Raw genomic sequence first — 70,999 nt, 5'->3', positions numbered from 1 at the left:
TTGGTGAATGGGGGATATCATCTCTTTGTATATTTATGTATATATTTGCAGTGTACCCACCCACTCTGCTCTCCCCCCCCCCCCCCCCAACCAGGAGGAGACAAGGGTTGGCCATGGCATTACTGTTTCCCAATAGGCTTTCATAGAACCCCTATAGTTGCAGAAGGAGGCCATTCACCCCATCGGTCTGCACTGACCCTCCAAAAGAGCACCGTACCTAAGCCCACCTAACCTGCACATCATTGGGCATTTTTGGGCAGCACGGTAGCACAGTGGTTAGCACAATTGCTTCACAGCTCCAGGGTGCCAGGTTCGATCCCGGCTTGGGTCACTGTCTGTGCGGAGTCTGCACGTTCTCCCCGTGTCTGCGTGGGTTTCCTCCGGGTGCTCCGGTTTCCTCCCACAGTCCAAAGATGTGCAGGTTAGGTGGATTGGCCATGATAAATTGCCCTTAATATCCAAAATTGCCCTTAGTGTTGGGTGGGGTTACTGGGTTATGGGGATAGGGTGGAGGTGTGGTCTTGGGTAGGGTGTTCTTTCCAAGAGCCAGTGCAGACTCAATGGGCCGAATGGCCTCCTTCTGCACAGTAAATTCTATGATTCTATGATGATTCTAAGGGGCAATTTATCACGGCCAATTCACCTGACCTGCACATCTTTGGACTGTGGAAGGAAACCAGAGCACCCAGAGAAAGCTCATGCAGACACAGGGCGGCATTGTGACACAGTGGTTAGCACTACTGCCTCACAGCTCCAGGCCCATGGGTTCAATTCCGGCCTCGGGTGACTGTACGTGTGGATTCTGCACATTCTCCCCGTGTCTGCGTGGGTTTCCTCCGGGTGCTCTGGTTTCCTCCCACAGTCCAAAGATGTACAGGTTAGGCGGATTGGCCATAATAAATTGCCCCTTCATATCCAAAAGGTTATTTGGGGTCACTGGGATATAGAACATAGAATTTACAGTGCAGAAGGAGGCCATTCAGCCCATCGAGTTTGCACCAACCCACTTAAGCCCTCACTTCCACCCTATCCCCCTGAACCGACGCAGACACGGGGAGAACGTGCAGACTCCGCACAGACAGTGACCCAGCGGGGAATCGAACCTGGGACCCTGGCGCTGTGAATCCACAATGCCAACCACTGTGCTACCATGCTGCCCACGGATATGGCGGAGGCGCGAGCTTAAGTAGGGTGCTCTGTCCAAGGGCCGGTGCAGACATGACGGGCCGAATGGCCTCCTTCTGCACTGAAAATTCTATAAAATTACAAACTCCACACCGTCACCTGAGACCGGAATTGAACCGGGTCCTTGGCGCTGTGAGGCAGCAGTGCTAACCACTGTGCCACCCTCAACCTGACAGCATTCTTTGATATTATCTTCCGGAAAGCTGATTGTGGAGCACCTTCCAAACCCACCACCTCTACCATCTAGAAGGACAAGGGGGCAGCAGACACATGGGGAACTCCACCACCTGCAAGTTCCCCCCCCCTCCGAGCCCCACACTCACCATCCTGACTGGGAAATATATCGGCCGTTCCTTCACTGTCGCTGGGTCACAATCCTGGCCCTCCCTCCCTGACAGCACTGTGGGTGTTACCCACACCACACAGGGACTGCAGCCGGTTCAAGATGGCGGCTCACCCACCACCTTCTCAAGGGGCAATTAGGGATGGGCAGTGCAGGCAGGAGGCCAAGCCAGCGAAGGCCCACATCCCGGGAACGAATAAATAAATGAAAATAAATAAATAAATAAGGACATTGACCTAACGGAGCCAGATAGTTGGAGAGTTAATCCTGAGATAACCTTGCTCTTCCACCCATGTGGAACAGTCTTTGCAGGTGGGGCTTATTGAGCTACATCAAGGCCAGTTGCTGGGGTTTTTGAAGAGAGAGAGGCGGACCTTCTCACAGCTGGAATAGCCATCTGGAACTTATATTCTTTTTAACAATTCAGGGAACATGTTCTCGGGAGTCCAGCAGCCCGATCAACATAAAAGACAAAACCTTGCAGGGACCTCTCTCCGAGAGGGGCGTATCTGAGACGGGACCACCCAGAAAGAATGGAAAGGAAGAAATTTGTCTATGAGCGGGAAGTTGCTCCCGGGATGAGCGTCTTTTTCAGCAAGGTTTGTCATTGATGAAAATCAGCCGGGTTTAACTTGAAACAGACCCCATATCGTTTTATCGGTATCGTAAAGGCCATTTATTTTATTTTTTTTAATAAAGAATTTTATTGAGGTATTTTTGGCAAACAGGACAGCAACATTATACCGTAGAGCACAAAAAGCAATTAAGACATAATACAAGCATCGGCTACCCCTCTCGCAAGAACTTGCCCCAGCAACCCCTACTCTACGCTTCCCCCCCCCCCCCCCCCGCTGACGATTAATTTACCGCGAAGCAGTCAACAAATGGCTGCCACCTCCGGGCGAACCCTGACAGCGATCCTCTCAAGGTGAACTTAATTTTCTCCAGCCCGAGAAAGCTCGCCATGTCCGAAATCCATAGTTCGGTCTTCGGGGGCTTTGAGTCCCTCCATGCCAACAGTATTCGTCGCCGGGCTACCAGGGAAGCGAAAGCCAGAACGTCGGCCTCTTTCTCCTCCTGGACTCCCGGGTCTTCCGAAACCCCAAAAATCACCACCTCAGGACTCTTTACATAGAATTTACAGTGCAGAAGGAGGCCATTCGGCCCATCGAGTCTGCACCGGCTCCCGGAAAGAGCACCCTACCCAAGGTTAACACCTCCACCCTATCCCCATAACCCAGCAACCCCACCCAACACTAAGGGCAATTTTGGACACTAAGGGCAATTTATCATGGTCAATCCCCCTAACCTGCACATCTTTGGACTGTGGGAGGAAACCGGAGCACCCGGAGGAAACCCACGCACACACGGGGAGGATGTGCAGACTCCACACAGACAGTGACCCAAGCCGGGAATCGAACCTGGGACCCTGGAGCTGTGAAGCAATGCTACCGTGCTGCCACTCATTGCTACCCTAGTTTTCAATACCCGGGACATGACGTCCGCGAATACGTGCCAGTACCCCCTGAGTTCAGGACATGCCCAGAACATGTGTACATGATTTGCTGGTCCTCCCGCACATCTAGCACACTTGTCCTCCAGCCCAAAGAATTTGCTCATCCGGGCCACCGTCATGTGGGCCCGGTGTACGACCTTGAACTGGATCAGACTGAGCCTGGCGCATGTTGCGGCCGTGTTTCATAAAGGCCATTTATTACAAGAGCCATTGAGTCATACAGCCCATCGTGTCTCTGCATGCCAAAAACAACCACCTAACCATTCTAGTGTCATTTTCCAGCACTTGAAGGATTCAAGTATAGCAGTAAAGATATGTTAATGCAATTATATAGAGACCTCAGAGAACCTTAGAATCCCCACAGCGCAGAAGGAGGCCTGTCGGCCCATCGAGTCTGCACCGGCCCGCTGAAAGAGGGTTCTTGGGGCGGCACGGTAACACAGTGGTTAGCACTGTTTCTTCACAGCTCCAGGATCCCAGGTTCGATTCCCGGCTTGGGTCACTGCCTGTGCGGAGTCTGCACGTTCTCCCCGTGTGTGCGTGGGTTTCCTCCGGGTGCTCCGGTTTCCTCCCACAGTCCAAAGACGTGCAGGTTAGGTGGACTGGCCATGATAAATTTCCCTCTGCGTACCCAAACAGGTTAAGTGGAATTACTGGATAGGGTGGAGGTGTGAGCTTAAGTAGACTGCTCTTGTCAAGGGCCGGTGCAGACTCGATGGGCCGAATGATCTCCTTCTGCACAGTAAATTCTATGATGTATGATTCGAAGTGCACCCTACCCAGGCCCATTTCCATGTCCTATTCCATAACCCCACCTAATCTGCACATCTTTGGACTGTGGTAGGAAACCGGAGCACCCGGAGGAAACCCACGCAGACACGGGGAGGACGTGCAGACTCCGCACAGACAGTGACCCAGTGGGGTAATCAAACCTGGGTCCCTGATGCTGTGGGGCAGCAGTGCTAACCACTGTGCCACTCTGCCGCCCCTGCAGTACTGCACATGCAGTATTGTGTGAAGTTTACAGTACACGAGCAAGGGGCAGCACGGTGGCGCAGTGGGTTAGCCCTGCTGCCTCACGGCGCCGAGGTCCCAGGTTCGATCCTGGCCCTGGGTCACTGTCTGTGTGGAGTTTGCACATTCTCCCCGTATCTGTGTGGGTCTCACCCCCACAACCCAAAGATGTCCAGGGTAGGTGGATTGGCCACGCTAAATTGCCCCTTAATTGGGAAAAAATGAATTGGGTACTCTAAATTTTAAAAAAAGTACTAGAGCAAGGAGGTTATACTGAACTGATACCAGACACCAGTCTGACCTCAGCTGGAATATTGTGCACAGTTCTGGGGGCCGCACTATAGGAAGGATGTGAACACATTGGAGAGAGAGAGAGAGCGCAGAAGAGGTTTACAAGGATGGTTCCAGGGATGAGAAACTTCAGTTATGGGGATAGATTGGAGAGGTTGGGACTGTTCTCCTTGGAGAGAAGAAGGCCGAGAGGGGGTTTGATAGAGATGTTCCAAATCATGAGTGGGGGGGGGGGGGGGGGGGTCTGGACAGAGTGGACGGGGAGAAACTGTTCCGGCTTCGTGATAGGATCGGGAACGAGAGGGCGCAGATTGGAAGTGATTTGTAAAAGAAGCCAATGTGATTTGAGAAAAACCCTTTTTCACACAGCGAGTGGTTGGGGTCTGGAATGCACTGTCTGGGAGTGCGGTGGAGGCAGGTTCAATCGGGGCGTCCGAGAGGGCGATGGGCGGTTATCTGAATAGAGACAATGTGCAGGGGGGTGTGACAGGGAAGAGGCAGGGGGTGGGCACTAAGTCACGATGCTCATATTGAGAGGCGGAGCAGACACGATGGGCCGAATGGCCTCCTTCCGCACCGTGACCGTTCTGTCCTTCCGTGTGCCTTTGAGGCATCTTTATGATGCATGTCGATGATTCCTTACGGGGAGGCAATGTGGAATTTGAGAACCGTGTCCTCAATAAAGATGGAGTGGAATTTAAAATTGGGAGTCCGGTTTGAGGGTTTCCTAAAAGGTACCTTCTCCTCCCCACCTTCATTCATTCCTGGGATGTGGGCATGGCATGGCCGGCCCGGCATTTGTTGGCCTACCCTAAGTGCCCCCTGGAACCAAGTGGCTTGGCGGCCATTTCGTAGCGTTACAACATCCTGGATTCGTGCACGGTCATTTCCAGCCCCACGTGCCCCGGAGTCACAACACAAGTCAACTAACCAACAATCCTTACAAAATTCCTGAAGACATTGGCCCTTGATTACCCAATATTTACAGTCACCAGGTTTGTAAATATAAACACAATTACAGTTTATTAATAACAAGAGCTATAATGAAATATGCAGCAAATACAGTGGATTGTCTATTAATAAATACTCCTAATTTAACTTGTCTCCCTAACCCCCCCCCCCCCCCCCCCGCCATACACATACACACACCAGACAGACAAACACAGAGGGGTGGAAAAGGGAGGAAAAAAACATAAGTGAAAGAGAAAAGAGTCTTCGTTTCGGATGACGGTTCTTTGCATGTTTTCTTCACAGTAAGCGTGTAGATGACAGTCTCTGTTTTGCAGCCCGCGCTGGTTTTCCCTCTAGTTTTAACGATACAGTACTTACACCTTTCCTGGAACTGAAACCTTTGCTTTCAGTTTGTGGTCTATCTTCAGACCTCTGTAGTTTCAGGAAATCCAACACCCACAGGCTACTGGAGAGAGTTAGCAGATCCTGCACAGCCTGTAACAGTTCTCCTGTAAATAGTTACAGCCGGGCTCTCTATGAGTTCGGAAACACGGCCTTTCCGGAGGGAGTTAGCTCCAGCTTTCTGGACAGGTTCTGGTTGGATCCTTTTCCACCAGTTTGCCAAAATTGAAACTGAAAGCTCATTATAGAAGCAAATTACTGCGGATGCTGGAATCTGAAACCAAAGAGAAAATGATGGAAAATGCTTTGACAAAGGGTCACCTGGACTCGGAACGTTAGCTCTTTTCTCTCCCTACAGATGCTACCAGACCTGAAAGCTCTTTAGGTTTCTGAGCTATTTCAATGGGATAGGATCCAGTCACCGCCGGTTACCAGGCAGAGCACAACCTTTCAGGCCAATTCATTGGCCACCAGCCAAATCAATCAAACCGAGACGCAACCCATCTCTGTAATCAATGCTGGCCAGTCTACAACTGCAGTTTTTTTTATTCATAAATTTAGAGTACCCAATTCATTTTTTCCAATTAAGGGGCAATTTAGCGTGGTCAATCCACCTACCCTGCACATCTTTGGGTTGTGGGGGCGAAACCCACGCAAACACTGGGAGAATGTGCAAACTCCACACGGACAGTGACCCAGAGCCGGGATCGAACCTGGGACCATGAGGCAGCAGATGCTAATCACTGCGCCACCGTACTGCACTTACAACTGCAGTTTAAAGTGGCACAGACTAGCACATTCAGTCGCTGAATTCTTTTGCTTGAATTAAGGGTAGAGGCTGCTTTAAGGCCTCAGTTCCATTAGTCATCCACAAATCAAAAATGCAACGGCAAAAAATAAAAGAAAGGGGAAATAAGGGAATGGACAGGAAGTAAACAGGACGCACTCTCACAAGAAAGGCATTGAGGAGTCAACCACATTGACGTGGATCTGAGGTCACAGGAGGGGTAAGGGCTGCAGATTTCCCCTTCCCTAAAGGGCATGAGCAAACCAGATGGGATTTTGTTTACTGACAATCGACAATAGTTTCACAAACTTTATTTTTAACGTAGGATTAAATTCCATTAACATCACAGAGCGGCAGAGTGGCACAGTTAACAATTAAACAATTCTTAAAATAAAAGGAAAGGCCTTCACCTCTAACTGACACCTTCTCTATCTCCAATCAGGCAAAATCCTTTCCAGGTCAAAAGCCACTTGTAAATACAGGTAGCCAACACAAGGATACCTGCTGTACACTTTGATGTGTTGGGCCGGCTGGGTCTATATGTGGCTGTCGAATTTCAGCAGGACTGTTTTAAATTTCGTCTTGTCTTCGCCTTCAGCGAATGTAAGGGGGTTGTAGATATGGATGGCGTGGTCCCTGGCTGTGGAGAGGAAGAGTGCAATCTTCCAGGCATCCGATGCGGCCTCAAGGTCGCTGGCTTCGAGATAGAGCTGGAACTTTTGTTTGAAGATCTTCCAATTTGCACCAAGGTTGCCGGCGATGCGGAGCTGCGGAGGAGGACGGATGTTTTCTATGTCACCGGATGGCTGTTTGCTGGTCAACGCTGATTCACTCAAGGTAGGTCCGTCAATTTTCAGCATCCAAACCTGGTACCATGATGTGTTGGGCAGGCTGGGTCTATGTGGACTGCGTTTGATGCAGTGTAGCGAGAGACAGACTTCCAACACTTGATGAGATGCAACACGATTTTATTTAACATCTAAACTACTATACATGTTCAACTGTGGGTTGACACTATGCTGAGTTGACTGGAGACCTGAGGCTAGCCTGACCAGACTAACTGACTACCACATGGTGTTTGTACTAGCTGCTGCTCACGGGCTCTGACTGTCTCAGAGGCTGGATCCCGAGAGAGCGGGAAACCTAGTGCCCTCTGGCTTTATAGTGGTCGTGTCCTGTCTGGTGATTGGCTGCTGTATTCTGTGTGCTTACTGGTCATCCTGTGTGTCAATCACTGCCTGTCTGTGCACCATCATATACCTGGATGTATATTATGACAGAATGCACTGCCTGGGAGTGCTGAAGAAGGTAATTCAGCCCATCAAGTCTGCACCAATCCCCCAAAAGAGCACCCTACCTAGGCCTAATCCCTACCCTATCCCCGTAACCCAACCTAGGGGCAATTTATCATGGCCAATCCACCTAACCTGCACGTCTTTGGACTGTGGGAAGAAACCGGAGCACCAGGAGAAAACCCAGACAGACACGGGGAGAACGTGCAGACAGTGACCCAAGCCGGGAATCGAACTTGGGACCCTGGCGCTGTGAAGCCACAGTGATAACCACTGTGCTACCGTGCTGCCCATCTTAGGTTTAGGCAGATGACGTAGATAATGGGAGGATCCAGGGGTTGAAGCAGTCAGGTGTGGGGTTTTTCGGTTTCGAAGCTTACTTTTAGTTTGGGATGTGAACAGACAAGAAGCTGTGCTTGCAATACAGTTCCCTTAAAGATTTGTCCGTGAGCGGACCACCAGTTTCCGTAGCAACAGACCGTAGAGGTTTGGCTGTGGATAGGCCAGAAGTAGCTGATCTCAAGACAGCGAGTGAAAGGTCTGCCTGTGAACAGGGTATGAGCAATTTCAAAGGTTGTGGGAGCATAGACGATGAGCTGAAGACTTATTGAATGCGCAGCTGGTTCCTGAACCGTTGCTCTTTCTCAAAGTGGTTTATCCATCTGCTCACAGCAAGTAGTACCACTGAGTCTGCCAACTGTATTTATCAGAGGATTGTGACCTGAGGTGGGTTCTGTTTGAGTGGAGATAAAGATAGCAGTTAAGTGTTATTGTGCCATTGTACTGGAAAGCATTGTTTAACTGGTCATTGTAAGCTATTTGTATTTCTGAGGTTAAAGTTAGTTAATAAGAAAGTTTGTTTTAATATTCCACATCCCTATTTTTGTGTGAAAACACTCCTGGAGTGAGGTAGCCTTTCCTCACAGTCGAACAAATTCAATGAAATATTGGGGATTCTGTCCCGTATCCTAGCAACTGTTGGGTGTCTGTCTGGGACTGTAATACTTGGCAAATTAATTAAATGGAGAAAGATTACAGATCTCTGAGGTACCGAGGGATCGGGTGCCCTATGTTGACTTCTTTATTTCTATGCCACAAGCTGTTTCTTATATTGACCGAATGACCACACAGCCAGTATATTAGTTCAAAAGACAGTATATTAGTTCAAAAGACGGTTTATTAACAAACACGTTTGTTTTATATGCAATGATCTACGCGGCTACGCACTAAACTAGACCTAATAACTAAGGTGACCTTTACTTAACTTCGGGGTGACTGGCTCTGTGCGGGAGATAAGGCCTTTATCTGTGTCCATGTGGGTCAGTTTTAAAGTCGTCAGGTTCGTCTTGGCTGGGCCTCGTCCTTCAGGTAGCGATCGCGGGTCCTTGAACTTGGCTGGTTGATATGCTGCAATTGGTCCCAGCTATCATTGTCATAGGCTCGTAGGCCTTTCCAAATAAGGGGAAGTAGCGCTGGTTAGTCTGCTACTGCTGTAGCTCCTTGATTCGAATTCTATTGTCCTGGGGTAAATGGTGATTGACTTTTAATGGGTGCAGGTCTGGCCGAGGTCACACCGAGGTTGTGCCCAAGTTGACCACAATTCCCATGGTCCTTTGCAGGTGGCCATTTTAGATGGCTACACCTGGTACAGTAATTGGGGAAAGTTAGGATGCAGGCCCAGCAAGTGATTAGAAATACCAATGGAATGTTGTTGTTTAGTGCGAGGGAGATGGAATATAAAAGCAGGGATGGTTTGCTGTAGTTGCACGGGGCGTAGTTGAGACCATGGCCAGGATTCTCCGATCATACGCTGGCCATAGGGATTCTCAGAGAAGGTTCACTCAACTAGGATCTGGAATGGAGGGGGTTATATTCTGAGGAAAGGTTAGACGGGCTGGGCCTGTGCTCTTCGGAGCTTCGAACAATGAGAGGTGATCTTATTGAATCTCTTACAAATCCATTTACAGAATCGCAGGCTAGACCCAGTATTTATTGTCCATCCCTAATTTCCCCTTGGGAAGGTGGTGGGTGAGCCGCCATCTTGAACCGGCTGCAGTCCCTGTGTGGTGTGGGTAACACCCACAGTGCTGTCAGGGAGGGAGGGCCAGGATTGTGACCCAGCGACAGTGAAGGAACGGCCGATATATTTCCCAGTCAGGATGGTGAGTGTGGGGCTCGGAGGGAGGGAACTTGCAGGTGGTGGAGTTCCCCATGTGTCTGCTGTCCCCTTGTCCTTCTAGATGGTAGAGGTGGTGGGTTTGGAAGGTGCTGTCGAAGGAGCCTTGGTGAGTGGCTGCGGTGCATCTTGTAGATGGTACACACACTGCTGCCGCTGTGCGTCGGTGGTGGAGGGAGTGAATGTTTGTGGATGGGGTGCCGATCAAAGCGGGGCTGCTTTGTCCTGGATGGTGTCGAGCTTCTCGAGCGTTGTTGGAGCCGCACTCATCCAGGCAAGTGGAGACTATCCCATCTCACTCCTGACTTGGGCCTTGTAGATGGTGGACAGGCTTTGGGGGGAGTCAGGAGGTGAGTTACTCACCACAGGATTCCCAGCCTCTGACCTGCTCTTGTAGCCACAGTATTTATATAATCATAATAATCTTTCATTGTCACATGTATGAAGTTACTGTGAAAAGCCCCTCGTCGCCACATTCCGGCGCCTGTTCGGGTAGGCCGGTGTGGGAATTGAACCGCCCGCTGCTGGCCTTGTTCTTCATCACAAACCAGCTAACTAGCCCACGGAGCTAATACGGCTACTCCAGTTCAGTTTCTGGTCAACTGTAACCACCCCCCTCTCTCTGTGTTGACATATATGATCCTGAGAGGGCTTGACAGGGTGGATGTTGGAAGGATGAATCCTCATCGTGGGGGGTGGGGGGAGGCTGGTACGAGGATGGCAAAGTTTAAAATTAAGGGGCTTGGGGGGGGGGGGGGAGAAGCGGCGGCGGCACTGAATCGTTTTGATGCAGAGCTGGCTAAATTCCCGTACCAGCCTCCCCGAACAGGCGCCGGAATGTGGCGACTAGGGGGCTTTTCACAGTAACTTCATTTCAAGCCTACTCGTGACAATAAGCGATTTTCATTTTCATTTCATTTCATTCCTGACTGACAGAGGGGGGGGGGGGGGGTTGGGGAATGAAATATCACCGGGGTAGGGGTGAGCAGGAATGTAGAGGTGAGGTTCCAATCAGATCCGCTGTGACCTCACCGAATGGCTCGAGGGGGCCGAGTGGTTCGATTACCCCGCCCCCCCCCCCCCCCCCCCCCCAAATTCACATCCTGAGCTTCCGCAAGATGCTGTGCGCCATTGCTCCAGGAACATTATAAATCAGCCAGTTCATCTCGCTCCTGTCAGACAGGGAGACAGGCTAATCCCATTAAACTGGAATGTACGGCTCCTGCTGAATGTCCCTCTCATTCCGTTGAGTGGCTGCATTTCCCCACGGGATTGGTTGCAAATCACTTAACCCCCTTGTCCGGAAACGATGCCTTGACGTGTTTCTCCAATGTTGGCTCGACTCACAGCGTTAGGGGGTGGGGGGGGGGGCTGCGATTTGGCAGGCAGAGAGAGAGAGAGAGAGAGACCCCAGTCACGGGGGAAGGCTGACAGAGTAAGGAGTTGCCTCTTCGGAGAGACGGGGACGGTTACGTTGGAGATTGGACAAGAGGTCGCTTCGAGTTGGGAGGGGGGGGTGGGTTCGATGGCTGAAACTTTTTTTGCTTGGCGACGGGGTTTGATAACTGGAAGCCACCATCGGACCTCGTAGCTCCTCCCCCCAACCCCATATTAGGGAAAGGGGTGCGATTCATTCAGGAGTCACACACTCCCACCCCCATGACATGCCCCAAACGGCCACTGGTACATTGCTCCACCCCCACCTCACCCCTTCGACCTTCTAACCCCAAACTGCCTCCATCCCTACCTCTCCTTCTATGTCTGATTAAGGGCCAGGGGTTTCCGATGCGGGGCCTCCCTGCTACCACTGCGAGCGAGGAAGGGGTATTGGTCACACTTTGTTATCAAAGAATTCCCATTGAAGCACCCCCTACTCCCCTGGGAAACCCGGGCAAGGAGTGTGCTGCCGGCAGGAACAGAGAATCTCAGAGAATTCCGGCCTATATCTCTATCTCTCTCTGTCTCCCTTATTCATTCAGTCTTTCTAGTTTCTGTCTGGCTCCCCCTCTCTCTCTCTGCCGAACTATATCTCTATCTCTCTTTGTCTGTTCTCTCTCTCTCTCTGTTTCTGTCTATCTCTCTGTGGTAGTCACCACTAACTGTATTAGATGTAGTACGGTAAGACTCATTTACTAGAGGTACATGGGTAAATCCCAGCCTGCTGGCTCCGCCCAGTAGGCGGTGTATAAATGTATGTGCTCACCGAGCTGCAGCCATTCTGGTTCCAGCTACAGGAGGCACAACATCTTTGCTCAATAAAGCCTCGATTATTCCACTACTCTTGTCTTTGTGGTCATTGATAGTGCATCACTCTCTTCTTCTCTGCCTACCAGCTCTGCCTCGCTCCCTATTTCACTTTCTCTCTCCTTCTATCTTTATGTCTGTTGCTCTGTTTCACTCTGTCTCTATCTTGCTTTCACTGTCTCTCTCTTTTTATGTCTCACCCTATCTGTTTCACTCTCTCTGTCTCTCTCTCTCTCTATCCATCTCTCAATTCTGCTCTCTTTCCCTCTCTCTCCATGACTCGCACTCTCTTTCACTCTGTCTCTCTCTACCCATCTCTCTATTTTACTCTCTCTCTGGCCGCGATTCTCCGTTCCCCACGCCGGGGGGGGAGAATCGCGGGTGGGCCGGGCGAATCACGCCACGCCGCCCTGGCACCCCCCGCCATTCTCCCACCCCCCCCCCCCCACAAATGGCGTGTCGCGTTTTGCGACAGGCCGCTCGGAGAATCGCCGCTTGCCGTTTTTCCCACCGACCGGCGATTCTCCGGCCCGAATGGGCCGAGCGGCCTGACGACCCTGACCAGTTCATGCCGGCGGCAACCACACCTGGTCGCTGCCGGCGTGAACATCGCGCGACAGGTAAGTGTGGGGCCTGTGGGGGGTGGAGGGAGGATCGAGCACCACGGGCGTGCTCATCAGATGTCAGGCCCGCGATCGGTGCCCGCCGATCGTCAGGCCAACGTCTCTAAGAGACGCACTCTTTACCCTCCGCCACCCCACAAGAACAAGCTGCCATGTCTTACAGGGCAGCAGAGGGGAAGACGGCAACCGTGCATGCGCGGCTGACGTCACATAGGCGCCGCCGAATGCGTCATTCTCGGCGCGCCGCTTTGACACAAGCATCAAGGCCCGGCACCCGAGATTCGCGCAATGCCGCTCCTAGCCCCCTGGGGGTGGGAGAATAGGGGGTGAGGAGCGGCCTCCGACGCCGGAGTGAAACACTCCGGGTTTCACTCCGGCGTCGGCTGTTTCTCTCCGTTTCGGAGAATCGCGCCCTCTATGTCTTACAGTCTGTTTCACTCTGTCTCTCTATCCATCTCACTATTTAATTCTGTTTCTCTCTCTCTATGGGCGGAATTCTCCGACCTCCCGCAGGGTCGGAGAATCAACCGGAGCCGGCATAAATCCCGCCCTCGCCGTGGCCGTAATTGTCCGCCACCGGGAATTGGCGAGGGCGGGAATCACGCCGCACCGGTCAGCGGGCCCCCCCACGGCGATGCTCCGGCCCGCGATGGGCCGAAGTCCCACCGCTGTCAGGCCTCTCCCGCCAACGTGGTTTAAACCACCTCTGGTGCCGGCGGGAGCAGGCGGTGCGAGCGGAACCGGGGTTCTGGGGGGGGAGATCTTACCCCGGGGGGGGTGCCCCCATGGTGGCCTGGCCCGCGATCGGGGCCCACCGATTGCCGGTTGGGCCTGTGCCGTGGGGGCTCTCTTTTCCTTCCGCCGCCGCCACGGCCTCCACCATGGCGGAGGCGGAAGAGACCCCCTCCACCGCGCATGCGCCGGGGTAACGTCAGCGGCCACTGACGCTCCGGCGCATGCGCGGACTCACGCCGGCCAGCGATGGCCAGCCATGGCGCCGGTCGGCGGAGCGTCAAAGGCCGTTGGCGCCAGTCGGCGGAGCGGGAGCCACTCCGGCGTGGGCCTAGCCCCTAAATGTGCGGAGAATTCCGCACCTTTGGGGAGGCCCAATGCCGGAGTGGTTCTCATCACTCCGGTACGCCAGGACCCCCCCCGCCCCGACGGGTAGGGGAGAATCCTGGCCTATGTCTTCCACTCTCATCCACTCTCATCCATTCTCTTTCACTCTCTTTCACTCTCTCTCGATGTCTCACACTCTCTGTTTCACTCTCTTTGTCTCTCTATCCATCTCACAATTTTACTCTGTTTCTCTCTCTCTCTATGTCTCGTACTCTCTTTTGCTCTCTCTGTCTTTCTCTTTCCATGATGTGGAGATGCCGGCGTTGGACTGGGCTGGGCTCAGTAAGAAGTCTTACAACACCAGGTTAAAGTCCAACAGGTTTGTTTCAAATCACTAGCTTTCGGCGCACTGCACCGATTCACCTGAGGCAGGAGCCGCGCTCCGAAAGCTCGTGTTTGAAACAAATCTGTTGGACTTTAACCTGGTGTTGTAAGACTTCTTTCTCTCTCTCTATATATATATATATGCTGCTCTTTGTTTCACTCTGTTATTCTCTGTCCCTCTGTCTTTCTCTATTTATCCATCTCTCTCCTTAGGCCTATCTGTCTTGCTCTTTATTTCACACTCTCTCTCTCCCTTTATCCATCCCTCTCCCTCCCTCTCTCTGTGTCTTTCTCACTAGGGGCTGGTTTAGCACACTGGGCTAAATCGCTGGCTTTGAAAGCAGACCAAAGCAGGCCAGCAGCGCGGGTTCGATTCCCGTACCAGCCTCCCCGAACAGGCGCGGGAATGTGGCGACTAGGGGCTTTTCACAGTAACCTCATTTGAAGCCTACTCGTGCCAAGAAGCGATTTCCATTTTTTTCATTTCACTCTCTGCCTCCTCCATCGCTGTCTTTCTGTCTCTCGCTCGCTCTCTTTCTCCCCCCCCCTGCCTCTCTGTCTCCACCTTTCTCTCACGTTCTCTCTTTCACTCCCTCTCTGTGTCTGTCACCCTCTGTATTTCTCTGTCCCTATCTCGTCCTCTCGCCATCTTTGTCTTTCTCTCTCTCTCTCTCCCTCCATCTCTTGGGAATGCTATGGAAAAGGCGAGAACCTTCCAGAAGGGCAGTCGACCAGGAAAGTAGGCCAGACAGATGGTCTCATTGTTAGACTGAGGGGGTGGGGGGGGGGGGGGGGGGGCTCAGACTCAATACAGGGTGGGGAGGATGGGCTGCAGGGGGGAGAGAGAGAGTCTCCTGTTCAATAACATTTCTAGGGAATATTCCCCCTGCAGTGGTTTGATAATGTAACCCAGCCAGGCTGGGACAGCTCCTGCCTCTGTAATAGGCTGTGACACCACAAGAGACCTCCCTCCTTGCAGCCAGCTGCACCCAGCCCACTATGAGCTCAGTGCTTGACAGTGTCAGCCTCGTCCTCTCATCCATCAACAAGGAATCGCTTTAAGTCGATGCCAACGACCCGGTGCCAGCACTGATTCCAGGGGAGACACTTCACTGAGAGGATTGCGATTTGTCACGGTTGTACGGTAAGGAGCAGAGGAATTGTGTGTGGTGTGGAGCTGGAGTCTGACTCCCTCCAGCTTTCATTCATTCTCATGACTCCTTTTCAAACACTTGCATCCCTGTCCCCGTGTCTCATTCCGCCTCTCTCCCTGTCCTCTGCCTCTCCCTCTGTCCCTCACTCTCTCTGTGCCTCTGTCCCTCTTTCTCTGTGCTTCTGTCTCTTTCTCTTCTTGCCCCATTATGCCTCTCTGTCCCTCTCATTCTGTGCCTCTGCGTCTGCCGCTGGTTCTCTGCCTGTGTCATTTGGCCTGCATCTCTCTCTGGCTCTCAAATGATTAACCGACCGCCCTGCATCTCTCTTTCATCTCTGCACCTCCCGCTCTCTCTATCTTACTGTCAGCCTCTGCCTAATGCAGTCACTCAGTGCCTTCAACTCACATAGCGAGTCTGACTGTGTCTGTGTGATCCATCCATATCATAGAAGTGTGTTATGCACCTTTGTGTTCTGCATGATTGTGTGCTATGCATGTGTGTCTTCAGAATATGTGTTATAAATGTGTATTATGCATGTGTTATGCACGTGTGCTGTGCAAGTGTGTTATACATGTGGGTAATATGCAGGTTTCTGTGTTGTGGATATGTGTTATGCACGTTTGTGTCTTGTGCATGTGTGCTACGCATGTGTGTTATTTGGGGCAGTGTGGAGTTTGCACATTCTCCCCGTTTCTGTGTGGAACTCTAACTTTTTTAAAATGCATATGCGTTCTGCACGTTTGGGTTATGCACACATGTGTGTTACGCACATGTGGATTATGCACATATGTGTTATGCGCATCTGTGTGTTACGCATGTGAGTTGTGCACATTTGTGTCTTCTGCATGTGTGTTATGAATGTGTGTAATGCATGTGTAAGTGTTATGCATGCGTATGCATTATGCATCAGTGTTATGCATGGGCATATTCTGCACGTGTGTGTTATGCATGTGTGTATTATGCACGTGAGTGTATTATGCACATGTGTGTTATGCATGTGTGTTATGCACATGTGTTATGTGCATTTGTGTATGTAATGCATGTATGTATGTTATGTAAGTGCATATATTATGCATGTATGTGTTATGCACGTATGTGTATGATGCACACTTCAGTGTGACTTATGCACCATTCTGTGTTATACACGTTTCTGTTATGAATGTGTTATTCATGTGTTACGCATGTGTGTGTTTATACATCTGGGTGTGTGATGCGCGTGTGTGTGATGCATGTGTGTATGATGCACATATGTGTTATGTGCGTTATGCTTTTGTGTATTATGCACATGTGTGTGTTATGCACATGGGTGTACTATGCACGTGTGTGTTATGCATGTGTGTACATTATGCACGTGTACTAACATATTTGTGTGTGATACACATGTGTTATGAACATATGTTCTTCATTCCTGTTATGCATGTGCGTTATGCATGTGTGTGTTATGCATATGTATGTTATGTATGCATGTGTATGTTACACATGTGTGTGATATACATGTGGTGTGCTTCCGCACATGTTATACACACATGTGTGTTTATGCATGTGTACATTATGCACATGTGTGTTATGCATGTGTGTGTGTGATGCACGTTTCATGGAGTTATAGAGTGATACAGTACAAAATAAGGCGATTCAGCCCATCGAGTCTGTGCCGGCCCTTGGAAAGAGCACACTACTTTGTGTGTTATGAATATGTCACTCGTGTGTTATGCACATGTGTGTGTTATGCACATGTATGTGTTATGCACATGTGTGTGTGTTATGCACATGTGTGTTTATGCAAATGCATGTGTGATTCACATTTGTATGTGATGCAGGTTTGTGTTTGATGCAGGTTTGAGTGTGTTGTGCAAGTGTGTTGTTTTGCGAGTGTGTTAGGCGCGCGTGTGTGTTGTGCGCATGTGTGTTGTGCATGTGTGTGTTGTGCACGTGTGTGTTGTGCGCGTGTGTGTGTTGTGCGCGTATGTGTTGTGCACGTGTGTGTGTTGTGTGCATTTGTGTGGTGTGAGCATGGGTGTGTTGTGCATATGTGTGTGTTGTGTGCATGTGTGAATTTTGCGCATGTGTGTGTTGTGTGCATGTGTGTGTTGTGTGCATATGTGTGTTTTATGCACGTGTGTTATGCACATATGTTATGTACATACGTGTATTATGCATTTGCGTGTGTTATGCACGTATATGTTATGAATGTGTGTTATGCACGTATGTGTTTGATGCACATTTGTGTGTGTTGTGTGTTATGCATGTGTGTGGAATTCATGTTTGTGTATTATTCACATGTGTGTGTTATGAATGCACATCATGCATGTGTGTTATGTGTGTGTGATGCACATTTGTGTATGTTAGGTGTGTTATGCATGTGTGCTATGCATATTTGGGTGTGTTGTGTTATGCATGTGCATGTGTTATGCATGTGTATGTGTTACATAGGTTATGCACATGTGTGTGCACATGTGTGGTGTGCATGCACAAGTTATGAATGTGTGTTATTCACATGTGTGATGCATGTTTGTGTGTGTTATGTACATTTGCATCATGTTATGCATGTCTGTATTATGCACATGTGTGTTATGCAGAAGTTTGTTATACACGTGTATTATGTGTGGAATGCATATTAGTGTGTTTTACCTGTGTGTTATGCATGTGCATGTTATGAATGTGTACTTTGAATGTGTGTGTTATGCATACATGTGTGTTATGCATACGTGTGTGTTATACATACGTGTATGTTATGCACACTTGTATGTTATGCATATGTGTGCGTTATGCACACATGTGTTATGCATTTGTGCGTGTTATGCATGTGTGTGTGTTATGCATGCATGTGTGTTATGCATGCGTGTGTGTTATGCACGTGTGTTATTCATATGCGTGTTATGCCATGTGTTATGCATGTGTGTTGTGCATGTGCGTGTTGTGCATGTGTGTGTTATGCATGTATGTGTGTTATGCGTATGTGTGTTACACACGCGTGTCTCTTGCACATTGGTGTTATGCACGTGTATGTGTTATGCATGTGTATGTGTTATACATGTGTATGTTATGAATATGTATTATGCATGCAAGTGTGTTATCCATGCGTGGGCATTATCAATTTGTGTGTTATGCATGTGTGCATTATGCATGCATGTGTCTCATGCATGGTTATCTGTTGTGCATTTGTGTGTTATGCATGTGGGTTATACATCTGTGTTGAGCATGTTTGTGTGTTTTACACATGTTATGAACATATGTGTGTCATGCACATATGTTATGAACATATGTGTGTTATGAACACATGCATAACACACATACGTGTATAACACATTTCTAACATACATATAGATAATACACACATGCATATGTGTGTACCATGTGCTTGTGTGTGTGTTGCATGCATACATGAATGTGTGTGTGTGCTATTACGGATGCGACGCAGTGGACTCGAGTTTAACATCCCACTAATCGACAGCACTTTGCTGTTTCTTGAACCTCAGGCAGCTGCTCCCCGCTGTGGCTGAAGCTCGCTAACAGGAAAGGCTCCTTGCAGATCGGGGCGCCAATTTTTCTGGCTGCCCCAATCTTGCCGCCCCGCCCTCCCCCTTTAGAGCCTCCCCCCCATCCCCCCCCCCCCCCCCCTTCCCACCCCACCCCACCCCCTTTTTTGTGACTCTCACTCACCCCTCCAACCTTGGGGAGGTCCGTACATTCTCCCCGCGTCTGCGTGGGTCTCACCCCCCCACCCCCCCCAACAACCCCAAAGATGTGCAGGGGAGGTGGATTGTCCACACACTAAATTGCCTCGAAATTTAAAAAATGTTTTTGCAAAAACCATTGGGAGGTCCCTGGGATACTCCTTCATCCCCTCCCCCCCCCCATCCATAACCTGGCAGTGCCAAGATTGGCAGGGGTAGAGCCAAGATGTCACCTGGGAGTCTCCAATGGCCTGGGAGAGCCCTCCAGGTGCCATTACGGTGGGTCCACGTCAGTACTAAATGGGGCCCTGGTGGGATCCCCCAGGCATGGCCGTTGAGTCCTGGGCGCCAGGTGAATCCAGCGGACGTCCATTTACATTAGCCGTACGGCTCATTTAAATATGCTGATGTGGCTCACGCCCAGTGAGGGCGAGGTCCTGATCGTGGCGTCTCGCGAGATGGTTCGAGCCGGCGAAGCTGACAAGAGGCCTCTGACGGGGTTCGAAGGCCCCGTCCCGTCACTGAGTCAGGCGCGACGGGGCCGCTGAATCGAGCCCCACGTTTGTGTATGTTATGGATGTGTGTGTACGTGTGTCCGTGTGTGCTTCGCTCTCGGTCTCGCAATGATTTATCTCCCTGCCTCTCTCCTTGTGACTGCCTCTGTGTGCATTTGTGTGTGTGCACGTATGTGTGTGTGCGCATGTGTGTGTGTGTGCGGGTGCACGTATGAGTGTGTGCGCATGTGTGTGTGTGTGTGAGATTATCTCCTCCTGCTCTGTTCCTTCGTTTGCTATCGTGCCCCTCCATCCTTTTCTTCTCTCTTGCACCTACCTGCTCAATCCTGACACCTTTTCTTTCCCTGTCTCTACCTCTCATACTCAGGCACCTGCCCTCCCTCTCCTGCCCCCACTCTCCTCTCACCCTTCTTCCAACTTGCCATCGGCTTGCCCTCTGTGTCAGCCTGTCTGTCCCAGTCCCCCTCCTTCCTATTCGCTCCCTTGTTAAGTTCTCTTTAAAATGCACTGATGTCCATTGATAATTCTCGGAACCCTTGATGCAAGTATTGAGGCTGGGCTTCAGGAGACCCCTATTAAAACCACCAGGAACAGTACGCTAACTGGTGTCTCTCAGTCCCCTCTCTCTCAGGGAGATATCTGTACACTGACTGGTGTCTCTCAGTCCCCTCTCTCTCAGGGAGATATCTGTACACTGACTGGTGTCTCTCAGTCCCCTCTCTCTCAGGGAGATATCTGTACACTGACTGGTGTCTCTCAGTCCCCCCTCTCTCAGGGAGATATCTGTACACTGACTGGTGTCTCTCAGTTCCCTCTCTCTCTGGGAGATATATGTACACTGACTGCTGTCTCTCAGTCCCCTCTCTCTCAGGGAGATATCTGTACACTGACTGGTGTCTCTCAGTCCCCTCTCTCTCAGGGAGATATCTGTACACTGACTGGTGTCTCTCAGTCCTCTCTCTCTCAGGGAGATATCTGTACACTGACTGGTGTTTCTCAGTCCCCTCTCTCTCAGGGAGATATCTGTGCACCAGCTGGTGTCTCTCAGTCCCCTCTCTCTCTCAGGGAGATATCTGGACACTGACTGGTGTCTCTCAGTCCCCTCGCTCTCAGGGAGATATCTGTACACAGACTGATGTCTCTCAGTTCCCTCTCTCTGTCAGGGAGATATCTGTACACTGACTGGTGTCTCTCAGTCCCCCCTCTCTCTCAGGGGGATATCTGTACACTGACTGGTGTCTCTCAGTCCCCTCTCTCTCTCAGGGATATATCTGTACACTGACTGGTGTCTCTCAGTCCCCTCTCTCTCTCAGGGATATATCTGTACACTGACTGGTGTCTCTCAGTCCCCTCTCTCTCAGGGAGATATCTGTACACTGACTGGTGTCTCTCAATCCCCTCTCTCTCAGGGAGATATCTGTACACTGACTGGTGTCTCTCAGTCCCCTCTCTCTCAGGGAGATATCTGTACACTGACCGGTGTCTCTCAGTCCCCTCTCTCTCAGGGAGATATCTGTACACTGACTGGTGTCTCTCAGTCCCCTCTCTCTCTCCCAGGGAGATATCTGTACGCTGACTGGTGTCTCTCAGTCCCCTCTCTCTCTCAGGGAGATATCTGTACACTGACTGGTGTCTCTCAGTCCCCTCTCTCTCAGGGAGATATCTGTACACTGACTGGTGTCTCTCAGTCCCCTCTCTCCGTCAGGGAGATATCTGTACACTGACTAGTGTCTCTCAGTCCCTCTCTCTCAGGCATATATCTGTACACTGACTGGTGTCTCTTAGTCCCCTCTCTCTCAGGGAGATATCTGTACACTGACTGGTGTCTCTCAGTCCCCTCTCTCTCAGGGAGATATCTGTACACTGACTGGTGTCTCTCAGTCCCCTCTCTCTCAGGGAGATATCTGTACACTGACTGGTGTCTCTCAGTCCCCTCTCTCTCAGGGAGATATCTGTACACTGACTGGTGTCTCTCAGTCCCCTCTCTCTCAGGGAGATATCTGTACACTGACTGGTGTCTCTCAGTCCCCCCTCTCTCTCAGGGTGATATCTGTACACTGACTGGTGTCTCTCAGTCCCCTCTCTCTCAGGGAGATATCTGTACACTGACTGGTGTCTCTCAGTCCCCTCTCTCTCAGGGAGATATCTGTACACTGACTGGTGTCTCTCAATCCCCTCTCTCTCAGGGAGATATCTATACACTGACTGGTGTCTCTCAGTCCCCTCTCTCTCAGGGAGATATCTGTACAATGACCGGTGTCTCTCAGTCCCCTCTCTCTCAGGGAGATATCTGTACACTGATTGGTGTCTCTCAGTCCCCTCTCTCTCTCTCAGGGAGATATCTGTACACTGACTGGTGTCTCTCAGTCCCCTCTCTCTCAGGGAGATATCTGTACACTGACTGGTGTCTCTCAGTCCCCTCTCTCTCTCAGGGTGATATCTGTACACTGACTGGTGTCTCTCAGTCCCCTCTCTCTCAGGGAGATATCCGTACACTGACTGGTGTCTCTCAGTCCCCTCTCTCTCAGGGAGATATCTGTACACTGACTGGTGTCTCTCAGTCCCCTCTCTCTCAGGGAGATATCTGTACACTGACTGGTGTCTCTCAGTCCCCTCTCTCTCAGGGAGATATCTGTACACTGACTGGTGTCTCTCAGTCCCCTCTCTCTCAGGGAGATATCTGTACACTGACTGGTGTCTCTCAGTCCCCCCTCTCTCAGGGAGATATCTGTACACTGACTGGTGTCTCTCAGTCCCCTCTCTCTCAGGGAGATATCTGTACACTGACTGGTGTCTCTCAGTCCCCTCTCTCTCAGGGAGATATCTGTACACTGACTGGTGTCTCTCAGTCCCCTCTCTCTCAGGGAGATATCTGTACACTGACTGGTGTCTCTCAGTCCCCTCTCTCACAGGGAGATATCTGTACACTGACTGGCGTCCCTGATTATTTTATGCTGACTTTGGTATATAGATACACAGAAGATAGGAGCAGGAGGAGGCCTTTTGGCCCTTCGAGCCTGCTCCGCCATTCATCACGATCATGGCTGATCATCCAACTCAATAGCCCAATCCTGCTTTCTCCCCGTAGCCTTTGATCCCATTCTCCCCGCTATATCCAGCCGCCTCTTGAATGTATTCAACGTTTTAGCATCAACTACTTCCTGTGGTAATGAATTCCACAGGCTCGCCACTCTTTGTGTGAAGAAATGTCTCCTTATCTCTGTCCGAAATGGTTTACCCTGAATCCTCAGGCTGTGACCCCTGGTTCTGGACACGCCCATCATTGGTAACATCTTCCCTGCATCTACCCTGTCTCGTCCTGTTAGGATTTTATAGTCTCCATGAGATCCCTCCTCATTCTTCTGAACTCCAGCGAGAACAATCCCAACCTAGTCAATCTCCCCTCATATGACAGTCCCGCCATCCCAGGAATCAGTCTGGTAAACCTTCGCTATACTCCCTCGAGAGCAAGAACATCCTTCCTCAGAAAAGGAGACCAAAACTGCTCACAATATTCTAGGTGTGGCCTCACCGAGGCCCTGGATAATTGCAGCAACACATCCCTGCTTCTGTACTCGAAACCTCTCAATGAAGCCAACATACCATTACCCTTCTTTACCGCCTGCTGCACCTGCATGCTTACCTTCAGTGACTGGTGCACAAGGACACCCAGGTCCCGCTGCACACTCCCCTCTCCCAATTTACAGCCACTCAGGTAGTAATCTGCTTTCCTGTTTTTGCTTCCAAAGGGAATAACCTCACACTTATCCAAATTATACTGCATCTGCCATTGATTTGCCCACTCACTCAACCAGATCATGCTGTAGGATCCCTGCATCCTCGTCACAATTCACCCTCCCAACCAACTTGGTATCATCTGCAAACTTTGAGATGTTACATTTTATTCCCTCATGTCAAATCATTAAGATATGTTGTGAATAGCTGGGGTCCCAGCACCGATCCCTGTGGTACCCCACTAGTTACTGCCTGCCAATTTGAAAAGGACCCATTAATTCCTACTCTTTGTTTCCTCGCTGCCAACCAGTTTTCTATCCATCCCAAAACATTTCCCTCAATCCCATGCACTTTAATTTTGCACAATAAACTCTAATGCGGGACTTTGTCAAATGCCTTCTGAAAGTCCAAATATACCACATCAACTGGCTCCCCCTTGTCAACTGTACTGGTTACATCTTCAAAGAATTTCAACAGATTTGTAAAGCATGATTCCCCCTTCATATATCCATGCTGACTCTGGCTGATCCTGCTTCTGCTTTCTAAATGTTCCGCTATAAAGTCCTTGATAATGGATTCAAGGATTTTCCCCACTACCGATGTTAGGCTTACTGGTCTATAATTCCCTGCTTTTTCTCTACCTCCCTTTTTGAATATGGGAGTGACATGAGCTACCCTCCAATCTGCGGGGATAGTTCCAGAGTCTGGAGAATCCCGGATGATGACCACTAATGCATCCACTATTTCCAGAGATACCTCCTTAAGCACTCTGGGATGTAGATTATCAGGCTCTGGGGATTTATCTGCCTTCAATCCCATCAATTTTACCAGCACCATTTCTTTATTAATATTGACTTCCCTCAGTGTTTGATGGGGACAGTGTAGAGGGAGCTTTACTCTGTATCTAACCCTGTGCTGTACCTGTCCTGGGAGTGTTTGATGGGGACAGTGTAGAGGGAGCTTTACTCTGTATCTAACCCTGTGCTGTCCCTGTCCTGGGAGTGTTTGATGGGGACAGTGTAGAGGGAGCTTTACTCTGTATCTAACCCCGTGCTGTACCTGTCCTGGGAGTATTTGATGAGGACAGTGTAGAGGGAGCTTTACTCTGTATCTAACCCCGTGCTGTCCCTGTCCTGGGAGTGTTTGATGGGGACAGTGTAGAGGGAGCTTTACTCTGTATCTAACCCCGTGCTGTACCTGTCCTGGGAGTATTTGATGAGGACAGTGTAGAGGGAGCTTTACTCTGTATCTAACCCAGTGCTGTACCTGTCCTAGGAGTATTTGATGAGGACAGTGTAGAGGGAGCTTTACTCTGTATCTAACCCCGTGCTGTACCTGTCCTGGGAGTGTTTGATGGGGACAGTGTAGAGAGAGCTTTACTCTGTATCTAACCCCGTGCTGTCCTTGTCCTGGGAGTATTTGATGAGGACAGTGTAGAGGGAGCTTTACTCTGTATCTAACCCCGTGCTGTACCTGTCCTGGGAGTGTTTGATGGGGACAGTGTAGAGGGAGTTTTACTCTGTATCTAACCCCGTGCTGTACCTGTCCTGGGAGTGTTTGATGGGGACAGTGTAGAGGGAGTTTTACTCTGTATCTAACCCCGTGCTGTACCTGTCCTGGGAGTGTTTGATGGGGACAGTGTAGAGGGAGCTTTACTCTGTATCTAACCCCGTGCTGTCCCTGTCCTGGGAGTGTTTGATGGGGACAGTGTAGAGGGAGCTTTACTCTGTATCTAACCCCGTGCTGTACCTGTCCTGGGAGTGTTTGATGGGGACAGTATAGAGGGAGTTTTACTCTGTATCTAACCCGTGCTGTACCTGTCCTGGGAGTGTTTGATGGGGACAGTGTAGAGGGAGCTTTACTCTGTATCTAACCCCGTGCTGTCCCTGTCCTGGGAGTGTTTGATGGGGACAGTGTAGAGGGAGCTTTACTCTGTATCTAACCCCGTGCTGTACCTGTCCTGGGAATGTTTGATGGGGACAGTGTAGAGGGAGCTTTACTCTGTATCTAACCCCGTGCTGTCCCTGTCCTGGGAGTGTTTGATGGGGACAGTGTAGAGGGAGCTTTACTCTGTATCTAACCCCGTGCTGTACCTGTCCTGGGAATGTTTGATGGGGACAGTGTAGAGGGAGCTTTACTCTGTATCTAACCCCATGCTGTACCTGTCCTGGGAGTGTTTGATGGGGACAGTGTAGAGGGAGCTTTACTCTGTATCTAACCCCGTGCTGTACCTGTCCTGGGAGTGTTTGATGGGGACAGTGTAGAGGGAGCTTTACTCTGTATCTAACCCCGTGCTGTCCCTGTCCTGGGAGTGTTTGATGGGGACAGTGTAGAGGGAGCTTTACTCTGTATCTAACTGTCAGTCTCTATTTTGCTTCCCAAAGCACCTTACCTCGCATTCAGTGCCACACCCTCTCCTGCTGGGCATCTCTCATTACCTGACATACATTTTCTCCTTTCTCTCTCTCTCGCTCTGTCTTGTCCTTTCTCACTCTCTCTCTCTCTGTCTTGTCCTTTCTCTCTCTCTCTCTGTCTTGTCCTTTCTCTCTCTCTCCATCTTGTCCTTTCTCTCTCTCTTCTCCTTTCTCTCTCTCTCTCTCTCTCTCTCTCTCTTTGTCTTGTCCTTTCTCTCTCTCTGTCTTGTCCTTTTTCTCTCTTGCTCTGTCTTGTCCTTTCTCTCTCTCTCTCTGTCTTGTCCTTTCTCTCTCTCTGTCTTGTCCTTTCTCACTCTCTCTGTCTTGCCCTTTCTCTCTCTCCCTCTGTCTTGTCCTTTCTCTCTCTCTCTGTCTTGTCCTTTCTCTCTCTCTCTCTGTCTTGTCCTTTCTCTCTCTTGTCCTTTCTCTCTCTCTGTCTTGTCCTTTCTCTCATTCTCTCTGTCTTGTCCTTTCTCTCTCTCTCTCTGTCTTGTCCTTTCTCTCTCTCTCTCTGTCTTGTCCTTTCTCTCTCTCTCTCTGTCTTGTCCTTTCTCTCTCTCTCTCTGTCTTGTCCTTTCTCTCTCTCTCTCTGTCTTGTCCTTTCTCTCTCTCTCTCTGTCTTGTCCTTTCTCTCTCTCGGTCTTGTCCTTTCTCACTCTCTCTGTCTTGTCCTTTCTCTCTCTCTCTCTGTCTTGTCCTTTCTCTCTCTCTGTCTTGTCCTTTCTCTCTCTCTGTCTTGTCCTTTCTCTCTCTCTCTCTGTTTTTTCCTTTCTCTCTCTCTGTTTTGTCCTTTCTGTCTCTCTATGTCTTGACCTTCCTCTCTCTCTCTCTGTCCTAACCTTTCTCTCTCTCCGTCTTGACCTTTCTCTCTCTGTTGTTTTTTTTCTTCCTCTCGCCCTTTCTCAGTCTCCTGCTCCTCCTGCCATTCTCGATGACCCCAGTGAATGAGATAAGGGTGAAATTTTAGTCTAACCCTGCCCTACCCTACCCAGCCTCGGGCGAGGTGCTTCCAGTGAACTGCTGACAGGCGGGTTTTGCTGTCGCCGTTGCCCCGGCAACAATTCAAACACACAGCACAACACCAGGGTGCCAGTTCCCCCTGAACCACAAGAGGAAAAACAAGAACTGAGAAAGAAATAGCGAACATTGAGAGGAGGCAGGAGTTCCCTGGCGAAGGGGGCTGGGCAATCAGCGACCGACCCAGCAATTGGGAGCGCACATGGAGGCCTGTTCTCTTCCAGACAATTGAAAGTCGCGTCACAAAGGCTGAGGCCTCGTCACTCCAGTCTGGAAGATTAGGATTAGGAGCAGGCCATTCGGCCCATCGAGCCTGTTCTCGCCTTCAATGGGATCGCGGCTGATCTGCACGTGGGCCTCAAGTCCCCTTTTCTGCTAGTTGCCCCCCCCCCCCCCCCCCCTCTCTAACTCGGGCCTTGAATATATTCGGTGACCCGCAGCCTCCGCTGCTTCTCTGGGGGAGAGGATTCCACAGACCGACCTCCCTCTGAGAGAAGAAATTCCACCTCATCCCCGTCTTCAAATGGGAGACCCCCCTCCTTTTTAAACCCAGCACCTCCTCCTGTACTAAATCCTCCCCCACCGCCCACACGAGGGGGGAAACATCCTCTCAGCATCCACTCTGTCAAACCCCCCCCCCCTCAGAATCTGATCTGTTTCAATAAGATCTCCTCTGGTTCTTTCTAAACTCCAATGGGTACAGGCCCCGACCGGCCCAACCTTTCCTCATCGGACAAACCCCCTTCATCCCGGGAATCGGCCACGCGAACCTTCTCTGAACGGCCTCCGATGTCGGTACGTCCCTCCTCAGGTAAGGAGACCAGAACTGTATCCAGTACCCCGGGTGCAGCCTAACCAAGGCCCCATACGGTTGTAGCCAGACCTCCCTAACTTTAAAACTTCATTCTCCCCACCCTTTGCAATAAAGGCTGTGGTAGTCATCACTGTTTGTATAATACGTATATGAGGTGTATTACGGTAAAGCCCCTGTACTACAGGTACGGGGGTAGATCCCTGCCTGCTGGCTCCGCCCAGTAGACGGAGTATAAATGTGCGGGCTCTCCGAGCTGTAGCCATTCCGGTAGCAGCTGTGGGAGGCTCCACATCTCTGCTTAATAAAGCCTCGATTACTCTCTACTCTCGTCTCGTCGGAATTGATAGTGCATCAAAGGCCAACGCTCCATTTGCCTTCCTAATGGCTTGCTGTACCTGCGTGCTGACCTATTTGTGATTCATGTACAAGGGCACCCAGATCCCTCTGTGCCGCAGCGTTCTGCAGTCCCCCTCCATTTCAGCAATAAGCTGCTTTTCTATTCTTGCTGGGCCAAAGTGAATCGTCTCCTCACATTTTCCCCCTATTCTGCTCCATCTGCCAAATTGCAGCCCGTTCACTGTCTATTTCACTTCGCCGTCTCTTCCTACTTTCCTCGCAACTTGCTTCCCCGCCTATCTTTGCTGCGTCGGGAAATTCCAACTCCAGGACGCTCGGCCCCATTGTCCAGGTCATGGGCCAGAATATTGAAGTCACGTGAAACGGGTCGGGAAGTGGGGTGGGGGGATTGGGAGCAGGCGGGGGGGGGGGGGGGGGGGGGGGGGGGTGGAGGAATAATTGACCAAAGGCCTTTTACGTTTTCGCACCAATCCGGATCTGCTGTGGGATGAACTGTCGTCCGGGGTGGACAGGCCATTAATACATGTTGTGCTGATCCTGGCCTCTGGGCAAGGCCGAGGCCTGAGACTGGCACCCAATGATGTGACCATCAATTCACGCAAGTCAGAGAGTTGAAGTGAACAGTGGCTTTAATCGACTAGAACAGTGCCTGCCTGCGACTGCTCTGGAAGTGAGAGCCGCCTACAGGGCAGCTGCTCTTTATACCTCCCCTCAAGGGGGCGGAGCCCACAAAGGCACCAATCTGATACATTCTGTATAATACAGTACAATGGTCCATAGGTGGATCCCAAATGGGCAACAGCGTAATACAGTGTAATACATGGTGAATGGTTAGTACAATACGTTCACCACATTCACCCCCTGTTAAAAAAATTGAAGTCCAGCGGGGGTGAAGTGCTCACAGGTTCAGTCTGTCCGGCGCCCTGATCGTGCGCTGCGATCGCCGGAGCTCTTGGACGTATTGTACTAACCATTCACCACCCCCGACCTCAAGCGTCACGTTTGCCTCACGCTCCCCTCGACCAGACGGTCACAGGCTCGCGTTCCCCCCTCCCCACAAAGCCGTCCAGAGACCGAAGCCCCCTTCCCTGATCCTGGGCAGGGAGTGCCGCACAGTCGGATGTGCCGTGCTGCCTTGCGGATGAGAAGTTAAAATCAGGAGAGTCCCCCCCCCCCCCCCCTACTTGTCTGCCCGCTTGCACGGGTGCGAGAGATCTCATAGCCTCCCCCCCAAAACCCTTTTGATTGGGACCCACAGGCCCCGCACATTCCAGGTGGCCACCCCTGTTGAGGGTCTCTCACCTTACCCCCCCCAACCTCGAATCAGCCATTACCACCACGATAGGCCAGGGCTTCACCGATGATTCCCAGGTCACAGGCCCACCTAAGATGGCGACCTGCCCCACCCAAATGGTCACTGTTAACTCCCCTCCCCTCAGTGTTGGCAGACAGCCTGCCGCCTCCACTAATTCCCCCCCCCCCCCCCCACTGCCCCCAACCTTCTAGACTTATTGAGCCTAACCTAACTGGCCCAACAAGTCGCAGCCCCACCTGCCCCAATTGACTTCCGTTACGTGACTCTGGGCTTTGCTGGGTAGACCACCCCAAATCGCCCCACTCCTTGATTGTACAGGACCATTTTCACCTGAGTACCGGCCGCCCGCCGTCTCGCCCGCTCATTGCCAATGTCCTGGTAAAGTCTCACCATGTTACCGTCCCAATCAATGCCCTCCCATTTCTTGGTCCACTACAAGACCTGTTCCTTCCCTTGGGAATTATGGAACCGAATGATCACCGCACATGGTGACTCATTCGGTCTTGGCTTCTGCCTCAAGGCCCGGTTCTCCCTGTCCAGTTCCGGGCCGGATTCTCCGTTGCCTGACGGCGTAGTCGGCGATTGGGCGGAGAATCGACTCCGACGCCCAAATCGGTGCCAGCGCCCGGTTTGACACCGGCCAGCCACGCTCCGCCCCCACCCCCCCCCCCCCCCCCCCCCCCCCCGTAAATTGAGTCATCGCGTCGCGCACCGTCATCATCGACAGGCCCTCCCGCGATGCTCCGCCCCCCCCCCCCCCCCCCCCGACGGCGGGGGACCCAGCGTGGTGGCTGCGGACTGTGTCCAGCGCCCCCACGCTCGGCCGTGATCCGTGCCGCTGGCCGGGGAGTTTCACCCCGCGCCACTGCGAGCCCATCACCAGTCCTAGACTCGGTGAGGGGACGGCGCCCATTTTACAGCTTACACCACTCGCGAATTCTCCGTTCGAGCCGGCACTTAGTCGCTGAAGCAGAGAACCCACCCCCTCATCTCCGCCCACCAGCTAAAAAAAATAACTTTGCAGAGAAGTCTTGAGCAATCGACTCCCTCTGGCACACCCAGATTCCAAACCCAGCACTCTCAGGTTCATACGCCTCCACCTGTTCTCCGTGTCATCTCGTTTTGCCTTGAGGCCCCCGGGTTTCTGCCGCTGACAAACGCCACTTCAGCTTCCAGAGGCGTGAGCCGGGGCTCGGGCTGAGACGGGGCCTCCTCCACGCCTGCCAACCTCTCAGCCTGCTCGCCCACCGCCTCAGCCGTCTTGCCGAGCTGCTCCCCGAACAGGCCCAAGCCTCCTCCGGCTTGGCTTTAAATTCCTTGGCCTTGCCTCTTGAATCGCTCGTCCATCTCCCACCCAACGTCCCCAGTTCCTTCGCCATCACCCCCCCCCCCCCCCCACCCCCCGCCATCATATCCACGTTGATGGGCGCGGCCACTTCCCCCATCACCTTTGCCCACGCCTCAGTCGGGCTCAGTGCTGGCGATTTCCCTGCTCTGCCTCTCTGCCACGTCGGCCTCGTCGACCCCCAACAGAACTCCACTTAGGCTGTCGGACCATCGGATTAGAGCTGCTCAGGAAATAGGGACAAATACGGCTGTTATATGCCTCACCGGAGGTCCCCACAACTGCACATCTAAATATTTCTTTTCTTTTTTTAAAATAATTTTTATTCAAGTTTTTTTATAAATATTTCTTAAATGTTGTGAGGGTTGCCGCCTCCACCTCCCTTTCAGGCAGCGAGTTCCTGACTCCCACCACCCTCTGGGTAAAATGGTTTTTCCTGACATCCCCTCTAAACCTTCTACCCCTTTGTCTCTGTCCATCTGTCTTTCTATCTATCTGGCTCTCTCTCTCTCTTTCCCTCACTCTCTTTCTCTCTATGCTTCTCTCTATCTGACTCTCTTTCTGTGCTTATCTCTCTGTCTCTCTGCATCCCTCTCTCTATCTTTCTCTTTATCTGGTTCTCTCCCTCTCTCCTAGCCTGTCTCTCTGTGGTGGTATGATTAGCATAGCTGCCTGCCATTGGTGCAGAACACCGGCTTACCATTGGCCCTGGTCGGTCATGTGCCTCTCGACTGGTTGGTTGAGACCAGTCATGTGACGGCTCTCCGATTGGTCGAGAGGCTGAGTTAACCCCGCCTCCAGGGCAGGGTATAAATACCCAGTACTCCCGGCGGTCGTCCTTATACTGTAATCGACCGCAGGGCTAACATCTAGCTGATTAAAGCCATACTTTTGTCCAGCAACTCGTCTCGCGTTCAATTGATGGTACATCACTCTCCATCTCTCTCTCTCTCTCTGTTTTGTCTCTCTCTCTCTCTTTCTCCTCTCTCTCATTCTCTCTGTGCCTGTCTCTCTCTTTCTCTCTCTCTCTTTCTTTGTCTATCTCTCTCTCTCTCTCTCTGTGCCTCTCTTACTATGTCTTTCTGTCTCCCTCTGTCTTTATCTCTCTCTCTGTCGCTCTGTCTCTCTCTCTCTCGGTGTCTCTCTCTATCTCTCTCCCTCCATGCCTGTCTCTCCCTCACTCTCTTTGTCTCTCTCTCTGTCTCTCTTCTCTGTTTTTCTCTCTCTGTCTCTCGCTCTCTCTCTGGGCGCGATTGAATGGTCACGCTGCACACCCGAAGCGTGGCCAACGTACGCCAGGAAACCCCGCTCCCGGGATTCACCCGGCTCGCAACCCCTCGCCAGATCATACGTGATCTCCTGAGACGTGGGCGGGATCATCTTTACCAAATCTCTATACTCATAGAATTTACAGTGCAGAAGGAGGCCATTCGGCCCATCGAGTCTGCACCGGCTCTTGGAAAGAGCACCCTACCCAAGCCCACACCTCCACCCTATCCCCATAACCCAGTAACCCCACCCAACACTAAGGGCAATTTTGTGCACTAAGGGCAATTTATCATGGCCAACCCACCTACCCTGCACATCTTTGGACAGTGGGAGGAAACCGGAGCACCCGGAGGAAACCCACGCACACACGGGGAGGACGTGCAGACTCCGCACAGACAGTGACCCAAGCCGGGAATCGAACCTGGAGCTGTGAAGCAATTGTGCTATCCACAATGCTGCCCAGAATTAGAGCGGGACAGCTAGTCTCACTTTAATGAGCAGATTCCCGAGGTATTCCCGAGGCTTTGGGATATATTCTCTTTGCCTCGGAGACCTTGGGCGAGCTTTGTTCAGCGTCAATCCCGCCCCGCCGGAGAATCCCGGCCCTGGTCTCCACAAACGGGGACCAGACGGAGCAGCACTTGTGGGGGCCTCCCAAGGGGATCGGAGACCCCGAGGTGCATGCACTTTGGGCAGGGTAGCCCTGCTGTTGCAGAGGTGGCACTGGCAGCAGCACTGCCAGGTTGGAACGGGCAAGGTGCAAAGCTCCCATTTGTGATGTCAGTGTAATTCCCATAATGCTGCACTGCGAGCGGAGTGCACAAAATGGCCGCCTCAGCCACACGTTCCCCGTCAAGGCCCCTGATCAAATGCGAGTCGCGTTTTATAGCCTTGTGTTTCTCTGCGCAGCGAGGGCCGGGAAACACACGGCAAAATGCATTTGTTTGGTTCCCTTTTAGTAAAATTGCGCCGTCTGTCTATCTTTCTCTCTCCCCCCCCCCCTTCCCACCCCCCTCTCTGCACACATGGGGCTGGAGCTAATGCCCCCCCCACCCCCCCCCACCTCCCACCTCATCGAAGAGTATTTGAAGGTGGGCGGGGATTATTGTTAAACGCAGTGCCTGGCCTTCCCACCCTATCCTGTCCGCCCGTGCCTCGTCTCCCATTTTAGCAGTTGAGGTGCCAGGAAGTCAGTTCGGCTGCCTGCCCCGAGGCCTCATCCTGCCCCGAGGCCTCATCCTGCCCCGGGGCCTCATCCCGCCCCCGTCACCCGGTGTCTGGCAGCTTTAACCACACGGGCTGATATCAGGCAAGATTGAGGGGAGGCCGGGGGTGGGGGGAGCGGGGGGGGGGGGGGGGGAGCGGGGGGGGGGGCCTTTGACTGTGCCCTCCGCCCTTTGGTCATACTCCCAGTTTAACCTTCCCTCCGCGCCCCCACCCCCACCCCGGCCATCACCCGGCTTCTCAAACCCAGCCACCCATTCACCCCCCCCCCCGCCCCCCCCCCCCCCCCCCCCCCCCCCCCCAGGTCAGTCCGGCCTACACAACTTCCTCTTCACCTGAGACCAGCCGTGCAGTCCCGGCGGTGGCCACCGATCGATCGTGGCGCTGGTGGGACGACAGAGCCGTGGGCCCATCTGAGGCGGGATTTCCTGCCCAGATGTGGGGGAGGGGCGATGTGGTGGTGGGTGGGGGGGGTGTGCGGTGGGGGTGAGGAAGGAAAGACGCTTTCCAAGTGGAGGTGGTTTCCAACTGGAGATGGCAGGAAGCAGACGCTTTCGTGAATAAACCTGCCCGGAAGAGTCTTGCCGCCTAGTTTGATACCCGATAGAAATAACAAGGGGCTGCTTAATGACCAAGGAAGCCGGGAGGTAGGAAGGACAAAGATTTATTTTACTTTGAACATCAAGTTTTCCGCTGCAGTAACTATCTGCAATCGCAGTTCCCCCAAGGGGCAACCAGGGCCCCGATCCCTGCTCAGACCAGCTCTTGCGCTCGAAGCCCCAGCTGAGTGGGCCACTGCCCGCCATCTGGAAAGCTCGTACCTCCCCGGGCCCAACAGGGAGATCGATAATGGTTTTCCTCTTGGGCCTCGTGGGGGAGGGGGGGTTATGACGTAGACACATGACAGATGACATTTAACGCTGAAGTGACACATCTTGGGCAGCACGATGGCACAGCGGTCAACACTGCGGCCTCACAGCGCCAGGAACCCGGGTTCAATTCCGGCCTTGGGTGACTGCCTGTGCGGAGTCTGCACGTTCACCCCCCGTGTCTGCGTGGGTTTCCTCCGGGTGCTCCGGTTTCCTCCCACAAGTCCAAAGGTGATTAGGTGGATTGGCCACGATAAACTGCCCCTCAGTGTCCAAAGATAGGCAGGTTAAGGTGGGGTTATGGGGATCGGGCGGGGAGTGGGCCGAGGTAGGGTGCTCTCTCAGAGGGTCGGTGCAGACTCGATGGGCCGAATGGCCTCCTTCTGCACAGTGGGCATTCTATTATGAGGAAGGAGGTAAGGCAGAATAACCAAAATGGGCACTATCTTAAAGAGAGTGGCATCGGTGCACATTTTTGCAGGCGGCAGGCCTAGTTGCGAAGGCTGTTAAATAAGCACACGGGCACCCCTCGCAGAAACGCGGAACGGTCAAGGCGCAGGCGGCCATTGGGCGTATCGTGACCCCACTGGCCTTGGCTTTGAAAAGTCCGGTCGGACCCTCAGCTGGAGAATAGTGTTCGATTCTGGGCGCCAGGCATCAGGAAAGATGCCAAGGCCTGTATCTGTAATTCACTTGATGAAGACATGGGCGTCACTGGCCGGGTCCAGCATTTGTTGCCCGTCCCTAATTGCCCCTTGAGAAGGTGGTGGGTGAGCCGCCATCTTGAACCGGCTGCAGTCCCTGTGTGGTGTGGGTAACACCCACAGTGCTGTCAGGGAGGGAGGGCCAGGATTGTGACCCAGCGACAGTGAAGGAATATATTTCCCAGTCAGGATGGTGAGTGTGGGGCTCGGAGGGGGGGAACTTGCAGGTGGTGGAGTTCCCCATGTGTCTGCTGCCCCCTTGTCCTTCTAGATGGTAGAGGTGGTGGGTTTGGAAGGTGCTGTTGAAGGAGCCTTGGTGAGTGGCTGCGGTGCATCTTGTAGATGGTACACACACTGCTGCCGCTGTGCGTCGGTGGTGGAGGGAGTGAATGTTTGTGGATGGGGTGCCGATCAAAGCGGGGCTGCTTTGTCCTGGATGGTGTCGAGCTTCTCGAGTGTTGTCGGAGCCGCACTCATCCAGGCAAGTGGAGAGTATCCCATCGCACTCCTGACTTGTGCCTTGTAGATGGTGGACAGGCTTTGGGGGGAGTCAGGAGGTGAGTTACTCACCACAGGATTCCCAGCCTCTGACCTGTGCTTGTAGCCATAGTATGTATGACTGGTCCAGTTCAGTTTCTGCTCAATGGGAACCCCCAAAATGTTGATATTGGGGCATTCGGTGATGGTAATGCCATTGAATGTCAAGGGGGTGAGGGTTAGATTCTGCCATGTGGGAGATGGTCATTGCCTGGCACTAATGTTGCTTGTCACTTGTCAGGCCCAAGGATCTTGGGGGCCCTTCTCTCACGCCTTGGGTCAGGGATTGGAGGGTACCTGGTGGCCTGTTTCCCACAGCGACCCACATTGCACAGAATACCAAAGTCAAAGGGGGGGTGGCTGGATAACCTACACCTCAGTGGTAACAGCTAAAAGGGAACAATTCTCTCTTGTCTGATACCCTACTGCCTCACCCTGAACTCTCTTCGGGTGTCATTGAACTCAAGGCAAATCAGACGATCAACCGAACCGGCACATCTTTGGACTGATGTACAGGAACAACTTGCTTCCCCTGGTGAAGGTGGTCAGTTACCAAGGGGGCATAGGTATGAGGTGATTGGTCAAAGAAGCAAAGGTTAAAACAAAGGATTAAAACAAACTTGAATTCGAACAAAGAATTAACCACAAACCATGAGCCACCATCAAAGAAATTGCTTCACAATTATCAGTTAAACCATTCTAAAATAAAAGGCAAAACTTGAACTTAATGGGCGGGATTCTGTGATCCTCAGGCTCAGTGTTGACGCCGTCGGAAACGCCGTCGCGTTTCTCGATGGCGTCAACACGGCCTCAGGATCAGCAACCCTGGCCCCTACAGGGGGTCAGCACTGGGCTGGAGCGTCCCATGACGCTCCAGCTGCTGATCCCGGCGTCAAGTGGGCGCCGCGGGGTCCGCGCACGCGCAATGGCACCGGCGCCAACGTGCGCATGCGCAGTGGCTCCCTTCTCCGCGCCGGCTCTGTCGCAACATGGCGTAGGGCTGAAGGGGCGGTGCGGAAGAAAGGAGGCCCCCAGCCCGAGACGCCGGCCCGCCGATCGGTGGGCCCCGATGGCGGGCCAGGCCACAACGGAGGACCCCCCCGCCCGCGGTCGATCCCCCCCCTCCCCCCCCCAACCCCACAGGGGGGACCCTTCCACCCGAGGTCCCGCCGACTGGGAACAGATTAGAACGGCATCAGCAGGACTTGAGATTTTGTAACGGCCGCTCTGCCCATCCCGGGCCGAGAATCCCGGCCCCTGACCGGTGCCGCACCGACCACGCCAGCGCCAATGGCACCGATTCTCCACTTTGGGGAGAAGCGCGTCGGGGTGGCGTGGCGCGGTTTGTGCCGGCCGTGGGGGTCTCCGGCCCGGCCCTGGACTGAGATAATCCCGCTCACTATCTATACCTGCCACTATATTCCAATCGAGTAATCCAGTACAGTTCAAGTGCCACTTATAAATATAGTTAACGAAACAGGTTTACTTCCTTATCCCCGCAAACCTTTGGAGAGAGAGAGAGACCCTTTCAAAAAGCAGATCCAGTCCTCTTCTGTCTTGTCAGACCCTTCTGCTCAACCTAACAGAATTTGCCAAAACTACAGACAGACCTGGCTCCTCCCATAGGTTTTCCCATCTGTAATAATAATAATCTGTATTGACACAAGTCGGCTCACATTAACGCTGCAATGAAGTTACTGTGGAAAGCCCCTAGTCGCCACATTCTGGCGCCTGTCCGGGTCACAGGGAGAATTCAGAATGTCCAATTCACCCAACAGAATTTGCCAAAACTACAGACAGACCTGGCTCCTCCCATAGGTTTTCCCATCTGTAATAATAATTATTATTTTCGGGACTTGTGGGAGGAAACCGGAGCACCCGGAGGAAACCCACACAGACACGGGGAGAATGTGCAGACTCCGTATGGACAGTGACCCAAGCTGAGAATCGAACCTGGGACCCAGGCGCTGTGAAGCAGCAGTGCTAACCACTGTGCTACCGTGCTGCCCCAACTAAGATGTCCCATGACCTGTTTTAGCTGGGATTTGGACACCCCTCCCTTATAAATGATCTCAACCCCAGGATGCCTTAAACAATCAAAAAAAAATGTCCCATTAACCTCCTCTCTGTAAACAAGTAAATGGTCAGAAACCATGGTGACCACAACCCTCTCCAAGTGAAGAATTCTCATTAGCTCAGTCCCAAAATGATTGCCTCCTTATCCCGAGACTGTGCCCCCCCCCCCCCCCCCCCCCCCCCCCCCCCCCCCCCCCCCACCCCCCACAGAATCACAGAAAGAAATACAGTGCGTTAAAGGCCCTTCGGCCCATCGAGTCTGCACCGCCACATGAAAGGCATCTCATTTGCCAATCCTAATCCCATTTGCCTGCACTGGGCCCATAGCCTCGAATGTTAAGACAAGTGCTCATCCAGGTACTGTCCAAAGGCTGTGAGGCATCCCACCTCTACCACCCCCCCCAGTCAGTGCATTCCAGACCGTCACCACCCTCTGGGGAAAAACGTTTTTCCTCAAATCTCCCTAAACCTCCTACCCCTCACCTTGAACTTGTGTCCCCTGGTAACTGGCCCTACAACGAAGGGGAACCGCTGTTCCCTATCCACCCTGTCTATTCTCCTCGTAATCTTGTACCCCTCGATCAGGTCACCCCTCCATCTTCTCTGCTCCAGCAAAAACAACCCATGCCTATCCAACCTCTCTTCATAACTTAAATGTTCCATCCTGGTGAATCTCCTCTGGACCCACTCCAGTTCCATCACATCCTTCCTATAATGTGGTGACCAGAACTGCACACAGTACCCCAGCTGCGGCCTCACCAAAGTTCTATACAACTCCAACTTAACCTCCCTGCTTCTGTAATCTATGCTTCATTTGGTAAAGGCAAATGTCCCCTCTGCCTTCAGAGATTGATAGACAAACACGCCCAAGATCCCTCTGTTACTCACATTTCCCAGTGTCAGGCCATTCGCTGAATATCTCCTTGTCAAATTGCTCCTCTCAAAGTGCATCACCTCACACTTTTCAGGGTTAAACTCCATCTGCCACTTATCCGTCTATATCCTCCTGTAACTCAAGACTCTCACTGTTAACCACCCGGCCAATCTTTGCGTCATCCACAAATTTACTGATCCTCCTCCCCACATCGTCATCAAAGTAATTTATATAAATGACAAACAATAGGGGGGCCCCAGCACAGATTCCTGAGGTACGCTGCTGGACACTGGCTTCCAGTCACTAAATCAGCCGTCTGTTATCACCCTCTGTCTCCCACAGCTCAGCCAGCTTCGAATCCACTTTATCAAGTACCCCTGCACCCCATGTGTATTTGCCTGCTTTCTCAGTCTCCCACGTCTTTCATTAGAACATAGAACATAGAACAGTACAGCACAGAACAGGCCCTTCGGCCCTCAATGTTGTGCCGGGCCATGATCACCCTACTCAAACTCACGTATCCACCCTATACCCGTAACCCAACAACCCCCCCCCCAACCTTACTTTTATTAGGACACTACGGGCAATTTAGCATGGCCAATCCACCTAACCCGCACATCTTTAGACTGTGGGAGGAAACCGGAGCACCCGGAGGAAACCCACGCACACAGGGGGAGGACGTGCAGACTCCACACAGACAGTGACCCAGCCGGGAATCGAACCTGTACTCCGATCCCCTGTACTGTGATCCCGCTCCAGTTGCTAAGATACCGGATAGAAACCCCAATATTTTATTTTAATCTTGCAAAAGATAACTCGCCCCAGGTGTGATTCCGTGCGCAAATTTTCACAGTGACTTCATTGCAGTGTTAATGCAAGCCTACTTGAGACACGAATAAAGATTATTATTATTAAATAGGGATGTGGTATATTCAAACAAACTTTATTACCAACACTTTACCGTGGGCAGCACGGTAGCATTGTGGATAGCACAATTGCTTCACAGCTCCAGGGTCCCAGGTTCGATTCCGGCTTGGGTCACTGCCTGTGCGGAGTCTGCACGTTCTCCCCGTGTGTGCGTGGATTTCCTCCGAGTGCTCCGGTTTCCTCCCACAGTCCAAAGATGTGCAGGTTAGGTGGATTGGCCGTGATAAATTGCCCTTAGTGTCCAAAATTACCCTTAGTGTTGGGTGGGGATAGGGTGGAGGTGTGGACCTTGGGTGGGGTGCTCTTTCCAAGAGCCGGTGCAGACTCGATGGGCTGAATGGCCTCCTTCTGCACTGTAAATTCTGTGAACACAAAATGACTAACTTTAATATCATAAAGACAATGGTTAGAATTCAACGACCGTTACAATTCCCTTTTCCTGGGAGCAGTGAACCCCCGTCCGCGGATTTCCCATGGTCACAATGGGAAATCCACGGACGGGCTTCCGTGACCCTGAAAAAAGTGTTGACGCCGTCGGAAACGCCGCCGCATTTGCGCAGTGGCTTCCTTCAACCCGCTGGCCCCGACGCAACATGGCGCAGGGCTACAGGGGCCAGCGCGGAAGAAAGGAGGCCCCCAGCCAGAGAGGCCGGCCAGCCAATCGGTGGGCCCCGCTCGCGCCAGACCACATCGGAGCCCCCCCCCCCCTCCTGGGTCAGACCACCCCTCCCCCCACAGGCCGCCCCCCCTCCCGACCCTTCCACGCTGAGTTCCCGCCGGCTGAGAGCAGGTGAGCATGGCACCGGTGGGACTCGGCTTTTTTACGACGGCCGCTCGGCCCATCCCACCGAGAATCGGTGAGCCGGCCGCGTAGAGCGGTCCCCGACCAGCGCCGCGCCAGCCACACTGGCGCCAATGGTGCCGGTTCTCCGCGTGCCAGCGTCAGGGTGGCATGGCGCGAATCGTGCCGCTCGTGGCGATTCTCCGGCCCCGGCATTTGGCAGGTGGTGGGAATGGAGAGTTCCGCTGGCGGCCAGCGGGCACCGCCCAGGGAAACACAGCTGGCGGACCATAGAATCACGCTCAATGTCTCTAATTATCTACTCCCCCAGGGAACACTCTTTATACATGGGGAGGCAGTGGCATAGTGCTATTGTCGCTGGACTAGTAATCCAGTGTCCCAGGGTAATAATGCTCCGGAAACCAGGGTTCGAATCCCACCATGGTACATAGTAAAATTTTAATTCAGTAAAATCTAAATTAAAAGTCTAAAGATGACCATGAAACCATTGTCGAGTGTCGTAAAAGCCCATCTGGTTCACTAATGTCCTTTAGGGAAGGAAATCTGCCGTCTTTACCTGGTCTGGGCCTACATGTGACCCCAGACCCGCAGCAATGTGGCTGACCCTCAGGGATGGGCAGAAAATGCTGGCACAGCCAGCGACGCCCACTGCCCATGAACGAAAAAAAAAAAAAAAATCCCATTCGCCCAACGTTTACGATGCTTTAATTGCACATATGTCTAAAAAAAAAAAAGCCTCGCTGCCTTTCAAAACAGGATTTTTAAGAACGTGACTGCAGCAGTCGCGCACAAAACCAGGCTTTTAACCCTTACCGCACCAAATTGATATCATACCATCGATCTGAAATCCCTACATTCATCCCACCTGGCAATAAAGACCACCATGCCTCACTGACAACTCTTCTGCATGTGCACGTCCAGAGTGGAGAAAACGGAATGACTCCCTGCCCAGCTGGTACTTCACTGCATACAAAACCCTGGCTCGACCCCACTTGGAGCCATGTGGGCAGCTCTGGGCATCACACCTTATTTTGGCCTTTAAGAGGTCATAGGTTTGCAAAAATGATACAGGGGTTGAGTTACAAGGAGAGATTGCACAAATTGGCCACTTTCCGCCAGATTTTAGAAGGTTAGGGGGTCATCTGATCAAAGCATTTAAGATATTAACAGGGAACGGCAAGGTAAATAAAAATAAAATATTTCCATCGGTTGGAGATTCTAAAACCGGGGGCATTGTCTACAAATTAGAGCTAAATCGTTCAGCAGATGTTAGGATCAACTTCTTCATTCAAAGGGTGGTAGAGGTTTGGCACTCTCACCCACAAGCACGATACAGAGTAAAGCTCCCTCTACACTGTCCCCATCAAACACTCCCAGGACAGGTACAGCACGGGGTTAGATACAGAGTAAAGCTCCCTCTACACTGTCCCCATCAAACACTCCCAGGACAGGTACAGCACGGGGTTAGATACAGAGTAAAGCTCCCTCTACACTGTCCCCATCAAACACTCCCAGGGCAGGTACAGCACAGGGTTAGATACAGAGTAAAGCTCCCTCTACACTGTCCCCATCAAACACTCCCAGGACAGGTACAGCACGGGGTTAGATACAGAGTAAAGCTCCCTCTACACTGTCCCCATAAAACATTCCCAGGACAGGTGCAGCACGGGGTTAGATACAGAGTAAAGCTCCCTCTACACTATCCCCATCAAACACTCCCAGGACAGGTACAGCACGGGGTTAGATACAGAGTAAAGCTCCCTTTACACTGTCCCCATCAAACACTCCCAGGACAGGTACAGCACGGGGTTAGATACAGAGTTAAGCTCCCTCTACACTGTCCCCATCAAACACTCCCAGGACTGGTACAGAACGGGGTTAGATACAGAGTAAAGCTCCCTCTACACTGTCCCCATCAAACACCCCCAGGACTGGTACAGCACGGGGTTAGATACAGAGTAAAGCTCTCTCTACACTGTCCCCGTCAAACACTCCCAGGACATGTACAGCACGGGGTTAGATAGAGAGTAAAGCTCCCACTGCACTGCCCCCATCAAACACTCCCAGGACAGCTACAGCACGGGGTTAGATACAGAGTAAAGCTCCCTCTACACTGTCCCCATCAAACTCTCTCAGGACAGGTACAGCACGGGGTTAGATACAGAGTAAAGCTCTCTCTACACTGTCCCCATCAAACACTCCCAGGACAGGTACAGCACGGGGTTAGATACAGAGTAAAGCTCCCTCTGCACTGCCCCCATCAAACACTCCCAGGACAGGTACAGCACGGGGTTAGATACAGAGTAAAACTCCCTCTGCACTGCCCCCATCAAACACTCCCAGGACAGGTACAGCACAGGGTTAGATACAGAGTAAAGATCCCTCTACACTGTCCCCATCAAACACTCCCAGGACAGGTACAGCACGGGGTTAGATACAGAGTAAAGCTCCCTCTGCACTGCCCCCATCAAACTCTCCCAGGACAGGTACAGCACGGGGTTAGATACAGAGTAAAGCTCTCTCTACACTGTCCCCATCAAACTCTCCCAGGACAGGTACAGCACGGGGTTAGATACAGAGTAAAGCTCTCTCTACACTGTCCCCATCAAACACTCCCAGGACAGGTACAGCACGGGGTTAGATACAGAGTAAAGCTCCCTCTGCACTGCCCCCATCAAACACTCCCAGGACAGGTACAGCACGGGGTTAGGTACAGAGTAAAGCTCCCTCTACACTGCCCCCATCAAACACTCCCAGGACAGGTACAGCACAGGGTTAGATACAGAGTAAAGCTCCCTCTACACTGCACCCATCAAACACTCCCAGGACAGGTACAGCACGGGGTTAGATACAGAGTAAAGCTCCCTCTACACTGTCCCCATTAAACACTCCCAGGACAGGTACAGCACGGGGTTAGATACAGAGTAAAGCTCCTTCTACACAGTCCCCATCAAACACTCCCAGGACAGGTACAACACGGGGTTAGATACAGAGTAAAGCTCCCTCTACACTGTCCCCATCAAACACCCCCAGGACTGGTACAGCACGGGGTTAGATACAGAGTAAAGCTCTCTCTACACTGTCCCCATCAAACACTCCCAGGACATGTACAGCACAGGGTTAGATAGAGAGTAAAGCTCCCACTGCACTGCCCCCATCAAACACTCCCAGGACAGCTACAGCACGGGGTTAGATACAGAGTAAAGCTCCCTCTCCACTGCCCCCATCAAACACTCCCAGGACAGGTACAGCACGGGGTTAGATACAGAGTAAAGCTCCCTCTACACTGTCCCCATTAAACACTCCCAGGACAGGTACAGCACGGGGTTAGATACAGAGTAAAGCTCCTTCTACACAGTCCCCATCAAACACTCCCAGGACAGGTACAACACGGGGTTAGATACAGAGTAAAGCTCCCTCTACACTGTCCCCATCAAACACCCCCAGGACTGGTACAGCACGGGGTTAGCTACAGAGTAAAGCTCTCTCTACACTGTCCCCATCAAACAGTCCCAGGACATGTACAGCACGGGGTTAGATAGAGAGTAAAGCTCCCACTGCACTGCCCCCATCAAACACTCCCAGGACAGCTACAGCACGGGGTTAGATACAGAGTAAAGCTCCCTCTCCACTGCCCCCATCAAACACTCCCAGGACAGGTACAGCACGGGGTTAGATACAGAGTAAAGCTCTCTCTACACTGTCCCCATCAAACACTCCCAGGACAGGTACTGCACGGGGTTAGATACAGAGTAAAGCTCCCTCTACACTGTCTCCATCAAACACTCCCAGGACAGGTACAGCACGGGGTTAGATACAGAGTAAAGCTCCCTCTGCACTGTCCCCATCAAACACTCCCAGGACAGGTACAGCACGGGGTTAGATACAGAGTAAAGCTCCCTCTACACTGTCCCCATCAAACACTCCCAGGACAGGTACAGCACGGGGTTGGATACAGTGTAAAGCTCCCTCTACACTGTCTCCATCAAACACTCCCAGGACAGGTACAGCACGGGGTTAGATACAGAGTAAAGCTCCCTCTGCACTGTCCCCAGCAAACAATCCCAGGACAGGTACAGCACGGGGTTAGATACAGAGTAAAGCTCCCTCTACACTGTCTCCATCAAACACTCCCAGGACAGGTACAGCACGGGGTTAGATACAGAGTAAAGCTCCCTCTGCACTGTCCCCAGCAAACAATCCCAGGACAGGGACAGCACGGGGTTAGATACAGAGTAAAGCTCCCTCTACACTGTCCCCATCAAACACTCCCAGGGCAGGTACAGCACGGGGTTAGATACAGAGTAATGTTCCCTCTACACTGTGTCCATCAAACACTCCCAGGACAGGTACAGCACGGGGTTAGATACAGAGTAATGTTCCCTCTACACTGTGTCCATCAAACACTCCCAGGGCAGGTACAGCACGGGGTTAGATACAGAGTAATGTTCCCTCTCCACTGCCCCCATCAAACACTCCCAGGACAGGTACAGCACAGGGTTAGATACAGAGTAAAGCTCTCTCTACACTGTCCCCATCAAACACTCCCAGGACAGGTACTGCACGGGGTTAGATACAGAGTAAAGCTCCCTCTACACTGTCTCCATCAAACACTCCCAGGACAGGTACAGCACGGGGTTGGATACAGAGTAAAGCTCCCTCTACACTGTCTCCATCAAACACTCCCAGGACAGGTACAGCACGGGGTTAGATACAGAGTAAAGCTCCCTCTGCACTGTCCCCAGCAAACAATCCCAGGACAGGTACAGCACGGGGTTAGATACAGAGTAAAACTCCCTCTACACTGTCTCCATCAAACACTCCCAGGACAGGTACAGCACGGGGTTAGATACAGAGTAAAGCTCCCTCTGCACTGTCCCCAGCAAACAATCCCAGGACAGGGACAGCACGGGGTTAGATACAGAGTAAAGCTCCCTCTACACTGTCCCCATCAAACACTCCCAGGGCAGGTACAGCACGGGGTTAGATACAGAGTAATGTTCCCTCTACACTGTGTCCATCAAACACTCCCAGGACAGGTACAGCACGGGGTTAGATACAGAGTAATGTTCCCTCTACACTGTGTCCATCAAACACTCCCAGGGCAGGTACAGCACGGGGTTAGATACAGAGTAAAGCTCCCTCTACACTGTCCCCATCAAACACTCCCAGGGCAGGTACAGCACGGGGTTAGATACAGAGTAATGTTCCCTCTACACTGTGTCCATCAAACACTCCCAGGACAGGTACAGCACGGGGTTAGATACAGAGTAATGTTCCCTCTACACTGTGTCCATCAAACACTCCCAGGGCAGGTACAGCACGGGGTTAGATACAGAGTAATGTTCCCTCTACACCGTGTCCATCAAACACTCCCAGGACAGGTACAGCACGAGGTTAGATACAGAGTAAAGCTCCCTCTACACTGTCTCCATCAAACACTCCCAGGACAGGGACAGCACGGCGTTAGATACAGAGTAAAGCTCCCTCTACACTGTCCCCATCAAACACTCCCAGGACAGGTACAGCACGGGGTTAGATACAGAGTAAAGCTCCATCTACACTGTCCCCATCAAACACTCCCAGGACAGGTACAGCACGGGGTTAGATACAGAGTAAAGCTCCCTCTGCACTGTCCCCATCAAACACTCCCAGGACAGGTACAGCACGGGGTTAGATGCAGAGTAAAGCTCCCTCTACACTGTCCCCATCATACACTCCCAGGACAGGTACAGCACGGGGTTAGATACAGAGTAAAGCTCCCTCTACACTGTCCCCATCAAACACTCCCAGGACAGGTACAGCACGGGGTTAGATACAGAGTAAAGCTCCCTCTACACTGTCTCCATCAAACACTCCCAGCGGGCACCAGCGGGGGCGTATTGGGGCTGTGGCTCAGGAGCTGGAAATTTGAAGCCTTACATAGAATCATACATAGAAAATAGAAGCAGAAGGAGACCATTCAGCCCTTTGATCCTGCTTCGCCATTCATATGATCATGGCTGATCACCAGGTTCAAAGCCCTGAACCCCCCCCACCCCACCATTTAGCCCCAAGAGCAACATCTAACCCCTTCTTTAAATGACACAAGGTTCTGACCTCCGCTACTTTCTGTGGTAGTGAATTGCACAGATCCACCCCTCTGTCGTGTTGTGTTCTGTTGCTTCCTTGACCATGGAGGTTAACATCGAACACGAAGATGTGATTGCTGCTAGTATTTATTCTTGATGGTCACCACTATGTCCAGCCGATTCTGCCTCCGTTAACGTTAAATTATGAAAGGGGAGCTGTGCCGTCCGCCCGCCCCTCCCCACAATATATATATGTCTGTGTCTGGCTCCACCTGCTGGTCAGAGGTCATAGCTATCCCTACATGTATTGGTCAGTGCCTTTGTACAGTGGAACTATTATATACAAATATATACATTGGTACAACTATGTACAGTTATAAATAGATATGCCTGTACGCATATTACCACTCTGATGAAGAAATTTCTCCTCACCTCAGTTCTAAAAGGTTTAGCCCTTATCCTCAAACTATCGCCCCTAGTTCTGGACTCCCCCACCATGGGGAACATTCTTTCTGAATCTACCCTATCTAATCCTGTTGGAATATTGTACGTTTCTATGAGATCCTCTGACTCTTCTAAACTCCAGTGAATCGAATCCTAACCGACTTAGTCTCTCCTCATATGACAGTCCCGCCATCCCAGGAATCAGTCTGGTAAACCTTCGCTGCACTCCCTCCATAGCAAGAACATCCTTCCTCAGATAAGGACACCAAAACTGCGCACAGTGCTCCAGGTGTGGCCTCACCAATGCCCTGTACAATTGCAGTAAAACATCCCGATTCCTGTACTCAAATCCTCTCGCTATGAAGGCCAACATACCATTTGCCTTCTTTACCGCCTGCCGTACCTGCACGCTTACTTTCAGCGACTGATGCAGGAGGACACCAAGGTCTCGCTGAGTATCCACATCTCTCAATTTACACCCATTCAAATAATAGAACATACAGTGCAGAAGGAGGCCATTCGGCCCATCGAGTCTGCACCAACCCACTTAAGCCCTCACTTCCACCCTATCCCCAATAATCCCTCCGAACCTTTTTGGACACTAAGGGGCAATTTAGCATGGCCAATCCACCTAACCTGCACGTCTTTGGACTGTAGGAGGAAACCGGAGCACCCGGAGGGAACCCACGCACACACGGGGAGAACGTGCAGACTCCGCACAGACAGTGACCCAGCGGGGAATCGAACCCGGGACCCTGGCGCTGTGAAGCCACAGTGCTATCTACTTGTGCTGCCCTGTAACAATCTGCCTTCCTATTTTTGCTCCTGACGTGGATAACCTTGGGTGCCTTGGGCAGTTACTTCAGGAACAGGCCGTTCAGCCCATCCAGCCTGTTACACAGGAACAGCAGGCGGTGACCATTCAGCCCTTTGAGCCTGTTACCCAGCCTGCTGTGAGCGAGAGACCAACTGAAGCTCGAGATATGAGGCGACGGGCTAATTTATCTTTCTCGTGTGCTGCTTGCAGGCTTTGAGTGGGCAGAAGGGCTGTGCTTGCTGAGCAGCAACGCCGGCAGATTCCAACACCGCCCCACCAAACACGAGCCCCCCCCCCCCCCCCCCCCCCAACATTGTGCTTGCCTCGAACTCCACCGCCCGCCCAGGTCCGGCAAAGAAGGGGAGAGGCGAAGCATGGCGGAGGGAGCGGGAAGTCTGGGCGAGCTGGAGGAGTCCTTCCGCAGGTTCGCCATCCACGGAGACACCAAGGCCACTGGGCACGACATGACGGGGAAAAACTTTGCCAAGCTCTGCAAGGACTGCAAGGTGATCGACGGCAAGAACGTGACGGGCACCGACGTTGACATCGTCTTCACCAAAGTCAAGTAAGTGGTCGCCTTCGGAAGGAGCCTGGGTAGGCCATCCGAAACCTAGGAGCAGAGGTAGGCCGGTCAGCCCCCTCGGACCTGCACCCCGCCATTCAGGCTGGTTTAGCACAGTGGGCTAAATCGCTGGCTTTGAAAGCAGACCAAGGCAGGCCAGCAGCACGGGTTCAATTCCCGTACCGGCCTCCCCGAACAGGCGCCGGAATGTGGCGACTAGGGGGCTTTTCACAGTAACTTCATTGAAGCCTACTTGTGACAATAAGCGATTTTACATTCATTTCATTAAGATTATGGCTGATATGTTTGGGTTTCGAATTCCACATTCCCATCCACCGCCCCTCCCTGCTCCTCCACCCCGACAATAATGTTTGATTTCCTCTGCCAAACAAGAATCTATCTATCTCCACCGCAAAAATATTCAGTGCCTGCTCCCCGCTCCCCCTCGCAACCTTGTGAGTGGTAAATGGGCGACCATGTCATGCAGGTGGCACGCGCAGTATGATTCCACCACGCGATAATCACCAGGTCGATATAATGGTTATATATCAGCACCAGGACCTCTTCCTCCACCGCCACGTCCACCTGTGTTCCAGCTTTCCAGAGCCCCTTCCGCTGGTAGTCAATCGCCTGTTCACCGTGGGGAAAACAGTGGTCAACGGTGTGCTTCCTCCCTGGGCAGAGGTCCAGTCAGTGTAGGTTCACCCACTGTAGAATGCTGAATTCCTATTCCCACTGCTAAAGGACACTGAGATATCTGTACACTGACTGCTGTCTCTCAGTCCCCTCACTCTCAGGGAGATATCTGTACACTGACTGGTGTCTCTCAGTCCCCTCTCTCTCAGGGAGATATCTGTACACTGACTGGTGTCTCTCAGTCCCCTCACTCTCAGGGAGATATCTGTACACTGACTGGTGTCTCTCAGTCCCCTCTCTCTCTCAGGGAGATATCTGTACACTGACTGGTGTCTCTCAGTCCCCTCTCTCTCTCAGGGAGATATCTGTACACTGACTGGTGTCTCTCAGTCCCCTCTCTCTCTCAGGGAGACATCTGTACAATGACTGGTGTCTCTCAGTCCCCTCTCTCTCAGGGAGATATCTGTACACTGACTGGTGTCTCTCAGTCCCCTCTCTCTCACAGGGAGATATCTGTACACTGACTGGTGTCTCTCAGTCCCCTCTCTCTCAGGGAGATATCTGCACACTGACTGGTGTCACTCAGTCCCCTCTCTCTCAGGGAGATATCTGTGCACTGACTGCTGTCTCTGAGTCCCCTCTCTCAGGGAGATATCTGTACACTGACTGGTGTCTCTCAGTCCCCTCTCTCTCTCAGGGAGATATCTGTACACTGACTGGTGTCTCTCAGTCCCCTCTCTCTGTCAGGGAGACATCTGTACACTGACTGGTGTCTCTCAGTCCCCTCTCTCTCTCAGGGAGACATCTGTACACTGACTGGTGTCTCTCAGTCCCCTCTCTCTCAGGGAGATATCTGTACACTGACTGGTGTCTCTCAGTCCCCTCTCTCTCAGGGAGATATCTGTACACTGACTGGTGTCTCTCAGTCCCCTCTCTCTCAGGGAGATATCTGTACACTGACTGGTGTATCTCAGTCCCCTCTCTCTCAGGGAGATATCTGTACACTGACTGGTGTCTCTCAGTCCCCTCTCCCTCAGGGAGATATCTGTACACTGACTGGTGTCTCTCAGTCCCCTCTCTCTCTCAGGGAGACATCTGTACACTGACTGGTGTCTCTCAGTCCCCTCTCTCTCTCAGGGAGATATCTGTACACTGACTGGTGTCTCTCAGTCCCCTCTCTCTCTCAGGGAGATATCTGTACACTGACTGGTGTCTCTCAGTCCCCTCTCTCTCTCAGGGAGATATCTGTACACTGACTGGTGTCTCTCAGTCCCCTCTCTCTCAGGGAGATATCTGTACACTGACTGGTGTCTCTCAGTCCCCTCTCTCTCAGGGAAATATCTGTACACTGACTGGTGTCTCTCAGTCCCCTCTCTCTCTCAGGGAGATATCTGTACACTGACTGGTGTCTCTCAGTCCCCCCTCTCTCTCAGGGAGATATCTGTACACTGACTGGTGTCTCTCAGTCAAAGTGAGACACCAGTGAGTGTACAGAAGGAGGCCATTCAGCCCATCGTGTCTGCACTGTCTCTCCGAACGAGCATCATGACTTAGTGCCGTTCCCCTGCCTCCCCCCCTCCCCCCCCCCCCCGCACATTGTCTCTATTCAGATAACCGTCCATCGCCCTCCCGGACGCCCCGATTGAACCTGCCTCCACCGCACTCCCAGACAGTGCATTCCAGACCCCAACCACTCGCTGTGTGAAAAAGGGTTTTTCTCAAATCACATTTGCTTCTTGTTCAAATCGCTTTCAATCTGTGCCCTCCTCTTTCCACCGCAGAGCCAAGGCCGCTCGCGTCATTACCTTCGAGGAGTTCCGGCTGGCGCTGAAGGAGCTGGCGAAGAAGAGATTCAAGGAGCTGGGCGAGGACGAGGCCCTGGAGGCAGTCAACGCGCTCATCGCCGGGAAGGAGCCCACGCTGGTGGGAATCACGGTGGGTACCGAAAGTCTTCCCGTCGCGTCCTTCAAAGTGAGATCGAGGATGGGGGAAGGTGTGGATGTGGTGAGGGTGGGCTGTTTGGTTGGTTTATCTGAATGAGAGAGGGTCTTGTATTTCTGTCGTACATGCCGCTAACGTCTGCTGCTGCTGGCATATTTGCTATCACAGGATCACAGAAAATCCAGTGCAGACGAGGCCCTTCGGCCCATCGAGTCTGCTCCGCGGCACATGAAAAACACCTGAGCTGCCCACCTAACCCCATTTGCCAGCACTTGGCCCATGGCCTTGACTGTCATGAAGCGCCAAGTATATACACGGACGACAGGATCGCAACACTGGACGAACTGACAGAGAAATTTCAGCTAGCTGGGGGGAACGAGCTACGGTACCTGCAGCTCAAAAACTTCCTACGAAAGGAGACAAGGACGTACCCACAACCGCCACGACAGGCACTACTGGAGGACCTACTGGACGCAAGTATCCTAGAGAAAGGGAACTGTAGTGACATGTATGACCGACTGGTAGACAGGGACGACACCGTACTGGACGCAACAAGAAGGAAATGGGAGGACGACCTGGGGATGGAGATAGGGTGGGGACTCTGGAGCGAAGCACTGCATAGGGTCAACTCCACCTCCACGTGCGCAAGGCTCAGCCTGACGCAACTAAAAGTGGTACATAGAGCCCACTTAACGAGAAACCGTATGAGTAGGTTCTTCCCGGAGGTGGAGGACAAATGTGAACGGTGCCAAAGAGGCCCGGCCAACCACGCCCACATGTTCTGGTCTTGCCCCAGACTTGTGGAGTACTGGACAGCCTTCTTCGAGGCTATGTCCAAAGTGGTGGGGGTGAGGGTGGAGCCATGCCCGATAGTGGCGGTCTTCGGGGTTTCAGACCAGCCAGATCTATTCCTGGGGAGGAAGGCGGACGCCCTTGCCTTTGCCTCCCTGATTGCCCGCCGTAGAATCCTGTTTGGCTGGCGGTCAGCAGCACCACCCAGAGCTGCAGACTGGCTGTCCGACCTCTCGGAATCTCTCCAAATGGAGAAAATCAAATTCGCCATCCGAGGGTCGGACGACGGCTTCCACAGAACGTGGGAGCCATTCATGCAACTGTTCCGGGACCTGTTTGTGGCCAACGTACATGAGGAAGAATAGTCGGGTGGCCAAGAACCAGGGGAAAATGGGCGGGAATCGGGGGAAGGTAGCCGGGGGGAGGGGGGGGGGGGCTACGGGCTCGGTATGGGGGTTTGATGGCAAGCCAAGGCCCAAAACCAAACTATAAATAAATGCCTATAAACATGTGCCTCGGCCATATTGGGGAATGTAAAATATGTATGCTGGCTAAAGGGGGCGGCCACAATTATTGTTATGAAGATGCTTACCTGTAAATATTCATGTAAAATTTTTGTGTTTTCCTTTTTTTTTTCTCTCTCTCTAATAACTTGTAATTTGTCATATATAAAATATGAAAACTCAATAAAAAAACATTTATAAAAAAAATGAAGCGCCAAGTACTCATCCAGGTACTTTTTAAGGGACGTGAGGCAACCCGCCTCTACCGCCCTCCCACTCCAGTGTGCTCCAGCCCCTGGGTGAAAAAGTTTTCAAGGTTAAATTTAAAATCAATGAATAAAATCTGGAAAATGCGGCGCTAATCTTGGTAATGATGACCGTCACGACCATCATCGATTGTTGTTGAAAAAAAAAGCCCATCTAGGGAGGCAAGTGGGCCGCACGGCTGCCTCACGGCGCCGAGGTCCCCGGTTCGATCCCGGCTCTGGGTCACTGTCCGTGTGGAGTTTGAACATTCTCCCCGTGGTTGAGTGGGGTTCGCCCCCCCACAACCCAAAGATGTGCAGGGTAGGTGGATTGGCCACGCTAAATTGCCCCTTAATTGGAAAGAAATGAACTGGGTACTCTAAATTTATTTTTTTAAACGTCCATCTGGTTCATTAAAATGTCCCTCTTTCGGGGGAAGGGAAATCTGCCATCCTTACCCGGTCTGGCCTACGTGTGACTCCAGAGCACACCTGCCACCACCCACTCAACCCCCCCGCCGCCACCCCCCCCCCGCCACACCCCCCCGCCACACCCCCCCGCCACACTCCCCCGCCACCCCCCCCGCCACACCCCCCCCGCCACACCCCCCCGCCACACCCCCCCCGCCACACTCCCCCGCCGCCACCCCCCCCCCCGCCACCCCCCCCCCCCCCCCCCCCCCCCCACACATGTGGTTGATTCTTAACCGCTCCCTCTCTGAAATGGCCAAGCGAGCCCACACTCAGTTCAACAGGGTAATTAGGGACGGTCAACACAAATGCCCCCCGCCTGCGACGCCCTCGTCCCATCGGAGAATGGTTACGTGAACCACAAAAGATTGCGACGCCGGCACCGCCAGCGGTCAGGAACGCAAACAGGAATGTCGGCTTTATTGCAAAGGGGGTGTGAAGTTTAAAAGTTAGCAAAGTCTTTTCTCCAACCGTACGGAGCCCTCGGTGAGGCCTCACCCGGGGTACTCGGTACAGTTCTGATCTCCTTAACCTGAGGAGGGACGTACCGGCATCGCAGGCCGTTCAGAGAAGGTTCATGGGGGCGGATTCCCGGGATGAAAGGGGTTGGGCCGGTCGGGGCCTGTACCCATTGGAGTTTAGAAAGAACGGGAGGAGATCTTATTGATACGGATCAGATTCTGAGGGGGGGGGGTTGACAGAGTGGATGCTGAGAGGATGTTTCCCCCTCATGGGGGGGGTGGGTCCTAGAACTGGGGGTGATGGGGGGGTCACTGTTTAAAAATGAGGGGGTCTCCCATTGAAGACGGGAATGAGGAGGAATTTCTTCTCTCCGAGGGAGGTCAGTCTGCGGAATCCTCTCCCCCCAGAGAATCAGCGGAGGCTGCGGGTCACCGAATATATTCAAGGCCCGAGTTAGAGAGAGTTCTGATCGACCAACTGGGTTTATGGGGATGGAGTGGGGGTTGGGGGGTGTGGGGACAGGAGAGTGGAGTTGAGCAATCAGATTGGCCACAATCAAGGCAGCAAGGCGGCACAGTGGGTTAGCACTGCAGCCTCACGGCGCTGAGGTCCCAGGTTCGATCCCGGCTCTGGGTCACTGTCCGTGTGGAGTTTGCACATTCTCCCCGTGTCTGCGTGGGTCTCGCCCCCACAACCCAAAGATTTGCAGGGTAGGTGAATTGGCCACGCTAAATTGCCTCTTAATTGGAAAAAAATCAATTGGGTACTCTAAATTTATATTAAAAAAAGATTGGCCGCAATCTTATGGGATAGCGGAGAGGGATCGAGGGGCCGAATGGCCTGCCTACCCACACACAGCTGGTATTTCTTGCCTTTCCATGAGGCTCTTGAGCGGGCCCCACCTCCCCAAGCACTTACACCCGGGTTCCGGTCCGGCTTGATGGACCTATACGGCTTCCATCGGCCCGCCGCCCCCCCTCCGCACTTCCCGCCTAACATACCTTTTTCCCGTCCTTCCAGAAATCGGCCAAGGCCGGGGCGGTGGACCGGCTGACGGACGCCTCCAAGTTCACCGGGTCGCACAAGGAGCGCTTCGACGAGACCGGCAAGGGCAGAGGCAAGGCGGGCAGGGAGAACATGGTGGAGCACACAGGCTTCGTGGCGGCCTACAAGGGCAAGGGCACCTACGATCAGAAGGTCAAAGGCTCCAAATGATTCGCCGGGACCTCTCCCTTCCGCTTCTGTCCGTCCCTCAACCCCACCGCCCTGAAACCTCGCTACTCTGCCCCCCCCCACCCTTTCCGCACCTCACCCCCTACCTGCCCCTTTTGGTGCCAGACTAACTGCTGCAAAGCTCCCCGATTTGCTCATCAGCGGGTCAATTCTGCAACATTCTTTGTCAGGAAACATCAATGGCAAACCGTGAGGACAGGGGTGGTGGGTAAGGGGAAGGAGGAGGGGCGGCGTTGAGGGGTGGGGACGGGAGTGGGGGGAGAATGTTTGCGCCGTTATTATTTTTCTAACCCGCTCTTATTCCCAAAGAAAAGGCCTTAAAGTGCTTCCAGTTATTAATCCCAACATGTCAGACGTCTGTTTCTCCCTTCTGCTAAGTTCCCGTGCTGTACCTGTCCTGGGAGTGTAGAGGGAGCTTTACTCTGTGCTAACCCCGTGCTGTCCCTGCCCTGGGAGTGTAGAGGGAGCTTTATTCTGTATCTAACCCCGTGCTGTCCCTGTCCTGGGAGTATTTGAAGGGGACAGTGCAGAGGGAGTTTACTCTGTATCTAACCCCGTGCTGTACCTGTCCTGGGAGTGTTTGATGGGGACAGTGCAGAGGGAGTTTACTCTGTATCTAACCCCGTGCTGTACCTGTCCTGGGAGTGTTTGATGGGGACAGTGCAGAGGGAGCTTTACTCTGTATCTAACCCCGTGCTGTACCTGTCCTGGGTGTGTTTGATGGGGACAGTGTAGAGGGAGCTTTACTCTGTATCTAACCCCGTGCTGTCCCTGTCCTGGGAGTGTTTGATGGGGACAGTGTAGAGGGAGCTTTACTCTGTATCTAACCCCGTGCTGTACCTCTCCTGGGAGTGTTTGATGGGGACAGTGTAGAGGGAGCTTTACTCTGTATCTAACCCCGTGCTGTACCTGTCCTGGGAGTGTTTGATGGGGACAGTGTAGAGGGAGCTTTACTCTGTATCTAACCCTGTGCTGTACCTGTCCTGGGAGTGTTTGATGGGGACAGTGTAGTAACCCCATTGCTGCCACCACTGTCCATTAATGTTTTAACCTTGAAGAACATGGATTTTACTTCCATATTGGAATTGTGGCCTGTGGTGGGGAATTGGAGGGAGGCACCTTGGGGAGTGGTGGTTTGGTCAATTAAAACACAGGTGCATGCCCACGATATGTCGCTCTCCGATACTGTGGCCCATTACTCTTCTTGCCAAGTCTATTCTCTCAGTTCCGGGATGGTTACCCATGCGAACCTTTTTTTCCCGTGCTTGCCGCATCCTTTTGTTTGGAAGGGGGCTAGATTCCAGGAGGGGTGGGGGAAGGGGGCAGTGAAGGTGTAGGAAGGTGGTGGGGCAGGAGGGAGTGGGGAAACGGACAGGGCGGAAGAGGGAAGATGGGGGTGGAGGAGAAGGGGGGAATGGGGGTGGAAGAGGGGGTGGTGGTGGGGTGGAAGAGGAGTAAATGCGGGGTGGAGATGGGGGTGTAGGTGGGGTGGAAGAGAGGTTAATGGTGGGGTGGAGGAGGGGGTGATGGTTGGGGGGTGAAAGAGAAGGAGATGTGGGGTGGAGGAGCGCGTGATGGTGGTGGTGGGGGGTGTGGGTGGGGGGATAGAAGTGGAGATGGTTGGGGTGGAGGAGGGTGAGATGGTGGGGATGAGTGAGGATTCACAGCAATGGTTCCTGGGATAGCAAAACTCGGTATCAAGTCTTTGTGGGTCAAAGACAAATCAAACCAAAGGTGAAAATGATCCCCAGGTGGTCGCCAGAACCCCAACCCTCCCCCATCCCATTCTCTGACCAACCATTCAGGTAGGGGTCGCTCCTGACACAAGGAAGACAAGAGACTATCAGGAAATTAGCGAGGGAAGAGGTGACTGATGATTAGCTTTGCAGTGAAAGCCCTTTCCCTCAGTCAAGGCACTGGGTGAGCTAGTGGGTCGGAAACTGTCCGTCTAACCTCTGAGATCCACTCCTGAGAGAAGGGATGGAAGGCCCCCATCTCTCATGGGTAGGGCGGCGGCATTGACCTTTCACCCTCTGCACCAGAAGGCTACAGGAGTCGATTAACAGCCCACCCAGCCACAGAGATACTCAGACATAAGTCTATCTATAGTTAAAATAGCATTTTAGTCAACAAGACGCTGAGGTATGACATGTAAAGCTTTGTGAAAATTAAAGCAAATTGATGAACCCCTCTCTGTTGTGTGCTAATTTCCTCAGAAACAATGCCTTGACCAATCGGATGTCAGGCTGCCTGCTTTAAGTTCCAAACAATGCTTGGCAGTTAACTGTCAGTTGGTCGTCAACTATTGCATTCTCCATGGAAACGTCTGTACCAATCAGGCTCCACCTGCCAACTATTTTGTTACTGCAGAGCGATTTGGCTCAAGAGGGGGTGACTGCGCTCGTGAGGATCGATGGAGCAGGAATGTTCAGGGTCCCATTCTGGTGTTTGAACGAAAGGACATACAGGGATCTGGGCGTCATAAAAATGTTTCCACGTGGAGGCCTCTGTGGTGGTATGGATATGAGCATTGCCATTGGTGCAGAGCAGTGGCTTCCCATTGGCTCTGGCTGGTCATGTGCCTCTCGTCCGATTGGTTGGGACTAGTCATGTGAATGCTCTCCAATTGGTCGAGAGGCAAGTCGGCCCCGCCTCCGAGGCGGGGTATAAGTACCCAGAGTTCCCGCCGGTCGGCCATTCTCTGTAGTCGACCACCGGGCTAACAACTAGCTGATTAAAGCCACAGTTCGGATCCTAAATGTGTCTTGAATCGAACTGATGGTACATCAGCCTCGTGTCCGAGAGCAAGGATGTCATGGGTGAGCCTTCGGAAAGCACTGGTTCACCCTTCAACAGAGAGGACTGCATCCGGCTCTGGGCACCGCACTTCAGGGAAGGATTCAAAGGAATCCGAGGGGGTCGGGAAAGAATGGTTCCTGGGATGAAAGGGCTTTGGTTGGCTAGACGGGTTGGGGAATCTGGGACTGTTCTCAGGCGGAGATGGGAAGGCCGAGAGGCGATTTGACCGAGGTGCTCAAAGGTCAGGAGGGGGTCAAGCCATTCAGGGGAGGGTTTATTAGGCTTTAAGACCCGGAATGGGCGGGTTGCCTGACTAGGAAGAGCTGGAACAGGCCGGGATTGTATGCGCTGGAGTTTAGATCAGTGAGAGGCGACTTGATTTCTTTTGTTGTTGCTTTATTCATTCACGGTGGGGCGGGGGGGGGGGGGGGGGGGGGGGGGTGGGGGGGAATGTGGGCGTTGCTGGCCGGGCCCAGCATTTATTGCCCATCCCTAATTGCCCCTTGAGAAGGTGGTGGGTGAGCCGCCATCTTGAACCGGCTGCAGTCCCTGTGTGGTGTGGGTAACACCCACAGTGCTGTCAGGGAGGGAGGGCCAGGATTGTGACCCAGCGACAGTGAAGGAACGGCCGATATATTTCCCAGTCAGGATGGTGAGTGTGGGGCTCGGAGGGGGGGAACTTGCAGGTGGTGGAGTTCCCCATGTGTCTGCTGCCCCCTTGTCCTTCTAGATGGTAGAGGTGGTGGGTTTGGAAGGTGCTGTCGAAGGAGCCTTGGTGAGTGGCTGCGGTGCATCTTGTAGATGGTACACACACTGCTGTCACTGTGAAACATATCAGACCCCGAGGGGCCTTGACAGGGTGGATGTGGAAAGGATGTTTCCTCTTGTGGAAGAATCTAGAAATTGGAGTCACTTTAAAAGTATCAGCTTGCCCACTTAAGGCAGAGGAGAACATTTGCTCTCTGAGGGTTGTGAGTCTTTGGAACTCTCTTCCTCAAAGGGCAGTGGAAGCAGAGTCTCCGAATATTTTTAAGATGGAACTGCATAGATTCTTGATTAGCAAGAGGGGTGAAAGGTTATCGGAGGGAGGGGGAGGGGGGAGGGGGCGTTCTCCCCGCGTCTGCGTGGGTTTCCTCCGGGTGCTCCGGTTTCCTCCCACAGTCGCAAAGGTGAGCAGGTTGAGGTGGGTCGGCCAAGATAGAAATTGCCCCTGAGTGACCAAAAGGTTAGGTGGGGTTACGGGGAAATGGCAGGGGTGGGGGGAGGGGGCCTAGGCTTGGCTCATTTGGAAGGCCGGTGCCTGCTCCCACGCTGTAGGGGTTCTGTAATACTGGTTTGACGTTACTATCAGACCAACCAGGATGTTAGTAAACACCAGAGGCGGCTTGAGGGCAGGAGCTGCCTGGACCCTTGATCTCTGTACCCTTTGGTGGAAGGGTGGGGGAGCGGAGGGTGCTAGTTGAAAGCAACCAGCGGGAGAAGCAAAAACACAGAATTGTTGGGGAAGGGGCGTTTTAGGAGGCCATTCGGCCCATTGTCTCCGCATCAGCAATGCCCCCTCGTGCCATTCTCCCCGCCTTCTCCCACCCACCAGTCCTGCAGCTTCTTCCCTTTTCAAATGAGTACAAGCAAGGAGCAGGAGTGTCGGCCGCTCGGCCCTTCCGGCCCGCTCCGCCATCCGATCAGAACGCTGGCCGATCGGATTCTCCCGACCCGCCGATGACAGGGCAGGCTGGAGGGGTCCGAGTGGCCTCTTCTCCTACATTGTATGAAGCAGTTCGGGGGGAGTGGGACGAGCTTGGTAGCTCTCGTTAAAAACTGGCATGGGCCTGACGGATGAAAGATCTCCACGAACCCATTCCATGATTCTACGTTGGGTGATCCTAATTGGGGGCGGGAGCGTCAGCCGCTTTGGGGCCCGGCTGGGTTACAGAGGGGGAGAAAGGGGGGGGCGGGGGGAGCTGGTGGTTAGCTAAGATTCCTCCTCCGAGAGCCATCCGGCCGTTCCTACTGACAACTGGTGCTTCTTCAACGTTCTCCAAATGAACTAAATCGTCGAACTGTGGGGGTAAATGTAAAATGCCGATCCTTGAGGAGAGCATCGCATCAGAGTGAACAGAACCTTGAAGGTAACTTAAAACAGGAAAACAAAGTGTGCTTCGGGGGGAGTCGGTGGCACACCCCGGTACCCTGCGGTGCCCCCTGGGCACGGAAGGCTTCAATGATGCCAGCGGACACCGCATGCCCGGCAGCCAACAGCCATGGAAGGGGGGGGGCAAACATCGGGAAGGACGACCCCCTGGACCATCTGTTGACTGGACCTAATAATGACCAGCTTGGCCCTGCCCTCCGCCACCACCAACCATGCCCCCCCTGGCCTCTCCCCATCCAGAAGGAACGTAACAGGTTATTGGGAAAACGTATATGTGGTCCACGGACTCCATCATTCCGGCTGAAAACTGCGCGCGTGCATTCACGGTAGCACAGTGGTTAGCACTGTCGCTTCACGGCTCCAGGGTCCCAGGTTCCATTCCCGGCTCAGGGTCACTGTCTGTGCGGAGTCTGCACGTTCTCCCCGTGTCTGGGTGGGTTTCCTCCGGGTGCTCCGGTTTCCTCCCACAAGTCCCGAAAGACGTGCTGTTAGGTGAATTGGACATTCTGAATTCTCCCTCTGTGACCCGGACAGGCGCCGGAATGTGGCGACTGGGGGATTCTCACAGTAACTTCATTGCAGTGTTAATGTGAGCCTACTTGTGACACTAATAACGATTATTATTATTAAATATCCCAGAGCCGTTCAGAGGAGTGTTAACAAACAAAGCCTGACAATAATCGCCTATATGGAGATATTTGGACAGGAAACCAAAATCTCGAGCTTGAAGGACAGAAAGAGAGAGCGAGAGAGTGTGGCGGAGGAGGGAGGCGGCGGAGAGGTTTAGGAAGGGAATTCCAGAGGTTGGGAATGACATGAATGGCCACCGATGTTGAGGAAACGAGAAAGCACGGCACGTGCGTGTAAGAAGCTGGAACTGGAGGAGGCCAGCAGCGATCCCGGAGGGTGCGGGAGGAGATTGTAGAAGTGGGAAGAGGGTGTCTTGTGCTTTCAGGAAAAGGGGGGAAAATTGGAGGGGGAGGGGAGAGTGAGGGAGAGAGTGAGGGAAAGAGAAAACTAGTTCCATTAGCTGTTCTTTATCGCAGAGAGCTGTCGAGACTGGGTCATTAAGTATGATCTGGAGATGCCGGCGTTGGACTGGGCTGGGCTCAGTAAGAGGTCTGACAACACCAGGTTAAAGTCCAACAGGTTTGTTTTGCATCACTGGCTTTCAGAGCGCTGCTCCTTCCTCAGTGAATGAAGAGGTGGGTTCCAGAAGCACATATATAGACAAAGTCAAAGATGCAATATAATACTTTGAACGCGAGTCCTTGCAGGTAATTAAGTCTTTACAGGTCCAGACGGAACAACTGGAGAGAGGGATAATCACAGGTTAAAGAGGTGTGAATTGTCTCAAGCCAGGACCAGTTGGTAGGATTTCGCAAGCCCAGGCCAGATGGTGGGGGGAATGAAATGCGACATGACTCCAAGATCCCAATCTATTTCTGCTCCTACGTCTGATGGTCGATAGTCCACCTAGATGCTCAAGGCCACCTCATTCCTTAACCTAACCACATAGAACCATAGAACAGTGCAGAATGTGGTCATTTGAGCCTGCACTGGTGCTACCCTAACCTAGGCCCACTCCCACACCCTATCCCCCGTAACCCCACCTAACCTGCACATCCCGGGACACTCGGGGACTATTTTATCACGGCCAATCCACCTAACCTGCACATCTTTGGACTGTGGGAGGAAACCGGAGCACCCGGAGGAAACCCACCCAGACACGGGGAGAAAATGCAAACTCCACACAGACAGGGACCCGAGGTCGGAATTGAACCCGGGTCCCTGCCGCTGTGAGGTAGCAGTGCTAACCACTGTGCTGCCTTTCCGCCCACGATTTCAGTAGTTTGGACTGGGATCTAGCACAGGGCGGCTTGGAAACAAAGACAGGACGCGAGCCAATGGTCGGCTCCCAGGTGAAGATAAAAAATGGGTGGCAAACATGTTCCTTTCGAAATAAAAGGAAACCTTAGAACCTTTTAAAACCTTAGTTAGACCACACTTGGAGTCTAGTGTTCAATTCTGGTTGCCACACTACCAGAAGGATGTGGAGGCTTTAGAGAGGGTGTAGAAGAGATTTACCAGGATGTTGCCTGGTATGGAGGGCATTAGCTATGAGGAGAGGTTGAATAAACTCGGTTTGTTCTCACTGGAACGACGGAGGTTGAGGGGTAACCTGATAGAGGTCTACAAAATTATGAGGGGCAGAGACAGAGTGGATAGTCAGAGGCTTTTTCCCAGGGTAGAGGGGTCAATTACTAGGGGGCATTGGTTTAAGTTGCGAGGGGCAAGGTTTAGAGGCGATGTACGAGGCAAGTTTTTTTACACAGAGGGTAGTGGGTGCCTGGAGCTCGCTGCCGGAGGAGGTGGTGGAAGCAGGGACGATAGTGACATTTAAGGGGCATCTTGACAAATACATGGTGAGTGTGGGGCTCGGAGGGGGGGAACTTGCAGGTGGTGGAGTTCCCCATGTGTCTGCTGCCCCCTTGTCCTTCTAGATGGTAGAGGTGGTGGGTTTGGAAGGTGCTGTCGAAGGAGCCTTGGTGAGTGGCTGCGGTGCATCTTGTAGATGGTACACACACTGCTGCCGCTGTGCGTCGGTGGTGGAGGGAGTGAATGTTTGTGGATGGGGTGCCGATCAAAGCGGGGCTGCTTTGTCCTGGATGGTGTTGAGCTTCTCGAGTGTTGTCGGAGCCGCACTCATCCAGGCAAGTGGAGAATATCCCATCGCACTCCTGACTTGTGCCTTGTAGATGGTGGACAGGCTTTGGGGGGAGTCAGGAGGTGAGTTACACTCCATCACACCAATTCTGATCCCTGTCTACCATTGTACCCAAAACCTTCCCCCCTTGTCCTGTCTGAAACTATGGTATGGCCTTATGGTCAGGTGAGCAGCAGAGATGAACGCCCCCCCCCCCCCCCGTCACACTCCTGCATTAAACATCTGGCCTTCCTCCCATGATCGGAAAAATCCGATATAAGCCGGGCCATCTAAATGGAATATCTGGGGGCCGCACTATAGGAAGGATGTGAACACATTGGAGAGAGAGAGAGAGAGCGCAGAAGAGGTTTACAAGGATGGTTCCAGGGATGAGAAACTTCAGTTATGGGGATAGATTGGAGAGGTTGGGACTGTTCTCCTTGGAGAGAAGGCGGCCGAGAGGGGATTTGATAGAGATGTTCCAAATCATGAGGGGGGGGGGCGGGGGGGCCTGGACAGAGTGGACGGGGAGAAACTGTTCCGGCTTCGTGATAGGATCGGGAACGAGAGGGCGCAGATTGGAAGTGATTTGAACAAGAAGCCAATGTGATTTGAGAAAAACCCTTTTTCACACAGCGAGTGGTTGGGGTCTGGAATGCACTGTCTGGGAGTGTGGTGGAGGCAGGTTCAATCGGGGCGTCCGAGAGGGCAATGGACGGTTATCTGAATAGAGACAATGTGCGGGGGGGAAAAGGCAGGGGACAGGAACTAAGTCATGATGCTCGTTCTGAGAAACAGTGCAGACAGGATGGGCCGAACGGCCTGCTTCTGCACCGTGATGATTCTGTGATGCTTGGACCACTGAGTGTTTGCCTCGCTCGGCCATTTCAGAGAGTTGAGGGGAGCAGTTACAAGTCAACCACATTAATGGGGGAGGGCGGCAGGGGGCGGATCTGGAGTCACATATCGGCCAGACTAGACAAAGCTGGCAGATTTCCCTTCCTTAAAGGGGGCTTATTAGTGAACCGGATGCTTTTTTTAAAAAAAGGACAATCGCTGATAGTTGTCACGGTCATCATTACCGAGATTAGCGCCACACATCCAGATTTTATTTAAATTAAATTTAAATTCCACCGGCTGCCATTGGTGGGATTTGAGCTAGTGTCCCCTTGTGCCTACCCTTTCTTCAGGCAAATTCAAAGATCCAATTAAAATAAATCAAATAATATGGAGGAGGGGTTCTGGTGTGAGGTGCTCCGGAGAGTGAACGCCTCCACCACGTGCGCGAGGTTGGGGCTGATACAGCTGAAGGTGGTGTACAGAGCACACCTCACAAGGGCGAGGATGAGCCGATTCTTTGAGGGGGGAGAAGATGTGTGTGAACGTTGCAGGGGGGAGGCCCCGCAAATCACGTTCATATGTTTTGGTCCTGTCCAAAGCTGGAGGATTACTGGAAGGGGGTGTTTAGGGTAATCTCTAAAGTGGTGCACGTGAAACTGGACCCGGGTCCCTGGGAGGCCATATTCGGGGTGTCGGACCAGCCGGGGTTGGAAACGGGTGCGGAGGCAGATATCGTAGCCTTCGCCTCGTTGATCGCCCGAAGGCGGATCCTGCTGGGATGGAGAGCAGCCTCTCCACCCTGTGCCCTGGCGTGGCGGGGGGACCTGCTGGAATTCTTAACCCTTGAGAAGGTTAAGTTTGAACTGAGGGGAAGCTCGGAGGGGTTCTACAATTAATGGGCATTATTCATCATGCACTTTCAAAAACTGGATAACATCGAACATTAGTTGGGGGGGGGGGGGCGCTGTGTGTGTTAATGGTGACTATGGGTGACTCCTGATTCCTTTTTGTCATTTATTTATGTGAACATGCGGGGCTGATGTTTGGGGGTTTGGTGGGAGGATGGGATCGTTGTTATTGATATGGGGATTGACATTACCTTCATTACTGATTATTGTTTATTGTTGTTGAGTGCGAATTTGGGAGGAAATGTGAAAAAAGGCGAATAAAAATATTTTTTTTAAAAATAAAGCAAATAAACTGAGGGGCAAATGAAAGGGACAGCCTCTTAAAGGTATACCACCTTTAAACACAAACAAATCAGAAATGGAACGTAAAACATCAAACCAAAACGCGATGAAGAAAGTCGATAATGCACCCCAGTCCACCGCGGCACCACCGGACATGGAGGGCCTCAACGGTGCCGATGGCACACCCCCATCCTCCCTCTCCAGGAGCACCCGGCCGCGAATACAGCTGTGTGCGGCAGAGGGGCAGGCAGTTGTGTTGCACGGCCCCCTTGCTCATCCGCTGCCTGGACCTGTTGCTATGTAACCGTGTACCACCACGGCACTGTATTCCTGTCTCGCGCAGCATAAATTGTTGTTCTTTATCTCTCTCTCTCTCGCCGAAGCTTGCCATTCTTGCACCAGCCCTGACAAGTGCCCGGCCAACCTTCTCCCTCGTTTAGCTATATTCAAGTCGCGCACTAAAAAACAATTTATATTCTTTAATTCAATATACTCAGGCAGACTGCACAAGCAAAATAATCAATTGGGAAAATGGGTGGTGGTGGGGGGTGGGGGTGGTTGGGAGGGTGGGGGGAGGAGATGGTATGCAGCATTGGGCAATGGGCGGGCTATCAGATAAACTATCCATTTCAAAATGTTATTTGGAGGTCATCTTCGCGATCCGGTCAATGACGTAGTCCACCAAGTCGGTGGAGCTGGCACGACCCCCGATGTCGGCCGTGTGGATCTTGGCATCAGTCACGGCCTTTATGATGGCGTCGCGGATGAGGGTGGCGTGCGCGCTGAGCTGGAGGTGGTCAAGCATCAGGCAGCTGGCCAACAGCATGGCAGTGGGGTTGGCCACATTGCGCTTGGCCAGCCGCGGGGCGGTGTTGCGGATGGCGGTCTGGAAGACGGCGCAGTCGTGGCTGTAGCTGGCGCCTGGCACCAGGCCTGGACCCCCCACCAGGCCGGCGCAGATGTTGTTGATCACCACCCCGTACAGGCTGGGCGTCACCATGACGTCGAACTGGCTGGGCCGCGACACCAGCTGCATGGTGGCGTTGTCCACGATCACGTCGCTGAACTCGATCTCCGGGTAGCCAGCGGCCACCTCGCGGCAACACTGTAAGAACAGGCCGTCCGCCAGCTTCATGATGTTGGCCTTGTGGACCACCACCAGGCGGCTGCGGCCGTGCCGGCGGGCATAGTTGAAGGCAAACTCGGCCAGCCGGATGGAGCGTTTGCGGGTGATGATCTTCAGGCTCTCCACCACACCGTGCACACTCTCATGCTCCAGGTGGGCGTACTCACCCTCGGTGGTCTCCCGCACCACCACGATATCCAGCGGCCCGACCCGGGAGGACACCCCTGGCAGGCTGCGGTAGTGGTTGACGCTGGCAAAGAGGTCGAGTTCAGTGCGGAAGAACACGTTGAGCGAGCGGCGGTGTTTGGGTATCCGGTCGACGGCAGTCTCGAAGTTACCCTTCAGCGCCACCCGGTTGCGCCGGATGGCGTCGATGGCGGCATTGATATCCCGGCTGTCAGAGGCGCTGCTGTCCACCCGCACCTCCTCGAACTCCACCGGCACGTGCGTGGCCTGGAATACTCGCTCGACGTGCTGCATCAGCTCGGGGCCTATGCCGTCGCCAGGGATCAGGGTGGCCGTGACCCGGCCGCCATACACCTTGCCGGATGGCTGCCGCCCCGTGGAGTAGCTGCGCCGGTTCCCGGCGAGCCCCTGGGTGAGGGGTGACCTAGCAACCGGGAGGATGCGGGAGAGGCACCTCAGGGCGGCCATTTTCTCACTGACAGAGGCCAGGGGTTGTCGGAGGAGAAACCACACCTGCCGGTTGGTGATGTCATTGGCCCCGCCCACCACCACAGATCCCACCCACCGAATTGTGACATCACCAAGGTTCCACCCCCCCCCATTCCCCCCACAGGCCGCGCCTCACCCTATTGTGATCTCACAGAGGGGTTCCACCCCCCCCACCACAGGCCGCGCCTCACCCTATTGTGATCTCACAGAGGGGTTCCACCCCCCCACAGGCCGTGCCTCACCCTATTGTGATCTCACAGAGGGGTTCCACCCCCCCACAGGCTGTGCCTCACCCTATTGTGATCTCACAGAGGGGTTCCGCCCACCCACCCCCCGCAGGCCACGCCTCACCCTCGTGACCTCACCGAGGCGTTCCGCCCACCCCCCGCATGCAACCAATGAACACTCAGAATAGGACACAACCAATGGGCAGTCAGGACACTCAGAGGTGGCAGCACCACAAGGGGGCATGACATAAACACTATAAAAGGGATGAGGCACTCACAGCCTGCCTCTTTACATAGACAGACATCGAGAGAGTTAGGGTTGATCAGCAGCTTCACACCCCAGCATGTGGCTTAGAGCAAGCTGGTACAGTTAGACTGAGTTACTACAGTTAGATTAGCAGAGAGTCAAACTCATTTGAGAACTGTGTTAATAGTTCAATAAACATGTTGAACTAATTTCAAAGTCTGGAGCATCCTTTAGTTAAGACTGCATCAAGTAGCAGCCTGTGTTATCCGAAGCAGCAGAACACATGATACCAGGAGTGACTGTTCAATCTATTTAATTCAACTCAGCAAGATCCGTGACAACCAGCTGCTGCATACAGGCACAATGGACAAGATTCAGGCTCCTCATCAGCTCAGGACCACCGACAATCTTAGTGCCAACTGGCGATCATTCAAGCAGAAATTTCAACTTTACGTGGAAGCAGCCGATCTCAATGGCACGACCGATGCGTGGAAGATAGCTCTTCTACTCAACACCGGGGGTGACCATGCGATAGAGATCTTCAACTCCTTTCACTTTTCCGAAGGGCAGGGCAAAACGAAGTATCAAACCATCCTGGACAAATTCGATTGATCAGACCATCAATTCACGCGACACGTGGTTAGAAGTGAACAGTGGTTTTAATCATCTTACAACAGAGCCTGCCTGTGACACAATGTACTCCAGATGAACTGGCAGCAGGCTCTCAGCATCAACCTTTCTACTTCCGGTTAGGGGGGAGGAGCCGTGGGTGGAGCCAAGGGTGGAGCCCAGTACAAACTCCCGTACACTCCCAGTGCATCTCCCCCTAGTGGCAGAGCAGCACAACTGCTCGTGTGCCGAGCTTACAGGGACATAGTAATACAGTATGAATTACACTACTGTGATTCACCACATTCACCCTCTGTTAAAAAATCAAGTCCGGCGGGGGTGGTGGCTTACAGATTGAGTCTGTCCGGTGGCCGAGTTGTCCGCTGTGATCGGCGTAGCACCGGGGTTGCAGCCCCTTCTGGTGGCTGGATGAGCACCGTCGGTTGGGGTACGATGGCGGACTCCGGGGGCGATTCTGCCCGAGCTTCGTACCCGTCTGGTTCGACTGGGCACTGGGGGCGCTGGGAGCTAGCTGGCGCGGGTGCGCAAAAAAAATGTAGCGAACTGGTAGGTGCGGGGGGGTGGGGGGCGAGTTGGGTGGGATGTAGTGTGGGGGTAGGGGTCCGCCGAAGCTGAGGGTGAGACTCTTGAGATTGCATTGAAAGTCGAGTCCCAATAAGAGTGGGGCACAGAGTTCGGGCAGGATGTATAGTTGGAATTTAGAATAGCTAGCGACTTGGATTGTTAGAGTTGCGACGGTGCGCCCTTGGATATGGAGTGGGAACCCGAAGCGAGGGAGATAGTTTGCCGCGCAGGGAAAACGGGGAGCGAACAGCGTCTTACCAGATCTGGGTGTACGAAGCTCTCAGTGCTCCCGGAGACGAAAAGGCACGGCGTGCTGTACCCGTTGATTTTGACCGTTGTCATAGAGTTGCGGAGATGCTTTGGGTGTGATTGGTCCAGTGTGACTGCGTTGAGTTGCGGGTAGTCGGCGGCTCGGTCGGCTGCGCTGGGATGGCCCCGCGATGAGTGCCCGCTGAGGTCGCAGTCTTCAATCGAGTTTTCTGAGTGTGGAGAGGATGGGGCCCAAGATGGCCGCCACCGTGGATCGCACGTGGCGGGTGGTGAGGAAGATGGCGTCCAAGATGGCGGCCCCCATGAGTCGCCCGTGGTGGACCGCGTGGTGGGGGTCCGCCAAGATGGCGGCCCCCATGGATCACACGTGGCGGGTGGGGGCGGAGTCGGGGTAGAGGCCGCTGCGTTCCAGGGCCTACGGGCCTGCGAGTGTGGAGAGCGATTACTCTGTGCCGCGGGGAGGGTTAGGGGCTGGGGCCTTCCTTGCCAGGTACACTCTGGCGTAGTGACCTTTTCGCCCGCAGCTGCTGCAGGTCACGTTGCAGGCCGGGCAGTGCTGCCGCTTGTGCTGGGGCTGGGCACAAAAGTGGCAGGCTGGGGCAGCATGGTGGCTGGGGCGGCCGCGCGGCGCAGGCCTGGGGCAGTCGCTGGTCGGGGGCCCATGACGGAGTCGCGGAGTCCGCAGGGAACGAGGTGAGGCTACGAAACGAGACCTCCATAGTTTTAGCGAGTAAAACAGTATCTTCTAAGTTTAGGGCCCCCTTCTCCAGCAGTCGCTGGCACACGTAATTCGATCTAAGGCCTGCAACAAAGACATCGCGGACAGCAAGTTCTCTATGCTCTGCAGCAGTTACAGCCTGATAATTACAGTCCCGGGATAAGGCTTTTAAGTCTCTGAGGAATTCTTATAGCGATTCTGTGGGGCGCTGGCAGCGAGTAGTAAAAACGTGGCGCGCGTAGACCTCATTGATAGGCCTCACGTACATTCTATCGAGTAGGGCCAGAGCCTTTGTATATGAGCCGGTACAGTTTAGCTGAGTAGATATACGATGGCTCACCCTCGCGTGCAGTAGGCTGCGTTTCTGCTCCTCCGTCGTTTCTGTGGTGCTTGCTTCAGCCAGCTAGGCCTGAAAACATCGGAGCCAATGCGAAAAGATTTCTTTCGCCTCTGCATCCTGCGGGTCGAGTTCCAGTCGGTTAGGCTTGAGGGCTGATTCCATGGTCATTCCTTACTGTTTCTTAGGACGATTAAATTAATGAGACCATCAATTCACGCGACACGTGGTTAGAAGTGAACAGTGGTTTTAATCGTCTTACAACAGAACCTGCCTGTGACACGATGAACTCCAGATGAACTGCAGGCAGGCTCACAGCATCAACCTTTATACTTCCGGTTAGGGGGGAGGAGCCGTGGGTGGAGCCAAGGGTGGAGCCCTGTACAAACTCCCGTACACTCCCAGTGCATCTCCCCTTAGTGGCAGAGCAGCGCAACTGCACGTGTGCCGAGCTTACAGAGCCATAGTAATACAGTGTGAATTTCGCTACTGTGGTTCACCACACCAAACCATCCTGGACAAATTCGACAGCCACTGCGAGGTGGACACCAACAAAATCTTCGAGCGCCACATCTTCAAGCAGAGGATGCAAGGTAAAGACGAATCCTTCAACTCCTGTCTAACTAACCTTAGACAGCTAGCGCGATCCTGCAACTTCGGTGATATCACTGACTCCATGGTCAGCGAGCAAATCGTTTTTGGAGTCCACTCTGATCCTCTGCCAGAGCAATAGTTGAAAATCAAGCACATGACCCTGCCAGTCGCGACTGAAACGTGTACTGTGCATGAGCACTCGAAAAATCGCTACACACAGTACAAAACGGCAGTGAAAAACAAGCCTCCCAGGAGGTGGAGAGTGTTCAGGCCATCTCCCGGATTCAGCGCCTCCACATTGACGAAAGCGGCCATTTTGCGCGCTCTTCCCGGGGGACCGACGCATGCGCAATGAGATCGGGAACATGAAGCGGCCGGAAACTGCACTGCGCTGGTGCAGACATCCGAGAAACGCACCGCGCATGCGCAACGACGCACTGAGCGTCATGACGCCGACGTCATGAGGAGTGCGAACTGCGGCACCGCCCATTTGTTTTAAAACTGCCCCGCAAGAGGCAAGCTCTGTTTAAACTGTGGGAAACCAAACCACGATGCAGCCCTGTACAGATCTGCACCAGCCAGGGCTCTCAACTCCGACAGCGGCACATCAGAAGTGTGCAACACCGAATGCCTGACTCTGATCCAGGCAGTGCGATGGATCCAGGTGATGAATACCCTGGACAACACTTACCGACTGGGCACTAGGTGGGGACCCTGCCCACGGTCACATCAGGGCGTCTCCACCAATGGGCGCTCGCGCCATCTTCCACGCGAGGGGGAGCAGATGAGTTCAAGGCTGGGCCTCAGGATTGCCCCTCCACACCCCCCCCCCCTCTCCCCAGCATGCAGCGAGTCACCTCCCCACTGGCTTGAGGTGAAGGGTAGTGCCTTCGGTTCCCCGTCTATCATTGCATTAGATTCCCTCTTCTCTGCCTGCGTGGACGACGGCTGCGATCCAAGACCGATGGAAGCAAGTGAGACGTCCAAAGCGTTGTCATCCAATTCCCCATCATCACTCCCCCGCCCCCCCGCCCCCCCCAAACTGGAATGGAATACTTCACCAACCACCCCCCTCCACAGAATGGAGCATTCCCCCTCCCCCCAGAATAGAACACTCAGTACCACCCCCACATGGAGTGAATACCACCCACTCCCCAAACCGACTCACCAAGGCTCCTTCGACAGCACCTTCCAAACCCACCACCTCTACCATCCAGAAGGACAAGGGGGCAGCAGACACATGGGGAACTCCACCACCTGCAAGTTCCCCCCCTCCGAGCCCCACACTCACCATCCTGACTGGGAAATATATCGGCCGTTCCTTCACTGTCGCTGGGTCACAATCCTGGCCCTCCCTCCCTGACAGCACTGTGGGTGTTACCCACACCACACAGGGACTGCAGCCGGTTCAAGATGGCGGCTTCTCAAGTATATAGAGGAGGGTTGCTAAAGGAAACATTGGTCCCTTAAAGACTGGAAAAACTGGACCCATAGGCCAGGATTCTCCCTTTTGGAAAACGGGCAAGAATCACTCCGGACTTTTTCCTCGAAAGTCCGGGGTGATTCTCCGTTTTCCAGGGGGCTTTACAGACCGCGCGGCCGCGCATGCGCAGGGCGGCCCATCTCGGCACGGGCGCTGCCGACGTGGTGGAGTCACACAGCGGCCCCACGCGGAGGTAGATCCCTCACAGATGGTGATGGCTCACCGATTGGTAGATGCCTTGGCCACTGCAGACGCCCCCCCCCCCCCTCCAAGGAGCCAGATTCCACCTGCCTCCCACCAGGACCGCCATCAGGTCCGCGGGTCCCAGCTCCCGCTGGGTGGTACCACACATGTAAAGCAGGCCAGCGGACGTT

General features: G+C 53.0%; 2 protein-coding genes across 3 annotated transcripts; one reads left to right on the top strand and one right to left on the bottom strand.

The window, feature by feature from the left end:
* The first annotated feature begins 15,115 nt into the window (after nucleotides 1-15,115).
* On the top strand, nucleotides 15,116-54,528 carry LOC119952294 (tubulin polymerization-promoting protein family member 3-like). 2 transcript variants are annotated; one of them, XM_038775926.1, is made up of 4 exons: nucleotides 15,116-15,411; nucleotides 47,432-47,786; nucleotides 50,201-50,354; nucleotides 53,854-54,528. In XM_038775926.1, the coding sequence occupies exons 2-4, from the start codon at nucleotides 47,596-47,598 to the stop codon at nucleotides 54,046-54,048; spliced, it is 540 nt and encodes a 179-aa protein (XP_038631854.1). In that variant the 5' UTR covers nucleotides 15,116-15,411; nucleotides 47,432-47,595; the 3' UTR covers nucleotides 54,049-54,528. The 2 variants fall into 2 exon arrangements, with proteins under 2 accessions (XP_038631854.1, XP_038631855.1); XM_038775927.1 differs by lacking the exon at nucleotides 15,116-15,411 and adding an exon at nucleotides 33,622-33,747.
* Nucleotides 54,529-64,306: 9,778 nt separating this feature from the next.
* On the bottom strand, nucleotides 64,307-65,598 carry idh3g (isocitrate dehydrogenase (NAD(+)) 3 non-catalytic subunit gamma). The gene has a single exon (XM_038775617.1). It carries the CDS (start codon nucleotides 65,532-65,534, stop codon nucleotides 64,392-64,394), a length of 1,143 nt encoding a protein of 380 aa, XP_038631545.1. The 5' UTR covers nucleotides 65,535-65,598; the 3' UTR covers nucleotides 64,307-64,391.
* Nucleotides 65,599-70,999: the final 5,401 nt, after the last annotated feature.

This window comes from Scyliorhinus canicula, chromosome 17 (assembly GCF_902713615.1).
Source record: "Scyliorhinus canicula chromosome 17, sScyCan1.1, whole genome shotgun sequence".
Lineage (NCBI taxonomy): Eukaryota > Metazoa > Chordata > Chondrichthyes > Carcharhiniformes > Scyliorhinidae > Scyliorhinus > Scyliorhinus canicula.
The sequence above is the reverse complement of the archived record's forward strand: the minus strand, read 5'-3'. Positions and strand labels throughout refer to the sequence as shown.

Excerpts from the sequence above, each read along its gene's own strand:
- LOC119952294 (XM_038775926.1), top strand. The coding sequence starts at position 47,596 with ATGGCGGAGGGAGCGGGAAGTCTGGGCGAGCTGGAGGAGTCCTTCCGC. Across the intron at positions 47,787-50,200 it reads ATCGTCTTCACCAAAGTCAA|AGCCAAGGCCGCTCGCGTCA; the intron begins GTAAGTGGTCGC and ends TTTCCACCGCAG. Across the intron at positions 50,355-53,853 it reads CCACGCTGGTGGGAATCACG|AAATCGGCCAAGGCCGGGGC; the intron begins GTGGGTACCGAA and ends CCGTCCTTCCAG.
- idh3g (XM_038775617.1), bottom strand. The coding sequence starts at position 65,534 with ATGGCCGCCCTGAGGTGCCTCTCCCGCATCCTCCCGGTTGCTAGGTCA.